This window comes from Papaver somniferum, chromosome 2 (assembly GCF_003573695.1).
Source record: "Papaver somniferum cultivar HN1 chromosome 2, ASM357369v1, whole genome shotgun sequence".
In the NCBI taxonomy this organism is placed as follows: Eukaryota; Viridiplantae; Streptophyta; class Magnoliopsida; order Ranunculales; family Papaveraceae; genus Papaver; species Papaver somniferum.
In genome coordinates this window covers 117,827,414-117,899,502 of record NC_039359.1, presented here as the reverse complement: position 1 = coordinate 117,899,502, position 72,089 = coordinate 117,827,414, and the positions used below count along the sequence as shown (strand labels likewise).

The 72,089-nt window shown below is 39.5% G+C and overlaps 3 protein-coding genes and 1 long non-coding RNA gene across 4 annotated transcripts; 2 read left to right on the top strand and 2 right to left on the bottom strand.

Moving 5' to 3' along the window:
• Window positions 1-17,775: 17,775 nt before the first annotated feature.
• Window positions 17,776-18,730, bottom strand: LOC113353846. The gene is made up of 3 exons (XM_026597323.1): window positions 18,639-18,730; window positions 18,467-18,562; window positions 17,776-18,396 (listed from the first exon to the last, which is right to left on the bottom strand). The coding sequence occupies exons 1-3, from the start codon at window positions 18,705-18,707 to the stop codon at window positions 18,205-18,207; spliced, it is 357 nt and encodes a 118-aa protein (XP_026453108.1). The 5' UTR covers window positions 18,708-18,730; the 3' UTR covers window positions 17,776-18,204.
• A 17,785-nt stretch (window positions 18,731-36,515) lies between these two features.
• LOC113353845 lies at window positions 36,516-38,675 on the bottom strand. Its single transcript, XM_026597322.1, has 3 exons — window positions 38,161-38,675; window positions 37,656-37,810; window positions 36,516-36,767 (listed from the first exon to the last, which is right to left on the bottom strand). The coding sequence occupies exons 1-3, from the start codon at window positions 38,248-38,250 to the stop codon at window positions 36,704-36,706; spliced, it is 309 nt and encodes a 102-aa protein (XP_026453107.1). The 5' UTR covers window positions 38,251-38,675; the 3' UTR covers window positions 36,516-36,703.
• Window positions 38,676-39,161: 486 nt separating this feature from the next.
• Window positions 39,162-40,181, top strand: LOC113351827 (cytosolic sulfotransferase 6-like). Its single transcript, XM_026595753.1, has one exon. It carries the CDS (start codon window positions 39,162-39,164, stop codon window positions 40,179-40,181), a length of 1,020 nt encoding a protein of 339 aa, XP_026451538.1.
• A 22,045-nt stretch (window positions 40,182-62,226) lies between these two features.
• Window positions 62,227-64,633, top strand: LOC113348931. Its single transcript, XR_003359825.1, has 6 exons — window positions 62,227-62,544; window positions 62,726-62,829; window positions 63,369-63,555; window positions 63,676-63,773; window positions 64,030-64,097; window positions 64,356-64,633. It is a non-coding gene; the product is annotated as an uncharacterized LOC113348931 (long non-coding RNA).
• The last annotated feature ends 7,456 nt before the right edge of the window (window positions 64,634-72,089 follow it).

Here is a 72,089-nt window from a genome sequence, read left to right as displayed (position 1 = left end):
AAATGGAAGCAATTTTTGGTTTTAAAGAGGGAGAAAACTTGGTTTTTTTTAAAATATTGGGAGAAAAACTTTGGTTTTAAAATTAGGAGCAAGCCCACATTGGTGGGACAAAGCTTTGGTTTTGAATTAGGAGCAAAATTTTGGTTTGAATATGGGAGAAATTTTTGGTTTTGTTGGGTTTTGAAACTTTTGGTTTCAAAATGGGAGAAATTTGAGCAAGGCTCACTTTTGGTTTTGAAAAGAAGCCCAAAAGCTTTTTTGAAAACTTTGAACTATTGGGTCTTTAAAAGTTTGTACTTTGAAGCCCACTGTTGGGAGTTGGAAGGAAGCCCTGGTTTTGAAGCCCATTGTTGGGTTTTGAGAAGTGGGTTTTAAAAATTTTGTGAAGTGAAGCCCATTTGGGGCTTTAAAAACTATTCAAGTTTTGAAACAAAAGTTTTTATAAGCCCACAAATAATCAAAGTTGTAAGCCCAAAGAAAATACAAGCCCAACTGTTGGGTTTAATATTACAAGCCCAGAATTCAAAATATAAACCCAACAGACAATTGGGCTTTCCTACTGGGTTTAGGCTTACCTGATTTTTGGATTGAATCCCAGTTGGGATTTTTAACCCTTTTTTGTTGCACAAGCCCAGTTGGGCTTTGATCTTAATCTTTACAGCATAGCCCAACAACAGAACTAGCTAGCCCACTTCTTCTTAGCTCTTCAAACAGCAGCCCAGCAACAGCTTGTAACACCAAACCCAATAAACTGGGTTGTATGCTTTGGTTGCTGTAGCAGCAACTCACAGTTCACAAGCTCCTGCTCCTTTCCCTTTTCTCCCAGCCTTGGCAGCAGCAATGTTGCAGGCCTGTTCAGCAGCAACTCAACAACAGCAAGAGCCACAGCAGCACCAGCAGCAGCCGGGCTACACAACACTCAGCAGCAGTAGCTGGCAGCAGTAACAGGCAGCAGCACAACAACACAAGCTTCTTCCTCAGCAGCACCACGGGTACCTAGTGGCTCAAAGAAGCTTGTCAAAACCTTCACATAGGGAAGTTCAGTTCTGTGTAGGAAAAAGAAACAAGCAAAATTACACTAAGATGCTTACAAAGCTACAAAAAACTACTACACTAAGATGCTTATCAGAAAAGTTACAGCTACTACGTGGGTTTAAGATACATATGCTATGCAAGATATGCAAGTTACACTAAGATGCAGTTACACAACAAGAACTAGCTAAGAATTAGCTCAGAAAAGCAATGAAGATGAACAAGCTAAGATGAACATGTTAATGCAAAACAATATGCAGACAAGTTAGTATGCAGAACAACAAAGATGATGCAAGTAAGATGAATATGCAAGAATCAGGAACAACACTTAGTTAAAAGATGCAAGAATAACACTAAGCTAAAAGATGCAAAGAACAAGACAACAAGTGAGCTTACACTAAATGCACAACAAGTGAGCTTACACTAAATGCACAACAAGTAAGAAGAACAACAAGTATGCTTACACTAAATGCACAACAAGTGGGCTAAATGCTAACAGAACTAAGTTATGCCAAGTGAGACTAAGATGCACAACAAGATGCAGGAACTAAGTGATGAGTGCCAAATATTGTATATATTTATCCCTTTTTGTTGGCATTTTAACTCATCTTTTATGCATTAATTCTACATTTTATCCCACATTCTGTATTTTCATTGTTTTCAAGAATAAATATTTTTATTAATTAATTTTGCATTTTTAGGTAATAAATAAAGTTCGGATGAGTCGCGGAGCGAAAAGAGCAGAAAAGTAGTGAAAAGCCGGGAGGGGAGAAATTAACGCAAGGAAGCCGCGAAGAATGGTGCGCACAACCTCATTTTCTACACAAAGCGCCTCCGTTCTCAGCCATCAGATCATTTCTCAAGAAGCATCCGACGGTCGCTCCTTCATAGAGCATCAAAATCTGAAGTCTCTGCCGAGCACCACAGCGCTGAAATTCCAAGCTTTCAGATTAGATGGTAGTTGAATCCAACGGTCGCTCCCTTGCTGTGCATCAAAGTTTGATATCTCCGCCTAACACTACAACACCTAACTCCATCTGGCATCGTTGAATTTGTTGTATCATATAATCTGACGGTCGCTACAAGCTTCACTCCGCATCACCGTCTGATTCACCTACCAGCTTCGCATCTCGCGGCCCATCTCACGAAACATCGAACTCAATGAACCTGCCTAACACCCTAGCGACCGAACCCATCCACCTAACCAAACACCCTTCTCTCCCAAACCATCGAACCATTTCTTCTCCACCAACCCCCTCTGCAGAGCCATCACCCTGCAACTGCCGCACCACACCATCATCACCACCAACTCCACTGCCACCACCACTCCTCCACCATCATCACCCATCACCCAAACAACCAATACCATCTACTCCCATCTCCCTAGTCCATCTAATTTCTCAATTTTTGCACGTTCTCTTTCAGAAACCCTAGGCGTGCAAAATTGGTAAATTAGGTCGAGCTAGAGTGAAATTGAAGGCATGGAGTGATACAGGAGAGTCAGAGAAAGGATGGGTCGACGTCAATTTGACGATTAGGTGAGCTAATTTCACTGTTGGAATTTGGGGATTTTTCTATAAACCCTAATTTTATAATTTTGAGAAATTTGGGTCTGTGACTATAAATAGCCTTATGTGTGTGTTGTAATAGTTATGTTTGGACTAGCCTACATCCAGGACTCTCATGTCCTGTTAAATTTCAATTTTCAGTTTCTTGCTCATGTTATTTGCTTCCTGTTATGCTTAGTTTCATGTCATGTTATGCTTGTTTCCTGTTAATGTGCAATGCTCTTGTTATGTTGGTTATGTTATGTTATTTCCTGTTGTGTTTTGTGTAATTGTATTATCCATGTTATGTTTGTCTTAACTAGTTTGTGTGATTGTTTCTACACATGAGCTTGTAAGTCCCCTGTTCATCTCACATGTTCTTATTCTGAGGTTTGATGCTTGACAACCATGAGGTCTCTTAACTGCAACATGTTCTAATTCCCCTCTAGGATGAGAAAAGAACTGAACCATGATGGTTAGCTATTAGGATGGTTTTTGCTGAGCTTAAAACAGTTTAGGCTAGTTGGATTCTTGAAAGATCACCTGATTTGTGATTAGTGGTGCTGTAAGAAGACCACTAATGCTAGGGGTCTGTGGTGGTTCTAAGGAATTCATTAGCTTCATTAGTTAGTGAGCCACTGCCTAGTTAGTCTGTGATTGGTTGTGCTTTAAACAGACAGCCAATACTAGGGGTTAGCTAAGGCTGTAAGGTTGGTTAACTAGATATTTGACAAGAACTTAACCTAGGTGAACTGGCTAGGTAAAGGAAACTCTCATTCATCCCCTGCACTTCCCCTCCACAATTTCTTTTCTATGTTTGCTTCATTTCAGTTTCTTTATCACTCCTGCCCTTGGCCTTAGGCCTTGGTTCATCTTGTGTTATTTTACTGTTGCTTTGTTCCTTGCCCTGTGCTGTTGTTGCTGCTGCATTTCTACTGCTGCACTGCCACATTGCTTCCCCTGCTGCAACTTTGCTGCTGCTGCTGCCACTTCCATTTCTCTGCTGCAGCTGCTGTTGCTTTGGCTCTGCAGTTGCTGTTGCTGTTGCCTTTGTCTAGCTGCTGTTGCTGTTTACCACTCTCTGTTGCAGCTCCACTCTGCCACCCTGCCACTTCTTCTCCTGCAGCTTCCCTTCTGTTGTGCAGTCCTGATTAGCTCCTGCTGCCTGCCAAAGCCAGCTGAGCCCAATCTGGTTCACTGTCAAGCCCAAAGCTCAACTCAAACTGAAGCCCTATTCAGCCAACCTGTGGGCTTAACCAAAGCCCATTTGTTTAAGACCAAAGCCCAAATTCATTAAGGCCCAATCCAATTCAGGCTTAATCAAAAGCCTAAGTTTAAGCCCAAAGCCCATTTGCACTTCAAAGATAACTGAGCCCAAGCTCAGTTCATTTTAACAAACCCATTAGTACTTTAAGCCCAACATTTCCAAAAGGCTTCTAAGCCCAAAGCAAATCTAGGAACCCAATTAGCTAAAACACTTCCGAAACACACCCGATCTCTGTGGATCGACCCGTACTTGCACGAACTACAACCGACGACCGTGCACTTGCGGTATTACTGTAGGCCCCCGTTTTATCACGCTTCATTTACACACCCTTTCAAGGCCTGCCACTAAGATGCACAGAAACTAAGATACAGGGACTAAGATGCAGGAATGAGGAAAAACAACAAACAATAAGTGATGCAAGATACATGAATGCACTATGCAAGAATGCTACGCTAGGCAGTAGCAGGAAAGCAATGCAGTATGCAATATGACAAATAATGAAGTTATGCTAAAATGCAAGAATGCAAAGAGAAAGAGTAAGATGAAACAACAAACTAGCAAAGATGACAGCAAACTAGCAAGATGCAGAAAATGAGAGAAACAACACAGCGCCGCTACCGAGTCCCCGGCAGCGGCGCCAAAAACTTGATAGCTAAGGAATTATACCTAAAACTATGTTCTAATTTTCCTGCAAGTATACATGGTTGTTATAGCTAGTAAATAAGCAGGGTAAGTCCTCAGGGACAAGGAGGGAACTGATGTTGTTTTTATAATATTTTCCTAACTAATTTCTAACCTACAGTGACAATGACTAAGGAATTTGGGATATGGGAGGGACTGCTAGGCTTTGAATCCACCTCTAGCTCTATACTAAGCATTCAACTGAGTATGATCCTCTTGTCCTTGTAACAGATAAGGAAGAAGTGTCAAGTACATCACTTACCTAAGGTGTTTCACCAATGGATAGTTTAATCGCAACTAAAGTATTAACCCAGAGCACTAATTGTCTAATCAAGCACAACTAGTCAAAGGATTAACAATAATCTATCAAACATGAGTTGCAGTTCAATCAACACAATGTTATCCTAACTACAATGAATGCTTGACATACATTATGAGAGCAGAGTATTGATGCACTGAGATTAAATCTATCATATAATTTTAAGCATTCAAGAATCACACAAACAACATAAATAACATAGTACAAATCTATGGTTTCATCTCAACCTTAACTTAGTGAACTAAAACATGACCAAATTATACTACTGGATGAAACAGATAAAATAGTAAAATTACAGATTACTAAGAGCTTGGTGCTCCGGCTAGCCCGGGCATACCCACACACACACAATACCATCTTCTATTTATAGTTTTACATGAAATCCCTAATTTCTAAACCCTAATTTTGAAAGAACCCGAATTTTGAAAATCGAGAATTCACTCACTGATTCTCTGAATTTGTCACCTCTGCTCTCTTGCTCGTCCTTCCTTTCCTCTTCTGCTACGAACCCATGCCTTCTTGGTCTTCTCTGCGCTCCTAGTTAACCCTACCTTCTCACTTCCTAATTCATAGCATCCAGGAATGATGCTAGGAATGAGAGAGATGGAAACTAGGGAGATGGGTTTTTGTCGGGTGGTTGTGGTGGTGGAACTCGAGGGATGGGAGATGGTGGAGCAGACGCTGGTGGTGTCGGGGAGAGGGATTTGCAGGCTCTGCAATTTTTGGGAAGAAAGGGAAGAAGAGCTCGAGAGAAGAATGGGTTAGGGGTTGTTTGTTTTGGGGTATAAGTATTCTAGGTTATGGTGTTGAGCGGGCTCATCAAATTTTGATGTCAGCGAAGGGAAGATGTTGGATGAAAATATGAGAGAATGATCCAACGGCGCGATGGAAGTGGATGCAGAGCGACCGTTGGATATGGAATACATCAAAACTGACGGTCCAAGATGGAGTTAGGTGCTATAGTGTTAGACAGGAACATCAAAGCTCGATGTACTCTGATGAAGCGACCGTTAGATGATGGAATGGATCCAATCTGACGGCTAAGGAGAGAAGCGGGTTTGGGTTTAGATTTTGGGTTTATGATATGGGTTTGGGTTTAGGAAATGGATTTGGGCTTAGGTAATCTTGAGCCCACTTCTTCTCTAGTAACAATTTCTTCCTTGTTAAGCCCATTTTCATCCTTGAGTCTTCCATACCGAATTCTTCACTTCTTTTCCGCTAGAGTTTCCTTCGGCTTTTTCCCGTGTCTTTGCTCTTTTCGCTCCGTGAGTTAACCAGGATTTATTTAGTACCTAAAAATGCAAAATTAATTGAGAAAAGTATTTATTCTTGAAAACAACGAAAACACATAATATGGGATAAAATGGAGCGTTAGTGCACAAATGATGAGTTAAATGCCAATAAAAAGGTGCAAATATATACAATATTTGGCACTCATCATCGGTCGAACTCGAAAGCGTTGCTATCTCAAGCTTGTTTGTCAAGTTTAATTGATCAAAACTATATACTTGATTTCTAGTATACTTATAGCTATGTCTCAGATTATGATAGAAGTGTGTAGTTGAGCATTAGACTTCACGACGTTCACCAATTGAAGAAGAAGATCTCAAGAGCTTGGATGAACTTCATCAACAAAAGGTATGTGGAGACTAAAACTTATCTATCACTCATAAGTCTATTTTATTCTATCTTCTAATGAGACTAAGTCGTATAACTATATATACTTTGCATTATACACATTTGAAATTTCGAGACGAGTTTATCTCGTTTATATATTTCTCAAAATACGTGTTGGAAGCTTTTTAGCTTTAGCTTAACTTCATCATCTACTTGACGAGTTTAGTCGCAGACAATTTATTTGTAGTAAACTAAATATTAAGTCAAAATGATCATGTGAAAATTACCTTCAATATCTTACATGATTTGTGTGAGACAATCATTTGATGTTAACTTGGGAAGTTTCGTATTGATCAATTAATCACTTGAAAATTACTTGAAGCTAGTGGTATGTGTAAGATTACCATTGTTTTTTTCTAAGGATGTTTCCATGATTGAATGAGAGTTTTAGAACTTCTACCAATGTATGGATATAAAACAGTATGCGTACCTTGTATGCGAACTGTGATGTACTAGTTTAGGTCCGGAACTCTTGTTTGCGAATGGGTTTAACTGTGAAAGATCCGGAACTGTGGTTTGCGAACAATGTTTGTGAACAACAAGACTAGGCTAAGTCTGGAACTGGGTTCGCGTATTCAGTTTGTTAACACAGTGGTTAGGTTCTAAAATCGGTAAGTATGACAGTTCATACTCATGAACTCAGGTTTTTTTGGAAACTAAAGTCCCTGGAACTTTAATGAATTAAGGTATGCGAACTTGTTTTGAAAACCGTGGCATTATGTTCATGAATTGGTTTTTGTTTAGTACTTTGTATAACTACAAACCAAACCGAACATGTTTCAAATTGTTCATAGATATTTCTATGAGATAGTGAACATTTGAAAAACTCTCTTAAAGCATATTTACATTCATTTGATTATCTATCATGATTGATTGATCATCATATTTGATCTAGAAGTGTTAGATGAATATGGCTAAACTAAAAGTGTTCATATGGCTAACTTCGGTTAACTGTTATTGAGCAAACTGGTTATACACGTTTAGGTACGGTTCATCCATATCTAAATATAGGTGTATTTAATTTGTGTGTATCAAGCTAATATCATCTAAAGGTGGAGATTAATTGCTTATTTCTAAGCAGACTATTATATGTTGTATGACAAGTTGTGTAGTGAAAAACTAAATATAATTTTATGTTGAAATAAAGATCAAAATAAATATAAGTTTTTCGGTTAATATGAATTCAAATCATTTTTGCTTGTAAATTATTTCAATATTACCTCTTAAACTTTCATACATAATACATAAAATTATAGTATGTCAATTTATTTATACGTGAAAGATCTAAAGTTGTTGGATTGATCTAAACATAGTTGTTGGATTATACCCGTTGGTGGATAAATTTTGACCGAGAGGTCAAGCTTAGGCCGCCGCCAACAAAGACTTAATCGCTCGACCAAGATTTGGCCGCCCGACGAGCGTTTAGCTCTTTTCCACAATAAAAAATTCATCAGCTTTAACGGTATTTTTGAGAATCATGGTTTATGTTAGAGCATTGCTCCGTCGAACTCACATGTGTTGCTATCACAAGCTTGTTGTCAAATTTAGTTGTCAAAACTATATCTTGATTTCTAGTCTATAATTAGTTATGTCTCGGACTAGGATATAAATGTAGTTGAGAAATAGTGGATCACGGCAGTCATCATTGCATTCTACCGTTTGATGGGGAAAATCAACCGAAGCTTTTGGAGAAATTCATCAACAAAAGGTAAGTGAAGACTGAACCACCTATATCTCAAGTTATATTCACTTTTCTATCATTTGAGAAGATGTCGCCTAACGAATTAGACTATTATGCACAAGCAATAATTTGGAGTTAAGTTTATCTTGATAATTAGTTTTTGAAATATAATTAATGACTAAACTCAATGAACATTTGTTCGTACTTGATGAATTTCGGTTAAGAACAATTCATTGTTCGGGTGTAAAATCATGATTCAAGTTTTATCGTTCCAAAATAGCATAGAACTGTGATATGCATCATTGATGTTATTCGGGAATGTTTCAAATCGATTTTGAGAGAAATATAAAACTACTATAGATTCTGATACAAGACAATGTCATCATTCTTCCAAACTGGGAAAACTGTTATAAGTCTGAACTCGTATTACATGTACTCGTACACATAGCGGAGTAGCTATATATCGACTTACAGATTTGTGGAAGCATATTCTTATGTATATCATATGATTATGTATATTATATGAAAAATATGTTTAACTCGTGAACCAGATCGGGATGCATACTCGTATACAAACTATTTTTGAATTGTAGTTAAGGAACCGGGATTAGTTTCCAAACCGGTACGCAAACTAAAACAATTCTGTGTTCCTGAACTCGGTTGTGTTTCCAAACGGGTACGCAAATCGATTCAGTTATGTGAACTCCAGAACCGGTGATGGTCTCAAGGTTTCCAAACCGGTACGCAAACTTAAAGAGTTCTGTTAAATCCGGAACTCAGTTTGGTTAAATGTATACAAACCGGTACACGTACTGTGACTTAACCGACACACGAACGACAACGGTATTGTTGATGGTGGATTTTCAAAAAAGGGAAAAATCGTAAAATCATGAGGCATGTTTTCGACACGGTTTTCAGACATGCAACGATTCATATTTTACGAATCCATGATGAGTATGTTTTCGAAAAGCCTCCACTAGCTGAGCGTTTCGATCCCTGGCATTTCGTCATGACCTATGTGCAGAATGACGTATTTGGGGGATTCTCTGTAGATTGAGAGCTTAACGCCTTCAGGATGTCGGTGACACTCACTGTTCCCTGACTGCAGGAGAGAGACCCACCTCCACATAGAAGAATAGTTGGGCGGCGGACGCCTTCAGGACATCGGTGACACTCACCGTTCCCTGATTATGTGGAGAGACTGTGTATAGATTCATGCGGTTCTCCATAGATTGAGAGAACTAACGCCTTCAGGTCATAAACAACATCGTGACTCCCTGACTATGCACCATTCAGAATAGATGTGACGCTTTAACTGGCTAACATCTTTTCTGCAATAGGTTAATTCTGCTGTGATATTCACTACTGAACTCCCAGAATAATCTATTATTGCTCCCATTCCATGGTCGAATCCACGGCCTGATCCCATGGAATGTCAATAACAATTGCTCCGATTCTATGATCGAATCCACGGCTTGATCTCATAGAATGGCAATAAAACAACGGTACTATCTCATTACTCTGATTTTATGATCGAATCCACAGCTGATCTCATGAAATGGTGATAGATAATTTTAGTTACTCCGATTCTATGGTCGAACCTACAATCCCATAGGGTGGTAATGCTTGTTTTATTATTCCGAATTCGTAGTCGAATCCACAGCTGATCCTATGAATTAATAATAAACAACTATTCATTTTTATTACTCAGTTTCATGAATTATTCTCCACTGAATTTCATAAATTAGTAATAAATACTCAACAACCGGGCATCTGGGCCATCACTGAGTAAGCCCCACAAAAATGGTGCGAGTGTACTCGACAATGATGCACGACTGAGCACCCGGATGCACGAACGAGCGTCCAAAAATATGAAATAATGAGGAATCTTTCGCAGAACAGGAGAAAATAATAAATAATAATAAAATAATAAGAGGCGCTCAGGGTGGGCCCACCAGCCGGCCGTGCCCTAGCCATGGTCGGTCCATGCCTCTCCCATTATTTTCTTTATTCTTTGTTATTTCATGATCTCATGGAAACTCTTTGGTTTTAGCAACTTTCCTTGTTTTTGCAAAACTCGTGAATTTTCCATAACTTTGTGGATTCACGAAAAATATTATAAAATAAGAAAAGGTATGCGGGACCGGGCAACCCAGCCGGTCGGCCATGCCCGAGACGTGGTCGGTCCCACACCTCACAATCCTTAGCTTTTTATAATTATTATTCCCTTATCTCATGAAACTCCTCTGTTTCAACAAAAACTCGTGGATTCTCCATAACTTCAAGGATTCATGAAAAATAATAAAATAGGGAAAGGTATGCGGGACCGACGACCTAGCCGGCCGGTCATGCCCTAGCCGTGGTCGGTCCCACACCTTGCAATCCCTAATCTTTCATAATTATTATTTTCCTCAATTCATGAAACTCCTGGGGTTTGAGCAAAATTCATGATTTCTTCATATTTTCTCAAATATTGCTAAAATCACGAAAAACCAAAAGCCAACATAGTCACACGACTAGATAGCCTTTCACGAAAATTCTAAATATTAAAAAATTTTATTTTCAAAATATTGATGAATTGAGCATACATGCTCATTCCAACAAAAAATCGAGAATTCTCAGTCAAGATGAAACTCTTCTGAAAATTCACGATGTTGCTCGACTGCGCATCAGAAAATACTGAAACTCTCAGTATGGAAACACGAACACCACGATAACACGTGCATGCCTTCATGACCGACCAGAGTCATTCCTGGGGCTTGCACAAAGCCGGCCCACATGTTTTCATAATTCTGACCTAATTTGCTCAATTGCTCATACTGGGCCCGAACTCTCTCCAACCAACTGGGGAATCCTTCAAATGACCAACAACAGGTCCCGTGATCACCAAGAACCGGTCCCATGCTCTCTTGGTCGGTCCCTATCTCTCATCTCTAGATTTTATCATATAATGCTGAATCCAGCAATATTTTAATAAATGATGAAACCGGCATTTAATCATCGTTCTTCCACCAACCCTCAAACTGACTGAGAACCCTGGTGCGTGCTTACTCGAGCACTGGGGACCACATGAACGCTCATCATCCCATGTGGTCGGTCCCTCTTCACTCATGACCAATTTTCAGCAATTCACCAATTGTTGAAGGATTGATCAAAAATTAGGGTTTCGAACAAACGCTCCAGGAATCACCATTCTGAGCAAGTTCAAACACAAAATTATGTTGATTCAGCAATCAACATCCAAATTAATAATATTTGGTAATTCACCAATATTTTTTATTAATATTTTATTGGGTCACGGCACCATTAAATAATTCATCGAATTGAGCAATACTTGCTCAGTTGCTCGAATATTGATCCAACCATCAATATTCAGTAATTCATTAGTAGTTTTTCGAATTGAGCAACACTTGCTCAATTGCACGTCAAATTACCAATATTCAGTATTTTGTTGAATTGAGCAATACTTGCTCAGTTGCTCATCAAACTCTTAATATTCAGCAATTCGTCGAGTTGAGCAATACTTGCTCAGTCGCTCTGGTCAGTAATTCATTGACATCTCAGAGAACTACATGTTCAATCCATGAATAGCTGAGCATTCACCACTTATGCTCGATTCAAAAAACCTAGACCCATTGTCTAATTAGTCAACAACTGACTAACTAATACACATCTACCGTGCAGACTCCACGATTCGTGAGAAATCAATCACGTCACAAATGGGGGATATCACTTAGGGTTTTGGTCTGGCGGTCTACGACACGTGGATTCATCCGCAACGAAAAATGTGCGTAAGTTGTGTAAATGGTTGAAGGAGTTAGCAAAGTAGTGGGTGAATGATCAGTCAAGTCTCCACACGACGTGGAACTGACTTGACCACGATCTCCCACTTTCCCACTCTTTCACTCAAGAAACCGTCACACTTACAAGGATCAGTGGAACATCATTCTTGCAATATAAATAAGTCTAAATCGAGGACATCAGGGGAGGATCAATTATTATCGTCATATGTCAACAACTCGATAAAACTTATTCACAGAACTCAACTTCAGCAGTTCACCAATATTGCAGAAACCTTCAACACACCCTCAATCCTCGATCATCATTGATCCACACAATTATCAGCTTTCCTCCTACAGATCAACCCATCTCCCTCTTTGCAACCGAATTGACTCTGGAACGGCCATTGTCTTGGTTTAGGCCGGAGTCTTACAAATTGATTTCCCGAATCTAAGCACCCCCTTTACAGCGGTGCATCTGTGTGAGGTTCAGCAGTTTGCTCGGTCGAGGAGTCTCGACAGCACGCTCGACTCTCCACTTTCGTAGAAAACCAGTAAACCGTTTTCCTCCATCCACAGATTAGCGACCACAGTGGGAGATTAATCTCTCGGTTGAAATCTCTCATTTTTCACAAAATGGTTGGTCTTAGGTCTACTTCTGAAACTCCAGATTCTCACCAGATTCTTTCAAATGGCGATATTCCTCATGCTCGTTTGAGCGACTATGGTAACGTTCGTCATCCTTACTTCACTACTCCTTTTCTCTCTATTGACGCATTCGATGGAGAAATCCCGTCATTGACGGAATTGGCACAAAGGAAAAGAGCTTTAGCCAGGAACGTCTATCGATTGAAAGAAGCTATCGATAGTCTGTTCGCCTACATGGTAGAATTGACAAGGCTCTTGGGAGCAGAAATGGTGGAACATCCAAACCCTACTCCATATGCTCCTCGGTTTCACAACATATGAAAAGCCGGTGGAACAAGAAGTCACACATTTGATCGAGAATCTATGTGAACTCCTGCATTTCTCCAGAGATCAGCGCACGGACACGTTTGTGGCACTCAACAAAATAACATCTGATGCCCGAATAGTTCCATCATCTCCAGTGGTTGAACAAGTGTCCATGGTATCTGAACTTTCAATCAACAACATCACCTTCACCGAGGAAGACAGAATGGCGGAGGAAGGACATAACCGAGCCCTGTTCGTAACTGCTTCCATTAAGAACTCCGAATCCAGGAGAGTTCTCATAGATACAGGTGCTTCCACAAATCTCGTCACCATGAAAATTCTCAAGGATGCCAAAGTTCCGCAAAACAAGATCGTTCATCATCCCATATTGATGACGGGTTTTGAAGGAAGACAGAGCCACACATACGGGTATGTCTATGTCGATCTGAAAGTAGGGCCAATTCAATCCACTGTCAAGTTTCATGTGATTGAGAAAGACCCTGATTATCACATGATACTCGGAAGACCATGGCTTCATGACAATAAAGTTGTTCCTTCGACGTACCATCAATGTATGAAAGCTTTGGTCAACAATAAAATTGTCCGCATCCCAGCCTCAGTGTCTCCTTACGCTCCGGTTTATGATGCTGAGTTCGTAGAATCTCCAAAAAGCATCCCCCAACCTCCGGGCAAGATCTGCAGTACTCCATTCCCAAATTGGAAATCTGTTGAGAAGGCTGACAAATCACCATCAACAGATGCTAAATCCTCCAAACCGTCTATTACACCACTCAAGCGGCGTCAGGGTCAAGGTACGAATCAGAAAAAGTCCAACTTTATTACTGATTATGATGCAGAGGGGAGAGTCATTTATCTCCGTCGTAAGGATTAACAATTAACAGGGGAGGTCGATGAAAAGTCTCCCCGCCCTGAAGAATCATGCCAGAGTGAGCAATCGCCCGATGAGGAAATTCAAGATGCACCGCGACAACTGCAAGATGGCACGGATTCCATAACCGACGACCTCGAGACTGTGAACATTGGAACGGATGAAAATCCAAGTCCAATTCTAATCAGTTCTGCTCTCTCACCTGAGGAACGAGAAGGATTGATAAGCCTGTTGAAAAAGTATCAAGATATTTTCGCCTGGGCGTACGAAGAGATGCCTGGCCTAGACGAAAAATTGGTTACTCATCATCTGCACATCACTCCCAGTTCCAAACCTGTCAAACATCCACACAAGCAGTTCAGATACGAAGTTGAGGAAAAAATCAAGGTGGAAATCCAGAAACTACTAACATCAGGATTCATCAAATCCATCCAACATCCAACGTGGTTGGAGAACATTGTCCCAGTCAAGAAGAAAAGTGGTCAAATCCGATGTTGTGTGGATTTCAGGAACTTGAACAAGTGCTGCCCGAAAGATGACTTTCCATTTCCAAACATTGATATGCTCGTCGATGCAACTAGAGGTCACGACATGTTTTCATTCATGGACGATTACAGCGGATACAACCAGATCAAAATGTATGAACATGACGCTAACAAGACTGCATTCCGAACTCCCATCGGAAACTTCCATTACACAGTAATGCCTTTCGGCCTGAAGAATGTAGGAGCCACTTATCAGCGATCCATGACTGCAATATTTCACGTCATGATGCACAAGCAAGTAGAAGACTACGTTGATGATGTAGTGGTGAAATCAAGGACTCGAGCATCTCTCCTGGACATTCTGAGACAAGTCTTCGAGAGGTGCAGGGAATACAAAATAAAGATGAATCCCCTGAAATGTGCTTTCGGCGTTTCTTCTGGAAAGTTTCTCGGATTCTTAGTCACTGCAGAAGGAATCAAGGTCGATCCAGACAACACAAAAACCATCACTACCATGCCTCCTCCACGAACTGTGAAGGAACTCCAGAGCTTTATGGGAAAGGTAAACTACATTCGGCATTTCATTCCCGGGCTGGCTCAACTCATTGCTTCATTCACTCCTCTGCTGAAGAAGGGAACAAGTTTTATGTGGACGACCGTTCAACAAGAGGCATTCCAGAAAATACAACAAATATTACTATCACCTGCTGTCATGAAATCTCCTATGCAAGGGTGACCATTAATACTTTACACAGCCTCCAGTGCTGTTGCTATTGGATCACTCCTCTCTCAAGAAGATAAAGAAGGCATCGAACGCCCGATCTACTACTTCAGTCGTACAATGAGGGATGCCCAACTCCGGTACCCAAAGACTGAGAGAGCATGTCTAGCGTCAGTCCATGCAACTCAGAGATTCATGCATTATCTTCTATCAAATAGGGTCGTGCTGATGGCCAAAGCTGATCCCATAAAGTTCTTACTATCGAAACCTGCTTTAATCGGGAGACCAGCAAAATGGCTGCTTCAAATGTCGGAATTCGACATAGCATGCGTCCCTCCGAAAGCTATTAAAGGACAAGTGGTTACAGACTTACTTGCTTCTTTCCCTGGAGAAGACATCACAATGTTGCATGAAGAAGTGCCCGGTGAGTTTCCAGAAATTTCAATTATTCAAGAAGAAACGTGGTTACTATATTTTGATGCCACTCCGAGCAATGATACCAGTGGAGCGGGCATTGTGCTAGTATATCCATCCGGTGAAGTCTTCTCACATTCCTTGAAGCTGGATTTTCACTGCACCAACAACTCAGCAGAATATGAAGCTTTTCTCCTGGGGTTATCTTTAGCAAAGAAGGCTGGAGCAAAGCACTTAGAAATCAGAGGAGACTCAAAGTTGTTGGTCAATCAGATGAATGGCGCATACTCTCTCAAGGAAATAACACTTTCTCCATTCAGGACCGAGGCACAACGACTACTAACTCATTTTTCTGATGCAATAATTGTCCATACCGGTCGTACCAAAAACAGACATGCTGATTGTCTAGCGACTCTAGCATCCAAACTACAATTTGAAGGGTCTGAGAAATCCATCACTGTACAAAGGCGCTCTGTATCATCTACTTGGCTGACTCAAGTCGAAGATGCTCAATCAAACGACTGGCGAGCTCCCATCATTCATGAATTGAGCAATTCTCTTACGGAGGGAAAAATCGACCTCAAGGAATTGAAAAACTTTTTCCTGCTGCATGGAGCATTATACTATCGCAATGATGGATCCCTGTCGCGATGCCTTGGAGATGAAGAAGCCAGTGAACAACTCAAGCACATACATGAGGAAGTATGTGGACAAACCCTGGTAATCACGCTTTACAGAAGACTTCAAAGACTCGGGTATTATTGGCCCTCCATGGAGACTCAGTCGAGAAAGTTTCAAGGGTCTTGTCTAAATTTTCAGACACCACCTCATCACTTGGAGGTTCTAACAATTCATCACACAGGGGACTGGAGAGAACCTTACGTAAAATATCTCCGTGACAACGATCTTCCATCAGAGAAGAAAGGTGCGATCAAACTCATTCAAAGAGCCAAACTTTTTGTCTACTTGGAAGGGATTTTGTATCGCAAAAGCTTCGGTGGGAATCTCCTGAGATGCTTGGCCGAGCATGAAATTCCCTTAGTCTTGAAAGAAATGCATGAAGGTGAATACCAAGGAAAGAAGAAATTATTTCTCCAAATTCATGAGAAATATTATTGGCCAACCATGGAAGTCGACGCAGCTGCCTACGTTCGAAGATGTCATCAATGCCAAGTTCATGGTAACCTCATACACACTCCTTGTCTTCCATTACATTTTGTGAGCAGTCCATGGCCTTCTACAACTGGGGACTGGATATCATAGGAAAGATCAATCCAGCATCTTCAACGCAGCATGAATACATCAACAGAGTATTTCACCAAATGGGTCGAAGCTATCCCTATTCGAAGCACCACTGGAGTCACGATCGCATCTTTCATCAAAGAGTTCATCATATGCATATTCGGCGTGCCTAAACATATCATCACGGATAATGGAACTCCTTTCGCCAACAAACATGTTGCAGAATTGCTCGAGGATTACGGAATCAAACAGATCTTCTCCACACCATATTATCCCCAAGGAAACGGGCAGGCGGAGAGTACCAACAAAACCTTGATCCGGATTCTCAGTCGAACAGTTCATGATAATCCACGAACGTGGCATGAGGAATTGCCCATGGCTTTGTGGGCCTACCGAACCGCACCAAGAAGCTCAATCGGTACCTCACCATACTCTCTCGTCTACGACGCTGATGCCATTCTCCCAGCCGAAATCAAGGTTCCCTCCGCAAGAATTGCAGCGGCCAGTGAGGTACAATGGGATGAAGCAGAAGTCTCAGATTCAAGAATTGCTGAATTGGACATGCTCGATTCAAGAAGAAATAAGGTGGAAAAATACGTACAAACCTACAAACAAAGGGTTTCCAAGGCCTACGACAAACTGGTAAGACCTCAAACATTTCAAGTAGGAGATTTGGTTCTGAAAACAGCAAAGCATATCCAGCAAGACATGTCCGCTCCCAAGTTCTCTCATAAATGGGAAGGGCCTTATGTAGTCATACAGGCGGTATCCAACGGATATTACAAAATCTTAGCTGTTGATGGAGGAATCGAAGGGAACATCATCAATGGCAAGTGGCTCAAAGCGTATTATGCTTTAGCGGTCATTAAAGTGCTAAATTTCTCAATGTAATTTTTATTTTCTCCAAAAGAGTATGCAATATGCTCATTCGTTCAAAAAAAAATAATCATGAATTCCACCAGAAAATTTCAATCATCTACTTTATTCAGAACAAAATCTCAAACCTACACAAAAAATCTTTCTCTCAAACGCTCATTCAGAGCAAACCATCCAACAATGAATAATCCTTACTAAAGGCTGTTTCAAGTATCTTTTGGAAGTTTTCATTCTTCAATCTCAAATCCTGGACGGCTTTCTCAACTCTTGCCGATTCCAGAGCAAGTGTCTTCTCCTCTTCTATGATGTCGTACCTAGTAGAGATCATATTTGCAACGGCAGTCGCCTTATCAACCTTAATGATTTCGAGTCGACGACGGAGCCAGCTTATGTTGAATCGCAAGACTTCACAATTCGAGATCATATCATCCCATCTGTGAAACTCTTCATTCTTGACATCTTGCAGCCTTATCTTGTCCATTTCATCAATAACGGGCAATAATCCAGCGATTGTGGTCAGTAAGGTCTGCGGAAAACCTCTCCACACTTCGGTAGTAGCAATATGTCCGTACCTTCTCCAGATTTTGGTGTAAAGAGATGCATAGCATTTGGGGACGATGAGACCACCAACCAGTTGATTTTATGGGCAAACAGTGATCATGGGGGTATCGAATGGGAGTCCAGTCGTTGGGTATTCACGAACAGAAACCCTGGGATCATCATTTACGGAGTTCTTCGAGTTCTCAGCATGAAGAACGCCATCACTGTTAGCTGCAGCCGCGGACTTTCCATTCTTCTTCTTCGTGGCTTCGAAAATAATGTGAACGTCAACCTGCAATGATGAAACATTCAGAAAACCTGGACAATGCTCGGTCAAGAGAGATTTTCAGTTGAAGACTTACAGACGTCCCAGTCACATCTTCACGAGCAGACTTATAACGCGCAGGAGCCCTGACAGTCCGCTTAGGTCTCAGACGGGATTCATTCCCCTGATTGCCCTACAATGGATCACTTTCTTTGATCGGGATTGATTTCTGATTACATGAAAAATAGTGGAAAACATGCTATACTTACCCGAATGGGCGTCCCAGGCTCATACTTTGTCGAAGATTCATTTCGAGAAGAAGCGCTACCACCAGGCATGTTGCTGGGAGGTATGATTATGATCAAAATTTCTTCTGATAGTGCACAGTAGAAGAAGATGTGTTGTATAAGTATCAAACCCTAAGTGTTGAAAGTCAAGATATAGATACTTATCCCATAACGGGAGATAAAGTCAGTTTCGGTTTCTACTGAAACCCTAAATCTCGAATCAGACACGCGGAGATATGAGAGAAGCATGACAATACCGGGGACTGAATATAGTCAACATTGCAGCTAGGGATTGATGACCTAGCAGGTCACGTGTCTCCCTAGCTAGCTCATATGATCATATTTTGTGGATCATCACTGCCTACATGGACCTTGGGTCATCTTTTTCAGCGTGAAGAAATTTGGCGTAAGGGATTATTGTTCAAAAAATGATCTCTAAAGAAACATCCTAACAAGCCAAGATTTCAAATAACTAGAAAGTATCTACTTCAACGGAAAAGAAATCATGCCAGAAAGATTCATGAGCAAGATCAGTCAGACTCGTCGGAGTCGTCAGATTTGTCAAAATTATCATATTCATCATTATCGTCTTTCGCGGAATCCTCTTCGAGTTCTTCATCAGAATCATTATCAGGGCTATTGATGAAGTCTGGATGAATATCGAGTTCATAATCATCCCAGTAATCTTCCTCCTCGCGCTCAGCCTCATGGTCGACTTGAACCAACTTCTCAATTTCTCTCGTACGTCGGTCTGATTTGATTTTGCGCTCTGATGGCACCCACACGGGTTCGTCCTCCTAAGCATCCGAGTCTGAAGCTGCACCCTCAACGCGGGATTGAAGCCTTTCCTCAGCTGCCAATATCCGACTCTGGATTCGATCTCTTCGTCGTTGACGATCAACTAACATGTCATTCTCAGCTTTCCTTTTCAAGAGTTCCTCTTGAGTTACTCTACGGTTGTTAGGAGGAATGTTGCATTTCATTTCTGCAGAATAGTCCCTCTTGGCGCAAAATTCTGCTGCAGGAATCTTCATCTCTGGAACCTTGGAATCCTCGTCTGAAAAGATGGAGGAATACTCATAATTAAAATCACTGTTGCTACTGGAAGTTACCATTGTCTGGAACCAGAAGCATGGGATTACAGATATGCTAATACTGGATTCATGGCAAAAATGGTAATCCTCAACTCTTACCTATTTACGATTTCACGAACTTAGTGATAACGACGTAAGACCCCAAAACTTGCTTGTTCTTTCAAACCTGCAAAGTCGAGCATAATACATATTATTCAAGAGTCAACACTGACTTTTCGAGAAACTATGAATGATTCACATAACTTTCCATGTGAACATTCGCTGATTTTTACGTGTACATACACTATAAAATCACTAACCTCATATATACACTATGAATTCATCAACTCATGAATTGTTTGCTTTCAACAATTTTCATAAATCAAAACTTAATAAAACGTGAATAATTCACGTGTCTTTTAATTTTTTTTTCGTGAGTTGATAACTCACGTAAATATAAAAAAAAAAACTTTTTTGCTCAATCAAGCATCCGCCTATGAAACAAGGGTTTTTTCTATTTTTGTAAAAGACTACATATTTCAAACAAAATGTCGAAAGTTCATAAACAAATTTCATCATGAACTCCAGGTCTTTTCAAAATTCCTTTAACCTTAAGGATTATTATTTATTACTTTTTACGAACAAACCTACGTTCCTAAAAGTATTTGCAAAGTTCATGCTTCCAAAAACAAACTTGGGTTTTCATGAAACCTAATAAACTAAACTTTTGCTATTGCAACTAGACCATGTCTATTCAAAATTTTATGTATCTCTTTCATATTAGGGATTTTTTGTTCGTTCCTTCAACTAACGAACAAACGGGCATATACATACGTTTTCTAAAAATCCTTCATAAATCCTACGCATGCATGAAACTAGGGGATTTCTCGTTTTGTGAACAACTCATGAATCATAAAACTAACAGCGAAAAAAAAAATCGCACAGACTTATATGCGGGCGCCCGCCGGAATTCTGCCGGATGGTCGGACGACGGTGCAGGAGCTGTCGTGAACTTTCCTCCTCCCTGATACTGCTACTCGCGTGAAGTTGGTGATGAAGCTTTGTCGACCAAAAATAAAATAAAATTTAGGGTTACTCCCTTTTATATTAAATTTATTACCAAAACCTAATAAATCATGGATTTCCTTTTATGGGCTCGAGCCCATGAATCCTAAACTGACCATAACTAGGCTTCTAAACACTCAAATCAGCAGTGCCTCATCTCTCCACGCTTACGATATGACACTCTATCTTGCTATCAGGGTCCTTATCTGTGCATTTGCTCGTACATGACACCATTGGAGCAAATCGAGGATTCTGAGGCACACCTTTGTAGATTGAGTTCAACCACCGATCTCATCGATTGAAAATCACCATTTAATGCATTACTGTGAAATATGAATGTTCCCCACTAAGCAGGGGACTTAATGTTGATGGTGGATTTTCAACAAAGGGCAAAACCGTAAAATCATGAGGCATGTTTTCGACACGGCTTTCATACATGCAACGATTCATATTTTACGAAGCCATTATGAGTATGTTTTCGAAAATCCTCCACTAGCTGAGCGTTTCGATCCCTAGCATTTTGTCATGACCTATGTGCAGAAAAAGGTATTTGGGCGGTTCTCTGTAGATTGAGAGCTTAACGCCTTCAGGACGTCGGTGACACTCACTGTTCCCTGACTGCGGGAGAGAGACCCACCTCCACATAGAAGAATAGTTGGGCAGCGTATGCCTTCAGGACGTCGGCGACACTCACCGTTCCCTGATTATGTGGAGAGACCGTGTATAGATTCAGGCGGTTCTCCATAGATTGAGAGCACTAATGCCTTCAGGTCGTAAACAACATAGTGACTCCCTGACTATGCACCATTCAGAATAGATGTGACGCTTTAACTGGCTAACATCTTTTCTGCAATAGGTTAATTCTGCTGTGACATTCACTACTGAACTCCCAGAATAATCTATTATTGCTCCCATTCCATGGTTGAATCCACGGCCTGATCCCATGGAATGGCAATAACAATTGCTCCGATTCTATGATCTAATCCAAGACTTGATCTCATAGAATGGCAATAAAACAACTGTACTATCTCGTTACTCCGATTTCATGATCGAATCCACAGTTGATCTCATGAAATGGTGATAGATAATTTTAATTACTCCGATTCTATGGTCGAATCTACAATCCCATAGGGTGGTAATGCATGTTTTATTATTCCAAATTCGTAGTCGAATCCACAACTGATCCTATGAATTAATAATAAACAACTATTCATTTTTATTACTCAGTTTCATGAATTATTCTCCACTGAATTTCATAAATTAGTAATAAATACTCAACAACCAGGCATCTGGACCATCACTGAGTAAGCCCCACAAAGATGGTGCGAGTGTAATCGACAATGATGCACGACTGAGCACCCGGATGCATGAACGAGCGTCCAAAAATATGAAATAATGAGGAATCCTTCGCAGAACAGGAGAAAACAATAAATAATAATAAAATAATAAGAGGCGCTCAGGGTGGGCCCACCATCCGGCCGGCCGGCCGTGCCCTAGCCTTGGTCGGTCCATGCCTCTCCCATTATTTTCTTTATTCTTTGTTATTTCATGAACTCATGGAAACTCCTTGGTTTTAGCAACTTTCCTTCTTTTTGCAAAACTCGTGAATTCTCCATAACTTCGTGGATTCACGAAAAATATTATAAAATAAGGAAAGGTGTGCGGAACCGGGCAACCCAGCCCGTCGGCCAGGCCCGAGCCGTGGTCGGTCCCACACCTCACAATCCTTAGCTTTTTATGATTATTATTCCCTTATCTCATGAAACTCATTCGTTTCAACAAAAACTCGTGGATTCTCCATAACTTCAAGGATTATCCATAACTTCAAGGATTCATGAAAAATAATAAAATAGAAAAAGGTATGCGGGACCGACGACCTAGCCGGCCGGCCATGCCCTAGTCGTGGTCGGCCCCACTCCTTGCAATCCCTAATCTTTCGTAATTATTATTTTCCTCAATTCATGAAACTCATGGGATTTGAGCAAAATTCATGATTTCTTCATATTTTCTCAAACATTACTCAAATCACGAAAAACCAAAAGCCAAGATAGTCACACGACTAGCTAGCCTCTCACGACAATTTTAAATATTAAAACACTTTATTTTGAAAATATTGATGAATTGATCATACATGCTCATTCCAACAAAAAATCGAGAATTCTCAGTCAAGATGAAACTCTTCTGAAAATTCACGATGTTGCTCGAACGCGCATCAGAAAATACTGAAACTCTCAGTATGGAAACATGGACACCACCGCAACACGTGTATGCCTTCATGACCGACCAAAGTCATTCCTAGGGCTTGCACAAAGCCGGTCCCACATGTTTTCATAATTATGACCTAATTTTCTCAATTGCTCATACAGGCCCAAACTCTCTCCAACCAAATGGGGAATCCTTCAAATGGCCAACAACTGGTCCCGTGATCACCAAGAATTGGTCCCATGCTCTCTTGGTCGGTTCTTATCTCTCATCTCTAGCTTTTATCATCTAATGATAAATCCAACAATATTTCAATAAATGATGAAACCGACATTTAATCATCGTTCTTCCACCAACCCTCAAACTGATTGAGAACCCTGGTGCGTGCTCACTCGAGAACTGGGAACCACATGGACGCTAATCATTCCATGATGTCGGTCCCTCTTCACTCATAACCAATTTTCAGCAATTCACCAATTGTTGAAGGATTGGTCAAAAATTAGGGTTTCGAACAAACGCTCCACGAATCACCATTCTGAGCAAGTTCAAACACAAAATTATGTTGATTCAGCAATCAACATCCAAATTAATAATATTCGTTAATTCACCAATATTTTTGATTAGTATTTTATTGGGTCGCGACACCATTAAATAATTCATCGAATTGAGCAATACTTGCTCAGTTGCTCGAATATTGATCCAACCATCAATATTCTGTAACTCGTCAGTAGTTTGTCGAATTGAGAAACACTTGCTCAATTGCACGTCAAATTACCAATATTCAGTATTTTGTTGAATTGAGCAATACTTGCTCAGTTGCTCATCAAACTCTTAATATTCAGCAATTCGTCGAGTTGAACAATACTTTCTCAGTCGCTCTGGTCAGTAATTCATTGAAATCTCAGAGAACTACACGTTCAATCCATGAATCGCTGAGCATTCACCACTTATGCTCGATTCAAAAAACCTAGACCCATTGTCTAATTAGTCAACAACTGACTAAATAATACACATCTGCCTTGCAGACTCCATGATTCGTGAGAAATCAACCACGTCACAAATTGGGGATATCACTTAGGATTTTGGTCTGGCGGTCTGCGGCACATGGATTCATCCACAACGAGAAATGTGCGTAAGTCGTGTAAACGGTTGAAGGAGTTAGCAAAGTAGTGGGTGCACGATCAGTCAAGTCTCCACACGACGTGGAACTGACTTTACCACGATCTCCCACTTTCCCACGATCTCACTCAAGAAACCGTCACACTTACAGGGATCAGTGGTACATCATTCTTGCAATATAAATAAGTCTAAATCGAGGACATCGGGGGAGGATCGATTATCATCGTCATCTGTCAACAACTCGATAAAACTTATTCACAAAACTCAACTTCATCAGTTCATTAATATTGCAGAAACCTTCAATACACCCACAATCCTCGATCATCATTGATCCCACACAATTCTCAGCTTCCCTCCTACAGATCAACCCATCTCCCTCTTTGCGACCGAATTTACTCTGGAACGGCCATTGTCTTGGTTTAGGCCGGAGTCCTACAGATTGATTTCCCGAATCTAAGCACCCCTTTTACAGCGGTGCATCTGTGTGAGGTTCAGCAGTTTGCTCGGTCGAGGAGTCTCGACAGCACGCTCGACTCTCCACTTTCCTAGAAAACCAACAAACCGTTTTTCCCCATCCACAGGTATTTGTACCTTTTACACCTACTAACCATGTGAATTATATTTTCAGGTGTGTTTAAATTATTTCTACGAGATAATTAACATTTGATTAATTCTCTAAAAACACTAGACTTATTTGATCACATGTTTGTGACTCAGGATTAATGTCTTACGTGTTCATGAAAATGGAGATTAAGGTTTTAAGTTCAACCTGGGTATTTTCGGCTAACCATGTTGAACATAGTCTTTGTACACGGTTCGGTTACGGTTTTACCTAACCAGAGTGTATATCTTGTTTATGTAAATCATATTCAAAGATTCATCTAACAGTGGATATTTTTTGCTTGGTTCTAAAGCTATCTTATCTTAAACCTAAAGCAACCTATGCTTTGAATTTCCATAAAAGGGGAACTTCGATCAACTTGGATCTTTGAATCCCAACACTACCTTTTGGTGTGTCCTAGTTGTATCTAGATTTGTCCTCTTCCTAACTCTTTTAGGGTTTAGCGACTACAAGGTCTTCATAGGGATTCGTGAAGCCAGGTCCAGTTATTTTTCCTTGATAACTCGTGTATCCTGATCTTGATTGATTATTAAGATACTCACTCGATCAAGATTGATATAAATCATCAAAGTTCTCTTCGTCTCAAATTTTGTTGATTCCACAGGTTTTATACATGTGAGGTGAATAATAATCTAAGGTGCACTTCGGGTTGCATAAGTCAAGATTTTTAGGTTATCTAGACTTTGTCTATTGATGTCGGTTTCCACACCTTTGATCAAAATATTTGATTGTAAAAGGAAATCATATATATACTTAATCTGTGGGAGGAAGATTTGGTTTAAAATCTTCAATTGAGTTGAAAAAACTCTTAGTTGGTGTGGCGTCAGCTAAGGCAATCAATTGCGCGGAGTCCTGCTGGGATTCAAGAGGCATAAGGAGTGCGACTGTACCTTAATTGGTGGGATATTTTTTAGGGCTCAACTACATTCCAGTCCGAAGTTAATTGGTAGTAGGCTAGTGTCTATAGCGGCTTAATACAGTTTGGTATTCAATCTGGACTAGGTCCCGGTTTTTTTTTACATTTGCGGTTTCCTCGTTGACAAAACTTCTGGTGTTTGTGTTATTTCTTTTTCTGCATTATATTGTTTATCTTTATAATCGAAATATCACAGGTTGTGTGTTGATCAATCATAGTAGATATCCGACCTAGTTTGTTGGATACGTGACCGGTTGTCAAGCCGTCAAAAATAATTCACTTCCTTACTCAACTACAATAATGTAGAAAGTGGTAGGAAAGAGTTCGTATCCACAGAGAGGCAATTGTTGTTATGCAAATTTCAGTTTCTTAGGTAACCAAGGGGGGATTTTGTTTAAACAAATAAAATAAAATAGAATAAAGCAAAGTAAATAAGTGGAAATATCAATAAGGAGAGGATATTGGTCATGGGATAGTATCATTCACAAGCATGCATTTTTCATCATTGAATAGAATTGATAATTTAATCTCTTATTTTATTAAAAGTCCTAGAATACTTTGATCGCAAGAATATCCCGCTAATTCCCTAATTTCATCACAACCACATTAAAAAGACGCTTATGTAAATTCTTTTCAAAAAGCAACCCAAAGTGTAAAAGCACAATTGAATTTAACTCCCTAAAAGCTTTAAGATTTGTGGAATAAGACTCATCAAGGCAAAAAAACGTGTAAAAGCACTAATTCGTTTTAACCAAGGTTATGATTCATATGTGGGTAGTAGGATGTATCACTACAAGCACCACTCACAATTATGCTACCAAAAATCAGGGACAAACAACTTTTTCGTATTGAAAACCCTAATATAGCTATAGAGTTGAAAGAAAATCGGATTGATTCCGGACTCAACCAATAAAACAGTCAAATCATATATAATTATAAACCACGAATCAAAAACAATAAAATCGAGACAAAACTAATTCATTGAATCAAATCACATGCATTGAGAAATCAACTTTTATCCCATAACCAATTGTGTATTTAGTTACTCATAATAGAGGAGTTCATAATCAATAAAATAATTAAGAAGAAGAAAATAAAGCAAACCCTAGAAGTAGTTCTCTCCAAAGCTCCAAGAAGAATAATAATAAACATGATCATCCAAATAGTTGTAGGAGTCTTCTTTTATATCCCTTTGCCTTCCAAAATTAGGCCCAATCTTCAAAGTCCGTTAGATGAAAATCCGCGTGGTCCAAAAGTTATAAAAACTCGTGTAGAAACTTTGTCAATTCGGGCCCGGAAAAGTAGCCGAAATTTGCCGGAAAAGTCCTCAGTGACCGGCAAAGTCCGCCCAGTCACCGGTTAAACGGGTCAACTCGGTCAGTCAACTGAGTCAACTCGGCCAGTCAACTCAGTCAAGGTCAGAATCAAACCGGGTCAGGGGAGTCAGCTCGTCTAGTCAGCTTCTTACTGTCAGGCCAGAACTGTCATGCCTGAGCTGTCAGAACTGATGTACAACCATGATGGCAGGCTATCTTGTCAGGCCATCTGTGCTGTCAAACCATCTGTGTTGCACAATCATTGTGCTTCTGTTCCAGCCATGATGGTTGTGCTTTCCTGCACATACAATTCTCACTTAATCACCAGCTTCCAGTTCATATTTCCTAGCTGCAGTTTCATAACCATCTCCATATCTTCATTGCAACATCAATTACAATTGAAATAACCCATTTACAGATTCATAGCACTCACCACAACTCAGTCTTGCCTCAGCTTCAGTTGCAACATCACTGTAACCCTATTTCAGCTCTAGCCTCATTGAAGCATCAACACAAAACTGCACCTGCAACTGCACACTCATTCCACCATTCACAATGCAACTCAATTCTTCCCCAGATTCATCTCAAGTTCCAGTTCAGGCTCTTCATCTGTAGTAACAACATCTCAGCCTTGCAATCTTCCATTCTAGCCATATTTGCCAACTGACCAACACCTGCAATGAGTAGCAGCATCAACATCTCACCTACACTTTGTTCAGCACTAACCAGCTCAGGACATAACTCAAAGTCACTGCACCATGACCATTGCATTCTCTATAGCTCATTGCCTCCATAACCAAACACAGTTGCAACTTCAGTAACTCAACACCTTAGCAGAAACACCAACAGAAACTCACCCTGTAACAGCAACAGCATCAGCAGCATCTGCATTTGCAACCATTGCAGCAACACTAGTTCACCATTAGTTGCAGCTCAACTTAAATCCAATTCATCTACTACACCACCATCTGTAGTAGCTCATATTGATGGTACCTGCAATACCAAGTTCAGCTCCAGAAACTTGAGCCATCCCAGCACATACCAACTGCAGCCTAAAATTCTCCATTTGCTCCTTCTCAGCTGCTGAGCACTAACCACCAATTCAAGCCTTCTCACTCTGCTCTTGGACAACAGCACCACCACCTGCAGTTCAAACCCAGTAGCTGCACCACTTCAACCTTAGCAACCCTAATCAACACCTCCTGAACCATTTCCTCCACCAACAACAGTTCTAAATCGATCTGAAATTTCGTTCTTCTCTGCTACAACATACCCCATGTCTTCTCAATCTGAACCACTTTCCATTCTTCAAACACCACAGAACCCTAACTCACCTTCTCAATCAAAACCAATTCATACCCAAAGTCGACCACCATCTTCACTGTCAATCACCACCAGGAGAACCCTAACCTGTCATACATCTAAGTATGTAATCAACAACAACTTCAATTCATCTGCTGTTGTTGAATCTTCAGAATGAGAAAAACCCATCTGCAATTTATCTTCTCATTTGAACTCAGAGAGCAACAACAAAACCCTAAGTTTCTTCAACTCGATTTCTTCCCGATTCACCAACATCTCATCAATATTATTCTGCAATTCGATTACACCTTTCTTCTTGCTGATTCAACACGACAGCATCACCAATTTCTTCTCAATCTCACTGAGTTTATCTGATTTTCCCTAATGGAGATGCTTTCTCTCGGGTTCATACAGGGAGGAGGAGAAATAAATGATGAGAAATGATTTTCTCTAACTTCTAGGGCTGTGTAAGAAATGTTGTGGATATAGCCACCCCAGCACCTGAGATAAGGGTTACCCATATGGCTACCCTATATATCCACCCATGTAACATAGATAAGGGGTACAACCTCAAATAGTTTGGCCTGTCAGTTATGGGAAACTGACAGTCCATTCTTCCCCTTCTTCGCCGCATAACCTTGGCTAGCTCCAGCCACCACTCGCCTGTGAATTGACGATTCTGCCCTTATGCTCCAAAAGAGTGCTTTATTCCTTCTTTTGCTCCGAATGACTCCCAAGTACCTAAATACTCAAAAGCAAACATAAGATACATAATTTACAAGAAAAATAGGAAAGAAAGCATAAATACTAGATATAAAATTAGGTGTTTTAGATACCTATCAATACGCTTGATTGATTCATGGATATTGGTATTTGGTACCGTCCAAGTCATCTCTTTGTGATTAGGTTCACAGATTTGTTTCTGTAAATGTTCTAATTGCAAGAGAAGGAGAGAGAGATAACTCTATATATTATTCCTTGATTGAGTTTAACTCTCGGAGTTGTATTGAGTTTGTCCATACATATTGCCTAAGAAAAAAGTAGTGATGTATTTTAGTTATTATATTGTGGAGCAATAATAGCCAAATTTGACAGTTTGATTATGCCATTAGAGCTGCTCTTAAAATTATGTTGTGTTAATGTTTCTTAAGTTGGTTCGTATAATTATGAAAACAAGTTGAAGACCATTCGAAGAGGGATAACTTGAAATTGTTCCTTTTAATGTATCCTCTGCCACCACACTGTCCAGTGCCAATGACAATGAAACTACATCGGATAATCTTTAATTATATACATTATCCATGTCTAGCATCATAAATCCAATAGTACCAGCACTGCCAGTGATGGATAATAATATCTCAAAGGAGATTGATTTTTTAGTCAGGATCTTCGTGTATAAGTTTCATCTCATCCTCAATAAATTTTAATGACCAAATCCTCCACCAATACTGTCACCACTTAGCCACTGCGGTTATCCGGCAGTATGGGATTTTCATTTTTTCAATTTTCATTCAAACCTTTTTCATTTTTTTCCCCACCAATAATATGTTTGTAACTTAGTAATGCTATTACAAATCTTAACTGGAATCTTAAAGCAGTTCATTTGATAAGCATATCAGGAAGTTGAGACATTTTTAATCATGATGGTTTTCCCGGCTGTATTTAGGTTTGTTTCTTTCCAGTTGAGCAATTTATTCTTCATTTTTTGAACCAAAGGCTCAAAAATTCAAATTTTGATATATTGGTGAATATGGGTGACCCTAAATACTTATCATTTAAGGGGATGAAATTAATACCTATAATTTGTTTTACTCTCTGTAGTATGTTTCAGTTTTGGGATGAAAAAAACACCTGATGTGTTCAAATTGATTGATTGCCCCGAAGACACTCCAAAAGTCGGTAAAAGGTTTAGCAAGATTGTGACAAGTTTTGTCATTTACCTTGCAGAACAACAAACAGTCATATGCGAAGAGTAAAGGGCTAATGGCAGGATCCTAGTGAACTATTTTTATTTCTTTTATTAAGGTAGAATATTTCAGCATCTGTTATTTTTCGATATAATTCCTTCATACAAAACAGAAACAAGTACGAGGAGATTATATTTTCTTGACACAAACCTCTCAAAGGTTTAAAGAATTCAATTGGAGATCCATAAAAAAGATCGAAAACATAGTTTTATATATACACTGATGAACTAGGTTACGCCATTTATTGTTAGAGCCCATTTGTTCGTAGTATGCATTATAAAATTCCATTTGACACGGTCAAATGCTGTGGAATGTAAATTTTGATTCTCATAAACCCCTTTTTAGATTCTGAATTTTTAATTTTATGTACCAGTTTTTCCTATGGTAATGTTTTCATATGTATGCCTTCCCGGAATGAAAGCAGTATCGGAAATTATCTTTCCTAGTAAGCCTTTCATCCTACTTGCCATTATTTTATATGTTGTGTTTGCATTGGATACCGTTTTGAATTCTAATGGTACATTAGGGTTAAAGGTCTTAGGAATTTAGGTGATGAAAGAGGCATTCATATTTCTGTTTCAAAGAGAGTTTGGACCATTTTAACTATGCTAAGCATGTACAATTTATCTCCCTATTTTGCTGGAAAAAATTGGGTGGAAATTCCTGGGCTTTTGTCAGATTCCATAAAGAAGATTACTTTTTTTATCTCATTTTCTATATGGATACTACAAAAAACATCATTATCCATTTGAGTTATATAATTAGGAATGTGGGATCCCATCAATTACATCTTGTTCGATTTCCAGATTGGATCATATCAATCACATCTTTGTCGATTTCCATGGTTAACCGAAGTAGCCATCTTAGTAAATCATTGTTTTCATCTCTTAAATTTTCTACTCTGGTTCTTTGATATCTTTATTTAGATTTGTTGTGATTTTTTATTTTGTATTTCTTTAGTCTTTGATATGGTCTTTCCAAAATCTCTCCTTACTTAGGCCAAGCACTATGGTGCCCTTTATTCCTTCTCTATTCCTCATATGTAGGTAAAAACTCAAAAACCATATCCTATGGTCTCATGTATCCCTACATAAGTAAGGACATCCCTTCCCTACTACTCAAACTGGATCACATCTGATCCAGGTGGTAGGGAAGAGAAATAACACGGAAACTCAGTTTCCGTGTAAAATTGTGCTTTATGAAAACTCAGTTTTCACGGTTTTACACTAACACTTCTCTTTTTTACTTTTTTTTTTTTTACTAAAACTCTCTTTTTTTTACCTTTTTATCTCCTTATTTTTTCTATTAATTATCTTTTAACCTATACAATTTACCTAACGTGAAAAAACTTGAGTAAAAAAAAGCAACGGGAACTGAGTTTCTATTTTGCACTATTCATAAGGAAACTCAATTTCCGTGTCATGTAGGGAAGGGATAAAAGCAGACCATAGTGAGGTTTCCTTGTGACCCATATCTTTTCCTTACATTCAAGGGGATAGGGAAGGGATAACCCCTCCTATAGTGCTTGGCCTTACAACTTATAAATTCTTTTCTTAATTTGGAAGAAAGTAGCTTTATCTTGGTAATTGTCTTTTGCTTATCTTTTCAAGGGTTTTTTTTTTTTTTTTTTTTTATCTTTGATAGTTTCAATATTTGTTTTTATATTTCTTTCTTATTGGTAACCACTTGTTAACTTAATATATTTAAAACTTAAAGAATCTGGATCAATAACTTTTGACACATTGTTGTACATTTATCTTTTTCAAGCAGCAGACTTATTTAATCATGCATGGCTGCTAATTTGGTACTCCCTATTAGCAATGTTGCAATAAAAGCAACAAAGGCAAAGCCCTTAGATCAGTTCCTATGGGATGAACAAACATGGAAAATGGATGTTCAAACCAACTAATCGGTTGGTTTGAACATCGAGTTGAAGGAACAACCGCATGTCTTAGTGCATGACGGGCGTCATCGTCACTGACGCTGGCGCTCAAATAAAAAACGCCAGCGACCGAACCCCGGACGCGCGGTATTTTCTATGTCGCCCGCGTCATTCATGACGACGCCAACGTCTAACCTAATGTTCCCAACGGCTGCATCTGAACGGCTGGGAAATCTTGTGATCCAACAACTACATTTTCTAAAATCTATAAATACAACTCATTTCAACTCCAAATTCACACATTCTACACATTCTTCATTCTCAAAGCAACTACAAAAATGCCTCCCAGAATTTGAGTTAGAGCTGTTAGATTCACTCAACAAAAGGATTTAGCTATTTGTAGAGCCTTTGTTTTTCACAAACAAGATGCTGTCATGCGTAATGTAGTTGAACCGACGATTACTTTCTGGGAGAAATTTTACCGAACATTCACTGCTGAACCGGGGAATATCTATGGGCGTGATTCTAACGTATTGCATCATCGTTTTAGTTAGTATGAATGTATTGGACTTCATGGTTTTACTGTTTGAGAATCACAATAATAGGCGCAACGGTGAAGCCGAACATGAATTGGAACCCAGAACTCTAGCGATGTGGCCAGTAACTCACGGGGGTCGTACTTTCGACTTCCATGCTTGTTCCAACATTCTTAGGGTGCTCAACAGATACAATCCCCTACTGTTTCAGAATTAGGATGCCTATGTAGTACTTGTTTTAATCTAATGTATTTCTTTTGTTTTCATGTATGATGTTGTTGTTCAATGCAGTACGTTTTTATTTATGATATTAATATTGATGGTGCAATTTTTAATCCAGGAAAAATTTAAATTACTGACGTACAAATGTGAAGATAATCGTAATAACATAATACCATAGTGAATCGATTTGTCCCACAACTTCAATCAGCCCACTCCACCAAACAACACCTGGGACATTCCCAGAAATGCTTTCCACATGTGTCTTCTTCAGAAGAAGTCCGCAAATGCGTAAAAGTCCTGCAACCGGGCTTTGAGCATGAACTGATTCTCCGTGGACAGTGTTTGTATTCGTGATTTCCATATCCACAATGCTTGCAGTGTAATAACTCCTTCTTCATTTTGGCCTTAAGTTTGAAGTTTTTGCAGAGTGTTGCAATCCTTTCTTCTTGTTATTTTTTAATCTTCATAACATCATCTAGCATATGTGGTTCCTCTGGACAATTGGCATCTTGACATTGCAAATACCTGAGCTTTTTCGGTTGTGATTCAATCACCATTCTGATGCGTGAACAACCTTCCCGCGGACACTTTGATACATCCAAGGACATTGCATAAGACTGTGGTTATCCATGAAACATAATGGACAAACCTCTTTTGCTTTGATGCATAATATTTGCTTTGCTTTGCCTTTAGAAAACATGGTGGATGATGGGAAAGAAATCGGTTGGTAGTGGCGTATTTATAATAAAAGTGGTCGGGTAATTCAAACGGGCGCTCAAAGGAAACTCGCGGGCGCTCAAAGGAAAGTCGCGGGCGATTTTCCTACAAACGCCAGCGACTAAATTTCCAACTTTCTCTCTCAACCTATAAATTCCCTTGCGCTCCCATCTCCAAAATCACATTTTCTTCTCCTTCTTCTTTTTTCCTAAATCTCTCCACCTTTACAGAAATGTCTGTTAGAAATCGTGGTCCCAAGTTTACTGAGGAAGAGGATCTAACTATATGCAAAGCATATTTCTTTCATAGGTTAATCACTGGTGTCCTTTATGAACACAATAGTATACGTAATTTTTGGGATAACGTTTTCTCAATGTTTGTCTCACTGATGGGAAACCCAGGTAACCGAGATGCTCGTTTTCAATCTATTAGTAATGTACTACAGCCATTTTTTGCTCTTGCAATGGAAATTGACCGAGAAAAGTTCGCCGGTGTAACTGAAGATGAAGTGATCCATACAACTATTAAAAATTGGGAGGATGCTCACGATGAACCTTTTCCTTACGAAGGGTGTTTTAGAATTCTAAAAGATGGTCCATCTCAAGCACATCGTTACTGCACTCGAATGCCGCTCCCAGTCTTTACAATGGAAGAAGATATTACTCTTGTTAGATGTTGGTTACATCGTATGATGAGACCAATGAACCATGACCATTTTTGGGAAAGATTTTTGGGACATTTTGTAGCATCGCGGAACGAAACCATAAGAAACAGTAAAAGCCTAGAACTAAGAATTGCTTTCATCACTAAGGAAGTCAAATATTATACATAAGTTTTATGGATGGTTCACCGCAGCAATTCTGAACTTTCCGACGAAGAACTGGTGAGTATCTTATTCCTTTGTCATTTGTCCTCATGTACTCAACTGCATCATAAATATCTGAACTTGTTGTTTGTTTCACAGAAAACCATCGCTCAGACCAAGTTTACTGAAGAAAGCGGAAGATAGTTTAAGCATTTTGAATGTTACGAACTCTACAAAGAGAATGTTGTTGGATTTAATGTAGTTTGATTTTTTTTTTTAATTAAAATGTAGTTTGATGTTATTATTGTGGTTTATTAAAATATAATTTGATGTTATTTGAAAGTTTGAATTATAATAAATTTTGCTTAATCTTAAGTGGAAATCTATTTTCATTCATTGATGCTAATTCTTTTACGAGATATAAACGTAAGCAATAATAAAACGTACTAAAAACTACTTCAATAAAAATAGAGTACAAGTTTTGGCCTCCTGTTTATCTTCATTTGACGTATCTTCCATTAAACGCGCTCTTTCACAGTTTCGCCTTTGTTTTTGAATTTTTTGTTGTTAACTTTCAAAACTGGAACTCTTCCTTGCCTTTTAGTGGAACATTTTCTAGGAGCAACTTCTAAAACTTGCACTTCCCTCTTACAATTTTCAATCTTCTTAAAATTCTTACATATCTTAGAAACAACGGCTTCCAATTTTGCATCGCAAAAAAGTGTGATCGCTTTTTCAGCCATTTTAGAAGAGAAAATTCAAGAGAAGTGAATTTGGTGTGAGTGAATTGTCTGAAAATGGTGGTAATTTAAAGAAGTAAAAAGTGAATTCCGAAATTTTAAAAACTACCCGTTGGCGTTCACCTACAAAACGCCAGCGATATTCTTGGTGACGCCGCGCTCGTCATTTCAGCGCCAGCGTTCAACTTTCGGACCCTGCGCTTGGCCTACTGATGACAGCATTTTTCTCCGTGTCGCGCGCTTATTTTTCTGACGCCCACTACTTTTCCATAGTGAAAAACTTAGTTTGACCATCCACCTGGCTGAACAAAGTATTGGATTCGTTCATTCCCATAGGAAATGCTCTTAAACTCAATAATTACTTCCTAGCTGAATATCTAATTGATACCTATGGGGAATGTGGTGCTTGATCTATGGATCCAAAAGATAGTTTAATTGAACAAGTTGTTAGATTTATCGATCTTGCTAACTTGACTCTTAGTTCAAGTGGCTTCTTACCTGTTTGTTAATATGGGATATAGAGCTTCACCTTAATTACTAGGCTCATTTGTGCGGGTGTTCTTTTTTCACAAAATTGGTCAAAAAGACCAAAACATAAATTTCCTAGGTGAAATAGATTCTTAGCTTTAGATACTGTTTATATAGCCAAAAAACAGAAAAATACTGTTCATTTTGCCAAAATGGATATTTCACCCAGAATCTTTTTTATTTATTAACCTGAAGAGACAAATATGTCCCTATCTTCTACAAATATTTACTAGGTTGGGTTAGTAAAGGTTGGAATAAAAAACAGAGTACTCTGCAATCTCAGAAGAAAAAACAGAGTACTCTGTTTCATGAGTTAGAGAAAAAAAACACCAACTTCTACTTGAACTCGATCTCTGCAAAAAAGAAAATATGAAGTAACATAAAACAGAGTTCCAACTTCTTCTGCTTCTTCTACTCCTTCCTCTGGAAGAGCAAAAATTGAAAAAAAAAAACAGAGCAAAAACAGAGTAAAAACAGAGCGAAAAACAGAGCAAAAAAACAGAGCAAATTCAACCATTTGCAAAATGTCTAACAATTCTTTTATGGACGTTAGCATAAACACAAACACTAGACTTATGACAACAGATATTCTGACCAGACACCAAGCTAATATTGCTAAATGGATTTCACCCGCACACCACCTTATATCCCTTCTGAAACAGACATAATATTTTTGAATGAATTCTCTTATTCACTTTAAAGTACACGGTTTGCAAACAGAAATTATATTAAACTTAACGAAGCCACAACCAAACTGGCCAACAAAAGGGATTGCATGGTTGTTGCAACAGAAGGGATTCCAACAGGTATAGTTTCACAACGTACAGTAGGATTTATTTTTGCGAGTATCAAATCATTATAGTGGCAGAAAAACAAGAAAGACAAAACTAACCTTCTTGAAAATTTGAACTTTTCCGAGGTCGGCTATCTTAGCTTCTGCTGTAGCTACTCCTAGTAGAGAATAGAGATAAAATACAACTTCAGCTTTGTTTGCTTCCTTAAAACGAATCTCCAAGCCATGTTCATAAGTTAAGATTATGGACTTTGAACTCCAGACCATGCCTGCTGGTATTCTAAATCTCTAGCGTCAATGGCATCCCTGCATAACCAGAAAATATCACGCTCAAACAAACATATCACACTTCTGAAACCCATATTTGCACTTGACCAATCACTAACAAAGAAACTGCAACAGGGTTAAGGCATCAATCAACCTTAATGTATGAATTATGAAGATCATCACAAAAGATATTCACCAAGTACATGCTCTTTTCTATAAGACATAAACAACATAAATACTAAAAAAGTCAAATGAAAGAAAAAATATTCCACCAAGACTTTGTAATGTGAAAACAACGGTTTGTTATACAACTTATACCGAGAATTAAGGAAGATAAGAGTATAGAAAGTCAGTCAATAAAACATGATGAAATTGGTTTCATCCCAGCCTAAATATCGATGAAACCAAATTTAAAACAGGATGTAACTGGTTTCATCCAAGTTTAAACATGGGTGAAAACAAATTCAAAAAATTTTAAAACATGATGAAACTGGTTTCATCCCAGCCTAAATATCGACGAAACCAAATTCAACCAAATTTAAAACATGATGTAACTAGTTTCATCCTAGTTTAAAATGGGTGAAATCAAATTCGACCCAATTTAGTATATGATGAAACAGTGAGTGATACCTAGTTCAAAAATCATAGTTTCATCCTACCTATAGATGAAACCGGTTTCATCCTAGTTTAAAATGGGTGAAAGCAAATTCGACCCAATCCAGTTTCATCCTTGTTTAAAGTGAGTGCTACCTAGTTCAAAATTCATAGTTTCATCCTACCTATAGATGGAACCGGTTTCATCCTAGTTTAAAATGGGTGAAAGCAAATTCAACCCAATTTAGTATAGTATGAAACCAGTTGCATCCTAGTTTAAACTGGGTTTCATCCTTGTTTAAAGTGAGTGAAAACAGAGCAAAAATATCATACCCAAGAGATGTTGATAGTAGAGTCAACATTTTTTCCATGCATTCCATCCTTTGGTTCTTTACATCTATCTCTGTGGTTAGTCTATACACAAGATTCTGCAGTCTCTTTACCTCTTCATGTAAACAGGTTGCCATCAAACTCGAATCAGCGACAATCTATACGACAAACAAGAACAATGAGACGAAAATTAAGTTACCCATCAAATGAAACTAACAAATAAGAAAAATCACAAGTAATGAGATTTCAATGTTGGTATTGCCAATTCAAATTTTAAATTGGATTAAAACAACCAATAAAGTTCTGATTCTAGTTTTTAATTGGATTCAATATGAAACAATCAATACAGTCCCATTCCAATTTTTATATTTGATTCACATATAACAATAAAATGGATCGATCTAGCAATCCAGACTGATTGGGATTGAAAACAATACAAAAATATCTGTGAGTTTCAAATTAAGAGATGAAAAGTGTTCTAGACTATGAATCCAATCAAAGTTTATACCTTTTTGAGCAATTGGTGAAGAAATCTAAAGGAGTCGCCTTTTGGAATGTTTTGAGAGATGTAGAGAAGGCTGCAAATCCAAATTGACATTCAGAAAACCAGTGATATAGATCGGAGAAGATGAATTTCGATCAAAGGAGGAACCTTTATGAGGAAGGTGGTGGTGTTGGCTGTAGTTTCTGTAGATGCTGATGGCGGTGGTAGTAGTATTTTCGATGGGTGCGGTGGTGGAGGAAGGTGGTGATGTTGTTTGTAGTTTGTCGTAGATGCTGATGGTGGTGGTTGTAGTATTGTCGATGGTGGTGGTGGAAGATGCGGTTATAGTTGATGATGGTGGTGGTGGAGAAAGGGAAGATCGACAGCAACAGAAGAAAGCAATGGAAACTGGTGAAGAAATCAGATCTGGTTTCTCGAGAGCTCGTATCTATGAAGAAGACGAGGAGAAACGAGGGCAGTAACGTCTTTCCTCATTAAAAGATTCTTTTTGGTCATTTGACCCAGACTGAAATCTTACCCGTCCATTTGACCCAGAAAACACTCAATTTTAACTATATAGCCCATTTTCTGTTCTTTTTTTTTCCTTTCAAATTTTCTGAAGCAATTATGAATTATGCGTGGCTTTAAGTGCATTTGAATCCTATCCAATTTTATGCACATACTTGTCTTATATTCTGACTTTGATTCTTCGCTGACTTTCTAAGCAAATGTCGGTTGTCTTTTTTTTATATAAAACAAGAGTTCCGGCAGCGCTCAATATGATCATTTTGGGTGATATGTCAGTGTGATACAAGTGCCAAGCTTTTGGAAAGAAGCATATCACGACACTCTTAATACTCTGGCACGACATGACGCGTCTGTGACGCTCCGATTTGAGGCGCGTGCTGTGTCGGCCCACTTTACTTCATATGCCGGTAGGTAGGCGTAGGACTCTTCTTTTTATAAAAAGAGAAGGGAAATTAGAAGAAAAAAAGTGGAAGCAATCTATTACTGACCATATTCATATGGCTTCAACGCAGTGGAGAGACTCAAAACTTCATGGTTGTGAAGAAGCTGATAGAAAATCTACCCAAAAGACCAGCAGAGATTTGCTATCATCCATACCAAAACAAAAGGCATGGATGCGTTCAGATCATATCTATCAATACCAGAACTTCTGGTACGGTGCTGCAGAGCTACAAGGTGTCATAAGTATGCAAAGAAACTTCAAAGCTCTCGATACGGATCTCATCGTTGCGACGTATCCTAAATGTGGCACAACTTGGTTGAAAGCCCTGTCTTTCGCGATCATTAACAGGTATCATTTCAATACGGCAACCTCGAAACAACACCACCCTCTTCTCACAAACAATCCACATTTACTTCTTCCTTTTCTGGATCATGTTTACTCAGCTGACCGGAACCCGGATTTAACGTGTTTCTCTGTTAACAACCGGCTTTTGGCAACTCATTTTCCTCTTGCACCTTTGCTTGAGTCCATCAAGGACTCGAACTGTAAGTTAATTTACATATGTAGAGATCCAAAGGATACTTTTGTTTCGTTCTGGCATTTCATCGCCAAGATTAGAACCAAGAATCTGGAAAATATTTCACTAGAAGAATTTTGCAAGCAGTTTTGTGATGGTGTTGTTGAATACGGATCCTTTTGGGATCATGCTGTAGGGTATTGGAAAATGAGCTTGCAGTTTCCTGAAAGAGTTTTGTTCTTAAAATATGAGGAATTGAAGAAGGAACCTAACCTTCATGTGATCAAGTTAGCTGAGTTCTTGGGTTACCCGTTTTCGGCCGAGGAAGAAAGTGGGGGAGTAGTTGAGGAATTATTGGAGCTGTGTAGTTTCGATCATTTGAGCAATTTAGAAGTGAATAAGAATGGGAAATTGCCATCGCTAGAGATTGGATGTAATACATTTTTCCGGCGAGGAGAAGTCGGAGACCATGTCAATTACTTGACACCGGCAATGATAGAGCGATTAGATAAGATCACTGAAGAGAAGTTTCTTGGTTATGGTCTGAAGCTCGGATAATGCTTGTGTTAGTGTGTGGATGTGTTCTCTTACTGTTTGTTAGGGTCATATTTTCATGTATGGCAACTAGTGCCGGTACTTGTTGTAAAAGTATCCGAAAGGACAATGGAGATTCTTTATTGACAATCCATCTTTGTACTCGAAATATTTTCCGAAACGTTGTTCAAAAGCCACTTTATCTAGCTAGGTAAATTCTTGTGCGACATTTTTACCAATTGTAGAATCATTACTGTTTTTCTCTCAGTCCTTGGCTAGTAGCCTAGGACATCAATCCTGCTACGTGAACAGCCGCCCCATAGCTGAATGACAGCGATGATGATATGGCACATATATGTAGGAAAGAGACAACTTTGTATCTCCGCCACGTCACATAACTTAAATAGAAAATAAATTAGAGACTTCTTAATTTTATATAGATTTTTGAGACAAACTTTCAGAATTTCATAATTTGAAAACAAAATTATGATGTTTCCCTTCTTCTGTTTTTTTGAGCGAAAGTAGCAAGCAAGTGTCAGTGAAAAGACTAATTTTTTAAGATGTTAATTTAACACAAAATCAAAACACCCATCAAGTAAGAACCATGAATCAGGTACAAAAGCTGAAACAAAAAGTATTCAATTCATCAAATTGGTTAAATATGTTAATCGATCATGTTCATAAGCAAGTTAATCGTTCTGAATGGGTTTTTTGTTTTAAATAAAAGCTTAATTAAAGTAGTTTTGTCTTATTGTAGGTACACATTTCGTCTTTCGCCACGTGTCCATAAAGACACACGTGGAGGACATGCGGCTGAGAACATCAAGATATGATATCACACGTGGACAGCCAAGAGACGCGTCTTATCAAGATAGCGACGCCACCCACCAGATTCAACGGTAGGGGATCGAGGAAGACGGAAACACTAGAGCACTGCGAAGCACTGAAGGATAACCCGGGATTCACTTTATCCTATCCCCATAAAGATCTAAGATTTACGGCTGGGGATAGTCAGACTGACGCAGACAAGACAGGGGCAGAGGACAGCTTTCTACCGCGGACAAACATCTCAACTACCCGCATTAAATACCCTCAAACAGCATACGTGTCAGTCAGCCTGTGGAGGAAGCGCAGATAGCGCTAAATATTCAAACGGAACACGCAGAGAGAATCAAGAACATGTAGACCTCTGCGTAAGCGGCACAAGACACAAGAGGATAAGGTTACAACGGGCTTCAGAAGTGGACCCCACGTAACCACCCTATAAATACCCCTCTCTCCCAAGTGAGAAGGGGGGGGGGGGGAACATTGAGAAGAGAAGAGGACAGAGACAGAAATAGAGAGTGTAAGTGAGGTTCCTCCTGCTACGCAGGCTTATATTAGTCTCAAAGTCATTCGACTATTTCGGTAATCCCCACCATATAATAAAAAACCCAATCTCGGATACAGGGATCTGAGTGAGAATCATATAAGTTAATCGTTTCGTTTATGTTCATACATCCATACTTTATATATTCAATTCGTTACTTATAGCATATCATGTTCGTACATTTTATACTTCGTCCATTATTTATCTTATTGTATGAGCTAAGGACAATGATTGTAATTGATGAGACGAGGAAGAGTATTAGAACTCTGAGTCAAGGATTCGACATAACCAATCCGTTCCCTTCAGGCGCAACCTATTTATTGTATTGCCATGAGTATGCACGCATTGTTTGTGAATACTCAGATGACTTTGATCTGCGTGTTCACAATCTGGCGCTGGAAACAGGGACTTTCATCCCGGTAAAAGATTTATCTTCTCCTGTGACTTGTTTCAGACTTCGTTTTTTGAAAATAACGATGTATGGAACACTACGGTTTTTTCCGTTCATGATTTCAAAAACCAAAATTATGAGCAGATCCGCGTTCATCTATATAGATCTGTTTTTTCATGCATTTTCTAAGTTTTCACGACCTTGAAAATCAAAACTTCGAACGGATCTGCAGTCGTCTACATAGATGGATGCCTTTCGTATCTTCAAGATATTACACCTTTGAGAACTCAAAACGCTAATAGATATCACGTGGGACCCATTGTCTTCGTGATTTTTCTCTCTTTTTCAGGGAAATATTAAAAGATGAAGAAAAGAAAAGATATCGGGAAGGCAAAAGCTTCGTCAAAAGAGATGCCAAGGACGACCCCAGTGGTAACTAGGAGTAAGCAGAGAGGTGAAAAGTTGAAGGCAGCAGATAGGGCGCAGGATAAGGCGGAAAGCACGGCCCCCATCAATGCCAACATCATCGCAGCAAACGCAGTAAATTCCGCGGCAGCCAAAGCAGGAGCTTCAAGAGCTGGCGGATCCAAGGTTGGAGCTCCCAGAATAACCAACGCTCAACTACAGGAACATCAGGAAGTCGTAGCAGAGTCAGGAATACAACAACCCCTCTATGGGATGCCCTTAACCAACGAACAGAACATACCTTTCCCGACCAAGGAACCGCTTCTAATAGCAGGTCAACCCTCACAACAACCGTCGGGGTCCCGGGGTGCACGGTTAGATCCACCAGAGCCAATAATACAGATCGTGGATGAGGAACAAACCATAGCCGTCGATGAGCGATTGCGGGCAGGAACACCAAATCAAGGGTCAAATCATTCCGCTCAGATGATGGCCGAGCTAGCAGAATTAAGGAAGAAACAGAAGGCATACGCAGATGATGTGGCGATATTTGCACAAGAGAACCAAACACTCAAGGAAAAAATCATTTACAACGCAGAGGTAGAAAACCAACGCGACGAAGCTAACTCCAAGGATGTAGCACCCAATCAAGATAGAAGAATGGTGATCGCAAACAACCCGATTCCATTGAACCGAAGAGGAGCAAGGAGCGGCCAAAGATCAGACCCTGAGTACAATCCCGAGACTCGGAATACTACGACGGTACCACCCTCCTAAGAGCGAAATCTACCATTCGTGAAGAGCACCAGATCGCAATGGAAAATCTGCGTGCTGAAATGCTGGCAGAAATCAAGGAGCTAAAAACTAGGCAGGGAGGCGTAAGACTAGAGCAAGTGATGAAGGAAGCAAACACTACCCCGCTGACGCCACACTTGGCCAGGGCTTCCATACCGCAGAAATGTTCGGTTCCTGCTTTTGATTGCTATGACGGGTCAGCTGATCCTGAGGCAGATACTTCCCATCAAGTCTAAAAGGGTCCGCGTTATCATGGTTCGATAACCTGCCGTCAAACTCAATCGATTCCTACGACCAACTCACAGAAAAATTTCTAGCAACATACATGTACAACAAGGTTGTCAATACCGGCATGGACAAGCTATTCTCACTGGAGATGAATTACAAAGAGACCATCAGAAAATATACTGATAGATGGCACAAGATTTTCCAAGCTATTGGCAACGTAGATCCTGTGGTTAGTATCAACTGCTACAAATGGGGGATGGGCAGGATGAGTCCTTTGTTTGTGGATATCCACGGGACCATCCCTACCACCGAAGGAGATCTCCGGATAATCATAGAAAAGCATGCAAGGTTAGAAGAAATTCAGCGTGAAAATCCCAGAGCTCATACTCAACGTCCCACACGCACAAATTCCATGGATCAAGCCAGCGGGTCCAAAAGAGGAATCACAGAAGAGCATCCCAACGCAGAAAGGAAAGAACGAAGGGATGATAGACGAAGAGATGATCGAAAATTTGAAGATCAAGTCTATACCAAGATGAATATCAGTTATTCGCGCATCCTGAGAGAGATCAAAGGGAGGGAGAACTTCGATTGGCCATGGTCCAAGGGAAAGCAGCCTCCTAGATCAGAAAAATCCAAGGAATACTGTGAATACCACTGTTTCAACGGTCATCAAACAGAAAAGTGCAAAAATCTCAAGATAATGATTCAAAAAGTAATCGACGCAGGAGACCTAAAGCAATATATACGGAAGATTGATAACGAAGATAGAACCAAGAGAGGCAAGCAGGTTCAATTATCAGAAGGCAACCACACCCTCAACATAATTTCATGTTCAGAGATTCAAGGACCATCCCTAACCGCCCAGATTGGGAAGATATTAAGAAAACAATTCAAAGATTATTGTGAGCTTTATAAGATCGATGGGAAAGAGGTAAACGAGCACGGACAATGGATGGATGCGCCCATGACCTTCGACGCAGACGATGTGGAAGAAGACATGGAAGACCATAATGATCCTATAGTCCTCACACTCCCAATAGCAGGGTGCAATGTCAAGAAAATTCTCATCGATGGAGGAAGCTCAGTCAACGTCCTGTTCTATGACACGTTCAAACGTATGGAACTCAACGACGAGCAACTGTTGTCATCTTACTACACCATCTACGGATTCAACGGCGCAGCTACAAAGCCCCTAGGGGACATTGTCTTACAAGTAGACGCATGGCCCATGAAAGTGGACACTCGATTCAATGTCGTAGATGCACCTTCACCTTACAACGCCATCATCGGAAGAAGATGGGTTCACAAGCTCAAAGGAGTAGCGGCAACTTACCATCAATATCTCAGATTCCCAACACCCCGGGGAGTCATGAAAATTAAAGGAGACCAAGTAACTGCGTGGGAATGTCAGACCTCACAGAATCAGATCAATAACGAGCGGGAAGAAAACCACCAGTCCCGAAGAGCCAAAAATAAGGAATAACCATAGATACATATCTGGAAGAAATCTCCGGAAAAAGCCTTCTGAACGTAAGCACCACTGGCAGCGCAGAAGCAGCACCTCCGCGACAAAAGAAACGGAGAGCCACCAAATAGCAATCAAAGAATGTTCCTCTCTTGGGGGAACCAAAACCCACGTTTACCCTGTCGAAGCAGCTAAAGAAGTCAACATAGGTACTGAGGGAAACCCGAAGATTATCAGAATAGGCACCTTGATGGATGAAGAAAGAGAAGCCGCGCTAATCAAACTTCTAAAGGAATACGCGGACATCTTTGCTTGGAAATTGGGGGACATGCCGGGAATTGACCCAAAGTTAGTTCATCACGAACTTCGAATAAAACCAGGTACCCCCCCTTTTAGGCAGAAGGTGCGCAAAGTAGCTCCAGAATACCATCGAGCAGTTGAAGTGGAACTCCGCAAACTACTGGACGCAGGATTCATCAAAGAAGTTAAGTACCCAACATGGATCTCTAACATGGTCATCGTACCGAAGAAAAATGGCGGAGTAAGGATATGCATCGACTTCACCAACCTCAATAAGGCTTGCCCTAAAGATAGCTATCCACTGCCAAGCATTGACCAACTTGTGAGGCAGTTGAAGGATACGAAGAAATGTCATTCATGGATGGATACTCTGGATACAATCAATTATTCCTAGCAGAAGAAGATCAACAACATACAACATTCTATACACCACACGCCTCTATTGCTACGTAAGAATGCCCTTTGGATTGCGAAACGCAGGGGAAACCTACCAAAGAATGGTGGATGCAATTTTCAAACCATGGATTGGAAGTACGCTGGAAGTATATGTGGATGATATGCTCGTTAAAAGCAAGCTGCGCAAAGATCATCACCAAGACCTAAAAGATATTTTCCAAGCAATGAGAGTGCACAACATGAAGGTAAACCCAGAGAAGTGCACTTTTGGTGTCACTTCCGGAAAGTTCCTCGGATATTTGGTGACGAAGAGGGGCATTGAAGTCGATCCCGCTAAAATTGAAGCCATCGTAAGAATGCCATCCCCAAAGTTTAAAAGAGGTTCAGAAACTCAATGGTTCGCTGGCTGCGCTGGGGAGGTTCATATCCAGGTCCTCGGATAGATGTAAGCACTTTTTTAACATTCTCAAAAAAGGAAGCAAATTCGAATGGACGGCAGAGTGCGAGGAAGCTTTTCGAAATATCAAAGAATACCTGGCTGAGATCCCTATATTACAAAAACCAGACCCTGATGAAGTGTTGGCACTATACATAGCAGCAACAGAAGATGCAGTCAGCGCAGTATTGGTTAAAACCAACACGAAGATAGAGCAGCCCATCTATTACATCAGCAAGACTCTGAACGCAGCAGAAAGAAACTACACGAAGATCGAGCAGCTCATCTTGGTTAGTATGGGCAACCCTGAAACTCAGAACTTACTTTTTGACTCACTACGTCCGCGTCCCATGCAAAGCTCCGCTAGAAGCAGTCCTTAAAAACGCAGGAAAAGTAGGCAGAATTGCAAAATGGAATACTCACCTAGATCAATTCAATATCATCCATGACTACAACACTCTCAGAAGTCACAAGTATTAGCAGATTTCCTAGCAGACTTACCATTGGATAACTGCGAAGAAGTCATCATCGAAGGACGAAAGGCAGCAGGACTACCAGATGGACGAAGGTAAAGACCCTATAGACATCTTGGAACCAAAAAATCCTAGGCAATGGGAAGTCTTCGTAGATGGGTCGAAAAATAAAGAAGGGGCGGGGATAGGCATCGTAATCACCACCCCAACAGGAGACAGGATCATACATGCTTTCAGGTTAGAATTCAAGGGGCATACCAACAACATAGTTGAATATGAAGCAGTGGTGCATGCCCTTCAGTTGATAATAGAAATGGGCATAACTGACGTGCGTCTGACAAGCGATTCACAGCTGGTCATCCGACAAATAGGGTTGCAATATAATGTTTATGACAGAACATTGTCAGCATACATGGAATTGGTGCAAACACTGGCATCACAAATCCCAAACATCAAATTCCGACACCTGGCAAGGAAGGAACTCAGGCACGCGGATGCCCTGGCCTACATATCATCGATGCTCAGAAACGAGGACGTCAAAGCAATCAAAGTAACCAGGATTTACGAGCCTTCAATTGATATTCAAGAACTCTGCGCTGCACAGCAGAGGAACCACGCAGAAGAAGATATGCAGATGATGACGTGGGAGAATTCATCGCGGATGATTTCCAAGAAGACGACATCATGGCTAAGGCAGATCAAGATGAAGACTTCAGCAAAGGAGAAGATTGGAGATCTGAGATTCATCTTTTCCTAAAAGAAAGAATACCCTCGGATCTAAAGCAAGCCAGAAAAATACAGTCAAAGGCAGGAAGATATGATCTGAGAAAAGAAATTTTGTACAAAAAATCTTTTCTCGGACCATTATTACGTTGCCTATCCAGATCCGAAGGACATTTGATTTTGAAAGACATACACCGCGGCGACGCAGGCAATCACAGCGGAATGAGATCCCTAGCAGATAAGGCGAAAACTCAAGGATATTACTGGCCAACAATGATACGAGACGCTGCAAGAATGTCACGAAGATGCGAAGAATGCCAGCGTTTCGCCAAAAAAATCCACGCACCCGCAACAATGTTGAACCCAGTAGACAGCCCTTGGCCATTCTCAAAATGGGGCATAGACATCGTGGGTCCCCTAATCGAAGGATCAGGGAAGAGAAGATTTTGATAGTGGCCACGGACTATTTCAGCAAATGGGTAGAGGCTAAAGCCCTGGCAAGGATCGAGACGCAGATGTCTTCACATTCATTTTCAAAACATCATTTGCAGGTTTGGCATACCAGCTGAGATTGTATCTGACAATGGCAAGCAATTCCAGGGAAAAAATCGACTTACTCTTCGATACTTTCAAAATTCGAAAGAACAAGTCAACACCAATTTACCCTCAAAGCAATGGTCAGGCAGAAGCCACAAACAAAACCCTCGCACTCATCCTCAAAAAGCAGTTGGACGAATACAAGAAGCGTTGGTGTGAGCAACTACACAACGTTTTGTGGGCTTATAGGACAACTCGAAGATCAGCCACGGGAGAATCCCCATTCTTACTCACCTATGGAGCCGAAGCTATTATCCCAACAGAAATAATCATGCCAACTACGAAGACTGAAGCATGGGAAAGAACCTCACAGCGGACATGATGTTGGAAAGGTTGGATGATCTAGAAGAGAGGAGGGAGGCAGCACTACAAAAAATGGAAAACTATCAAAGGAAACTAGCAAGGGAGTATAATAAGAGGGTTAAGCTTAGAAATTTCGTAGAAGGGCAGTATGTGCTGAGGACCATTCCCCAATACCAACGAGAAAAGAAGTGGGGAAAATTAGCACCAACATGGGGGGGACCCTTCGTCATACATGATGTTGCAGGAAATGGGTCTTATTATCTGCGCAACCTAAAAGGGGAGATCCTCAAACACCCATGGAATGCAAAATATCTCAAGCCATACTACCCGTAGAGGGAACGCAGACCTGCATCTGCGTGAAGAGCGCCAGAAGAAGAAAACGACGCTTGCGATCGACATGTTTCTATCTCTGAGAGAGGAATAGCAAACCTCAACCTATCAATCAAGCAAACTTTTGGCAAAAAATAGTCAATACATGGAGCAACATAGTAACAAGACGACTGCGTGTAAATATAACACCTCACGAGAACCCTACACCTGTAAATACAGCCTCCGCGTCAATACTTCATCCTCCTGTTTTTTACTATTTACTACCTCAGAGGTTCCATCAATGGAATTCTTCTAAATGTAACTCAACAAACTGAATAGACACTTTAACCCCCTCTTTCACCCGTGGACGTAGACACTCTGCTGTCGAACCACGTAAACACTGGTGTTAATTGTTGTTCTATTTTACTTGGGGAAAGTAGTCACCTACAATCTCTCGGGACTCCCCTATCAGCGTCTATAAGTGTAGGACCATGGGGAAGGCATCCAGCAGAAAGAGATACCCAACCAATCTTATGGCAGCGGGTTGACGGAATGAACGTACATTCCAAACAACTCATATCCTAGAACGCTGCCCCGACCCCCACCGTCTGGGAATCCTCTGGCCCAGGATTAGCCAGCGGGGTGACAGGTCTCAAGACGTTCACGAAGATACACATATCTTCGGGTTCGCACTCAAACACTTCACTTACACTTATGGCAGCGGGTCGACGGAATGAACGTACATTCCAAACAACTCATATCCTAGAACGCTGCCCCGACCCCCACCGTCTGGGAATCCTCTGCCCAGGATTAGCCAGCGGGGGACAGGTCTCAAGACGTTCACGAAGAGACACACATCTTCGGGTTCGCACCCAAACACTTCACTATCCCTGGTTACAGTCGTTATATTCCAAATTAACCATAACAATTATCAATTCATTAAAAGTTGATTACAGGCTTGGCAATGGTACGCGGAAACAAGAAAATACAAAAGGAATCTCACGAAGCCTCATAATCAACAAAGATCAACTCTCTACAAAAATCTACTCGGATGATTCAACCCCACCAGCAGGTTTAGCAATCTTCCCCTTCTGCGTTGAAGGTACGCTCCCACCCGAGGAAGGGCCTGAAGAACCAGATGTAGGGGAGGGGGTTTCTCACGGCGCGGATAGCTCCTGATAAGGCCATGCTCGGTCTTCAGATCATACTCAATGCTATCCAGAATTTTGTTGGTCTCTTCCACTAGTTGACACCGAGCCTTGTACGCAATAACAGTATTCATCATCTCAGCCTTTGACAACAACGAGGAAAGGCGACTCACTTCCTTCGAAGCGGCTTGGGCAGCCTCGTCCCTTGCTGTAGCTAAACCTTTATGATAATTAATCTGACTTTCCTGATGCACTAATTGAGATTGAGCCTCCGCAAGCTCTTCATTTGCAGTACGAAGCTGTCCCTGGAGCTCTGCAAGGAAAAAAAACGCAGATGGTTAGGTCCAGGAAATTGCAGAATCACACTCGATATATAAGCATATACCTTCGACTCTCGCCGAAGCTATTTCATATTCGTTAAACAGCAGCATCACGGGCTTCACCAAGAAAATCATACTCATCTGACAACTTCTTATAATCCGCTTGAAGGGTTGAAAGGGCGTACTGACTCGCATCTAATTCTACCTGTTTCATTGAATCCAAGTGACGAAGATGATTGACCTCATTGTTTAAACCCTCCAGACCCTTGTTGAGCGGTACATATTTACTTCAAGATTCCTCTCAGCCTCAGCTTGGCGTACCACATCAGCCCTAGACGCAGCTAAAGCTTTGCTGAGAGCACCAGCCTCAGCCCTAGCGTCATCTCTCTCCCTAGCAAGACGCTGAAGGTAATCTTTAACATCAGAGGTCTGAGAAGAACGAGCTTGACGCAATTCTTCTTCCAAGAGATTGATTTTAGCTTCCAATGATGAGACCTGTTCTCGGGATTCACGAAGATTATCACGCGTCCACAACAACGTTCCATCAAACAAACGACGATCATTGTTATATTGGTTCTGCAAATCAATCATTTGACTGACTCGCCGCCACCCCCTTCTCTGCCAGAGCATTATGTTCATCGGCACGAGCATTCCACTTATCAGCCTCGCTCTTTATCTTCTCTACCAACTCTGCGATGCGAGATTTCTGACGCTGCCGCTCTTTCCGAAGCCATACTAACTCAGGAACTCCACCCACTGAAGATAGGGTGGGGGAGGGAGACTCAGACAGAACACTAATTACGGTAAAGGACAACAGCAAGGAAGAGAACATATAATCAAACCTGTAACAGCCGAAGAATTCTTCTTGGCCTCCTCCAATCACTACGAACCATAGCAAGATCCATACGAAGCTTCTCCTCCTCCTTGCCTATTTGCTCCTTAGCCTTGAGGAGACTCTTCAACTCACATATCTCCCTATCCCTATCAGCGATGACAGTCTCAGCCGCAGTAAGCTCCTCTTCCCGAAGACGAAGCTTAGCCTCCAACTTAAGGGATTTGGCCTTAAAAAACTGGTACAACATGTGATTGCAATGCTCACTCCTCATCATCTGCGAATCAGAAGATTAGAACACCCTGACTCTAAAAATTGCTAAAAACTGATACCAGGCAAAATGATAAGAGAACTCACCTCTAACATCCGCTGTTGGGGAAATCCATACTGATACCCATCAGCCAACGCCATCATATCAGCAACAGTCGAGGGAGCATCGACTACTAGAGCAGCCTCCGAGGCCCGAAGATTCTTATCCCACGCTACTGCAACCTGGTCCTCGGGAGACAATTGCATCATCTTACGGGTATAGGCATCAGAGTTTTCTCACCCACCACAGGGTGGATTGGGTACGAACATCAAGTTCTTCTTCTTAAACCAAGCTAAGATGGCATCATCACCCTCCAGGATCAGTGACTGAGGAAAATCATCTCCAGAGACCCAACCGAGGCCTTACCCATGTCCGTGAATTTAGCACCCGAAGAGTTCGAGGCTACTCTTGCGTCCAAATCTGGAAGGTCTCTAGCACCGCTCCCCTCTGGAACATCACTAGCATCCACGACTCCCTTACCCTTCCCGTCCACCTTGTTAGAATTACCAAGCACATCCCAATCATCGTTGGGGGAAAGCAGGTTGAACTCAGAAGCCAGGCCCAGGGCAGCGTTTATGTCAAAACCATCCTCCGCAGAATAAATCCGACCAAAGGAAAACTCCTGAGACATAGCAGGAATTTCACCACCAGCACCCTCATCACCAAGGCCAGTGCTATCATCACCAGCATCACTGCAACCCGCAGGATTAGCTTCGGCACCAGCATCATAACACACCTGCGGGATTAATCTCACCACCAATACCGCTGCCACCGCGGTAGTATTCCCTTCAACAAATTCATCAACATCATGACCGGGAGGGGATGTATCAGTACGCTCTTCTATGTCAGACACATCTTCATCCTCGCCAAGCTCAGTCACAGGACTGTTAACTTCTTCATAAACCTCCGCCTCCTCGATTGTTGCGGTGGTGGACTGCTTGGGATTTATCCTCCTCTTCTTCGTCGCCTAAAAAGACAAGGCACAAGAATAAAAATCCCTACTTTGAAAAGAATTAAAACTGCCTCAACTAAAGGACAAGGCATATAAAATCTTACCTTGACAACCGCAGCATTCTTCGCCTGAAGATCAGCATCGGAACTCTCTTCGTCATCTCCATCAACAACATCGAGGGCATATTGGAAATTCATGCCCTCAAAATTCAAATGCCAAGGACGGAAATTCCCATAACGAGCAGGAGGAGCCGTACGTATCTGGCTATCTGCGGTAGGACGCCATCCTTGCGGACCTGGAACCCACCCCCAAGCCCAGGGACCAACAACCTCAATAACAGTTGCGTGCCATTCATAGTCATGATCACGCTTGATCCGCTCACGAGTAGGAAACACCAGTTTGTTAGTAGAATTCTCTGTACCCGGGACGTACTTCACCTTAGCACCACTTACTTCACTCAGAAGGCGTATCTCACCACGAGGAGCGGCAATATTCCGAAGACTCACACTCCACGGTTTACGATTCCTACTGTTAACATAGTCACCGAAAGACTTGTTAAAATTCTCAGGCGTATACCACTCCCTTTCCTCAGGGTTGGGAACATAAAGAGTCATCATTGTCTCTCCTTTGCTCCGAAGATAACACTCCCTCAGTGCACGAAGATAATTCCCATGAAGTTGGGAAATAGAGCGACAGTGTGTGTTCTTCGAAGAACCCTCTCGACCAGCCAACATCATAATAAAAAGAATCCCCAGACTTGTACAAAGGCAACATAAGACCCGCTTCAAAGGCCCCCACGTGGTCAGCAGATGAAATTCATCAAACTTATACGTCGATATCATCTCATAAGTAATATCATCAGCAGCGTGAAAACGAACATCGAATAGTTGAAGACCATGTTTTTCCTTGAAAACCTCCAGATCAATATGTTTGAAGGTCACTTTCTTCTCCCCAACAGCGACGCTGCGTATCTCCTGAGAAATATCCTCCTCCTCCACGGGATCAGGCGCAGAATCCTTCGAAGGGTTTCTATCGGAAGCTTTTCTCTTAGGCTGAACCTTAGATGCATCAGTCTTCGAAATCACTTCTTTCGAAGACCTCCCCTTGGGTTGAGACACTGGAGGGGGAGGTAGAGGATGTTGAGACGCGGAAGGAGGCGCCACTGACCGAAGAGGTAGGACATCCCGCGTTCTCTTAGGATCATCACGCGGATTAGCTGAGGGACGAGAAACACATACCGGGAGCCAGGAGTCTCTTTTGGCCGGTCCCCTTCTGCGTATTCCCTCTATGCGACTCACTCCTCTTAGAAGTTAAGCGCCTCTGACCAGAAGAAGACGAAACCCTATGAACGCGGGCATCACCTTGGGAAGATTTAGACGAACCTCCACCAGGCGGAGAAACATCAGGATCCCTACGCGGAGGAGATCTACGCGGACTAGGCGGTGGAGTTTGATAAGAAACCCACGGATGATCAGCCATGTCTGCGTAGTACACAAACAAGTTTCAGATTTCCGCGGATACAAAACGAAAATCAAAAAACCCAATTTCACCCAGTTCTTCATAATCATGAACCAGATGGAAAATAAGAACAAAACCTAAATAAAAAGAGGAAATAACAAATAGGGGCAACCATCCACGAAGGACGATATCATTACTGTTTATAATGACGAACAGGGGCAATCATACACACATCTATATATATATATATGTTCTTCATCACAAACACATATAGCAGCAACATAAAACGAATATATTTTTCAAAAGATAATCATACACAGTAGAACCACTTACCTATAAAGGAAAAATCAGGGTCGTAAAGAAAGCTTCGAGGAACAACAACAACAACAGAAGAGCTCCGAGGAACGACAACAGCAACAGCAACAAAGACAAAAACAACAACAGCAGCAACAACAATTAATAACAAGGAAACAAAAGCAGAAAACAAAAGTTCTCAGGAAAGAGAAGGAATGAAATTTAGGTTTAGAGAATTTTCATATTCGTTCTCATATATATATACAAAGAGAAATAAAATCGCCCCACTACCCAAGAAAAAGTTATTGCAAATAGTGGGGAACGTGCCCTAAAATCTAGGAAAATAATAAAGAGAAGATGAAGAGAGTAACACGTTTTTTCTTCCCACTTCGACTAACCTCCCAGTAGGATGAAAAGGGGCAAATTGTAGGTACACATTTCATCTTCCGCCACGTGTCCACAAAGACACACGTGGAGGACATGCGGCTGAGAACATCAAGATATGATATCACACGTGGACAACCAAGAGACGCGCCTTATCAAGATAGCGACGCCACCCACCAGATCCAACGGTAGGGGATCGAGGAAGACGGAAACACTAGAACACTGCGAAGCACTGAAGGATAACCCGAGATTCACTTTATCCTATCCCCAGAAAGATCTAAGATCTACGGCTAGGGATAGTCAGACTGACGCAAACAAGACAGGGGCAGAGGACAGCTGTCTACCGCGGACAGACATCTCAACTACCCAATCTCGGAGACAGGGATCTGAGTGAGAATCATATAAGTTAATCGTTTCGTCTATGTTCATACATCCATACTTTATATATTCAATTCGTTACTTATAGCATATCATGTTCGTACATTTTATACTTTGTCCATTATTTATCTTATTGTATGAGCTAAGGACAATGATTGTAATTGATGAGACGAGGAAGAGTATTAGAACTCTGAGTCAAGGATTCGACATAACCAATATGTTCCCTTCAGGCGCAGCCTATTTATTGTATTGCCATGAGTCTGCGCGCATTGTTTGTGAATACTCAGATGACTTTGATCTGCGTGTTCACACTTATTGTTTTTTTTTTTTTTTTTTTTTTTTTTTTTGCAGAAAATGCTATCTTAATGAAGAACAGTAAGTTACTGTGTGTTGCCATTAATGGCGGAAAAAATAGAAGATTCTGACAGTAGAAGAGAAAGAAATCAGAAAGAACAAATACTTGCTTATTCATGATGTTAAACTTGATTCATCTCCCGTTAATAACCTTGGTTATCATCTAATCAAGATCTGTTCGAATAAAAACCAACGACTACAGGGGAAAGAGAAACTAAAGTTTTAATATCTGTTTTTCATTTTTTTAAATGAGGTGGCAAAATTAGAAGCAATCATCTTTCCGCCACATAAGGAGCCACGTCGGAGAACGCTATTACTCGGCTGTTATTTAGCTGGCTATATAGCAATTTCGTCTAGGACATACCCCACAACTTTAAAATCTGAATCTGAACCTGAACCTGAACCTGAACCATATAAGGTTCACCATGCATATGAATCCGTGATGATAATATGTAGGCGCTCGTCTATTCCCAACTTTGTGTTGGAATATGTGCACCAACACTTTTATATCGAAGCTGTTACGTACCCCACACTTTTCCCCCAATATGTGGCACAATCTCTCGCCATTGAATTCATTCTTGATGGGCCGCTGGAGCTAGCAGGGGGCCTTTTGAATTGTGATGCGAGTGTGGGGAGGGCGGGGAGGGCCTGCGGGGATGTAAAGCATTTTCGCTTTTATATACAGGCTATAGGAAACAACTCATTTGGGGAAAAAGAGAGAGTGAAAAACTAGATTTGCTGTCGTGTTTCCATTCTTGCATCTCGGAATTAAAATTTTACTTTTACAATTATTACAGTACTGTATGATTATGACATAGGGGTAGTTAAAGTAGGTCACAATTGCTAAAGGCGGTACCAGCATTAGCGGGGCTGGTACCATTTCAGTGATCCGACGGTCAGGATCGCTTATAAGACTTTTGTCTTATATGAAATGGTACCAGCCCCGCTAATGCTGGTACCCGCCTTTAGCAATCCTGAAAGTAGGTCCCACACAGATGAACACGTTTTCGGTTTTTACATCACAAATGAATAAGTTTTAGAAAAATTATCGTATGCTAATTTATTGCGTATATAATTTACCTATAAAATCATTTAGCTGTTGAAAAAGGGTATACCATGTTCTTTTTGGCTCTCTATGAACGTCTCCAACGCTCAACGTATCATTTGGCTTCCATGAAAAAGTAGTAGAATCATGAACGTTTTAAATTACGGAGTTATCACCGCAGCCAGGCAAGGCTGTTAATGGGGGTGCCAATTTATTCGGGGGTGTACCAATTTACATATATGACAAAAAAGTAATTGCCTTTGGGTTGATACACCCTCAAGCAAAATGGTACCCCTCATTAGCAACCTTTACACACGTTCAACGGTTACAACGGGATTGAGATCGATTATTTTGATAGTTAATGACTTGATTTAATTTTTGACCAGAAGAGTTTATATTATTTAAATGGAAGATCCTTTACTATATTTTCTTTCGGGTCCAAGAATCAATTTGGAAGATTGATAAGTGAGTTAGTTGCTGAAATAAATTTAGTTCTTTGTTGTTACGAGTTACGATTCAGAGGAGCTGCGATAAGAAATCTTCACAATGTTAGCGCATTGTTCGGTCGAACTCACAAGTGTTGCTATCTCAAGCTTGTTGTCAAATTTGATTGTCAAAATTATATCTTGATTTCTAGTCTAAAATTAATTAAGTCTCGGACTAGGATAGATATGTAGTTGAGAAACAATGGATCACAACAGTCATCATTGCGTTGTACCGTTTGAAGGAGAAGATCAACCGAAGCTTATGGAGAACTTCATCAACAAAAAGTGAGTGAAGACTGAACCACCTATATCTCAAGTTATATTCACTTTCTATCATTTGAGACGATGTCGCATAACTAATTATACTAGTATGGATAGACAAGAATTTTGAGTCGAGAACTATTTATCAAGTATTGTTCATGCTTGATGAATTTCGGTTAAGAACAATTTATTGTTCGGAAAACAGTGATATGTGTTTTGAATCGATTTAGAGAGAAGTATAGAACTACTATAGATTCGGATACAAGACAATGGTACCAATCTTACAAACTGGAAAAACTGTTATATGTCTAAACCCGTATTACATGTACTCGTACACGTAGCGGAGTAGTTATACATATCGACCTACAGATATGTGATACGCATATTCTTATGCATATCATATGTGAATCTGTTTAACTCGTGAACCAGATCGGTAGGCATACTCGTATGCAACCCATTCTTGAACCGTGGTTATGGAACCAGGGTGTAGCCAAACCGGTACGCAAACTAAAACAGTGTGTTCCTGAACTCGGTAGCGTTTCCAAACCGGTAGGAAAACTGGTTTAGTCATGTGAACTCCAGAACCGGTTACAGTTTTAAAGTTTCCAAACCGGTACGTAAACCTAAAAAGTTCTGTGAACTCCAGAACTTTGGTTTGGTGGAAAATTTGCAAACCGGTACGCAAACCTAAAAATTTCCGTGAACTCCGGAACTTTGGTTTGGTGGAAAGTTTACAAACTGGCATGCGTACCTTGACTGAACCGACTCACGAACGACAATAGTATTTGTACCTTGTACGCCTATTAACCATGTCGATTATATTTTCAAGTGTGTTTAAATTATTTCTACGAGATAATTAATATTTGATTAAATCTCTAAACACTAGATGTAATTGATCACATGTTTGTGACTCAGAGTTAATGTCTTATGTGTTCATAAAAATGAAGATTAAGCTTTTAAGTTCAAACCGGCTAGTTTCGGCTAACCATGTTGAACATAGTATTTGTACACGTTTTAGTTATGGTTTCACCTAACCAGAGTTTTGCTTATGTAAATCAGATTCAAAGATTCATCTAACGGTGGATATTGTTTGCTTGGTTCCAAAGCTATCTTAGCTTAAACTTAAAGCAACCTATGCTTTGAATGTCTATGAAAAGCATCTGGGATCTTTGAATCCCGACACTACTTTTTGGTGTGTCCTAGTAGTATATAGAGTCGTCCTCTTCCTAACCCTTTTAGGGTTTAGCGACTACAAAGACTTCACAGGGATTCGTGAAGCCAGGTCAGTTATCTTTCCTTGATAACTTGAGTATTCTGATCTTGATTGTTTGTAGAGCTTGGTCCACCGATCAAGATAGATAGAAATCATCAAAGTTCTCTTCGTCTCAAACTTTGTTGATTCCACAAGTTTTATACTTGTGAGGTGAATAATAATCTAGGCTGCACTTCGGGTTGCATAAGTCCGGATTTTGAGGATAGCTAGATTTTTGTCAAATTACTATCGATTTCCATCACCTTAATCATATGTTTCGACCGTAATCAGGAAATCAATTATATAGTCTTAATCTTTGGGAGGAAAATTTGGTTTAAAGTCTTCAATTGAGTTGAAGCAACTCTTAGTTGGTGTGACGTCATCTAAGGGAATGAATTGCGCGGAGTCTTGCTGGGATTCAAAAGACGTAAGGAGCGTGACTGTACCTTAATCGGTGTGATACCTTTTAGGGCTCAACTACATTCCAGTCTGAAGTTAAATGGTAGTAGGCTAGTGTTTGTAGCGGCTTAATACAATTTGGTGTTCAATCTGGACTAGGTCGCGGGGTTTTTCTACATTTGCGGTTTCCTCGTTAACAAAACTTATGGTGTATGTGTTATTTATTTTTCCGCATTATATTGTTCATATTTATAATTGAACTATCAGAGGTTGTACGTTAAGTTGTTTGACCATCTTTTAAGAAGAAAAAGGCCAACATCTTGTCTGATTCCGTTTTTTGACTCCTCTTTGTCAAGAAAATAAGAAATTGAGAAAGATCTTTAAAGGTTATGATTGTGATTATCACCTACAATCCCTTCTGAAAGATCGCGAAGAAGAAATACGTTCAAAGAACTCTGAATGTGAAAGACTTCATAAAAATCTCATAATGTTGGAAGAAAAATTCGCAATAAAAGTTGCAATGTTTAATTCTCAACAAATTAATTTTGAAGACAGAGACAGTGTTTTTCTCACTCGAGAAAAACAGCTTGAGGCTGGTTTAACTGCTGCTAATCATAATATCAAGTTATTGGAAGAAAACTTGAAAAGTTAAATGCTAGTTCAAACAATTTATCCATTTTGCTAGGAGCAAGTAAAAATCATCGTTACACACGGGGATTAAAGAGATAAAATTTGTCAAAACTAGTGCGTCCTTTCAACCGAACGTTTCCACTAAATGTGAAATACCTAAGTCAACAGTTGATGTATGAAATAACAAATATCAACCTCCAAGAACAACACACGAGGATCCAGATAATAACACTTTTCATAAATGCTATTATTGCGGTAAAAACGGTCACCCGTTAAAGGAATGTCGTTTTCGTATAAGGGATGAAAAACTTCATGATGTACTTATTTGGGCATCTCAAGAAGTGATCAAACCTAAACCATATGTTAAGACTAATACTCTTGACACTATGGGTTGTCAATTTTCAACCTTTAGGCAAAGGAATCAGTGTTGTGATAAACCGAATTCTGCCTATAAATGTTCTACAAAGCCTTTTCACAATTGTAATAGTTTTCAAAAGGTTAACCTTGTGGAGACAAAGACAAGATCGGATGTTCCCAGTTGGATAAAGTCTATCTTGAGTTGTCATCCAGATACTTCTCTTAGAATTATTGAAAAAGTTAACGGGAAGAAAAGGACATTGAACGAACCTGTCTCAGAAACTCATAACCATACTGTTTTGAACCTTCGCACTAAAGTTGAACATACAATTTCTGATATCAGAGAACAAATTAACAAACTCAAGAACTTCAGAAAGGCAGGGAGAAGGCCGAATACATGTAAGAATTTTACATCCTCTTCCCTTAAAGATGAAAACCGTTTATTTACTAGAACAAGTACAAATCATGGAAGTTTACCAGAGAATCTTGTTGTTCATGATGGGCATTTTGACGGATGCCCACCATAACATAATTTGATTATGGTATATCGTTCCTCCTCCCGGATCATGAAAAGAAGGAAGCACAATATGTTCAAGAATGATGTTTTTCTTGACACATGATGGTTTAGTATTTTGTACCGTATATTCTGTTTTGAATTCACTAGTAGTATTTCATCTTTGATTATGATATCGCAACTATCTCTTGTGATCTAGATTTTTATCTATTAAGCTAAGAACAAGGTTGATTATCATTGTTTATTTAAATGAGTCAGGACACAACTCTTGTGTTCCTCAACCCATATGCGTCAAGTTCCGAAATCGGATCGAACGTTGAGTCAAAAACATCTTCAGAAGATTCTAGAAAGAATCCCTCTTCCCTCAGGTTTCTTAACCTAGAAACTGTGATATATATATAGGGATCGCTCATCTTGTATTATATGCAAAAGTGCTAGAGTAACTCACGAACCACGGATGCTTCTAAGTTTTCAAACAACATACAGGAAGATAACAATAAGAAGGAGGATGATAGTTCCATGGGTATTGTTGAATTCTACGATAATCCTTTCTCCATATCATGTTACTTTGCTCAAGAACACACAAGGTCAAGACCTGTTTAGATGTCGCGAGATTTGGCTGGAAACGTTACGAGTGACATCCAAGTTGTGTTCTAACAATTGTCTGCTGCCAAAAGGGATCTCAAATTTCTCAACTCGGAACTGGAAAAGCATCTAATGAGCTCGGCTCCCTTAAAACGCAAGTCGCTGACTACATATGATTTTTTTATCTAGGAAACTTCTTGTAAGAATTTATTCTTATTTTTTGAAGGATAACTAGGGTTTGGTATAGAAAAAATTGTGATTACACAAACCTATTTCCAACATTTTTCATCTTACATGTTTTTAGATTTATTTATTTAAATTATAGAGTTGTTGGAAGATAAACTTGTAGTATGTAATCATTATCGGTTTAATTATTACAAAAGTCTTATGAAATATTTGTGCCTTAGCGTTTTCGTGAATCAGCTAATATTTCATATATGCTCAGAAGTTAAATCAATTATGTTTTTTTTTATAAACGGGAATAAAACAAACTCTTTGGGAATTTTGTCGCAGTATTGATCTACTCGTGATCACACTTTTGTGTTTTTACTGCTTGACACACTCCGTAAGATTTTCTTACGTTGAGTCACATCGATCAAAAATTATCTTTTTGTCCGTAACTGGCTAGAGAATATTTTATTTCGATTTTCGGATACAAATCCATGTGATTTGTTAATGTCAAACAAATTCTTTCTTTCTATAAAGCAAGGTCACTTATGTTATTCTCTTGGGAACGACATCGAATGAGGGAGAGTTCTTAAATGAACTTGTGTTTAATTGCTATATCTTTGTGGGGAGTGTGGTTGTGGAATTTGAGAGGGGATGCTTGTATCTTTTTAATCTCCTAGATGAGCGCTAAGTATTTATTACTATGTGATATCATCAAAAAACGTTGATATGAGGAATTGCATTTTAATTATGTTATAATGTGGAATCTCAAAACTTCCTTAAGACTTGACATATTTTTTGATTGCATTCATTACGATCCCGCGATTTTCGTACCTTTTGAAAAAGCGGGGGTCTAACAACCACACCCAATATTTCGCTTAGCAATCTGTATGGACTAAATCCAATATACTTTCAAGAGAATCAACTAGACAGTCAGGCTCAATCTTAAGAAAAGTATATCAAAGAGTTATATCTGTATTTCTCATTTCAATCCGCAATCAAACAAATAGGAATTTGCGAGCCCGGTTGAATATAAGAAATAACTTGGACGGTATCAAAAACCAATATCTAAGTGTCAATCAACTTAATCAACAACCAAAGGTTGGATTCACAATTGATTGATCTTACGCATAACCTGTGATATTTCAATTATATAAACAAATATAATGCGGAAAAGAAATAACACAGACACCAGAAGTTTTGTTGACGAGGAAACCGCAAATGCAGAAAAACCCCAAGACCTAGTCCAGATTTGAACACCACACTGTATTAAGCCGCTACAGACACTAGCCTACTCCAAGTTAACTTCGGACTGGAATGTAGTTGAGCCCTAACCAATTTCACACTGATCAAGGTACAGTCGCGTTCCTTACGCCTCTAAAATCACGTCGGATTTTGCGCACTTGATTCCCTTAGCTGATCTCACCCACAACCACTACAAAAATGTTGACTTTTAGCCACAGACATCTTGCCACGGATTCATAAAGTCGTGGCTATTAATGGCATGTTGCCACGGCTTAGCATAGGGCGTGGCAGTAGGGCAGTCATTTGCCGCGGCCTGTAGAGTATTTGCTTCGGGATGTCAGTAAACCAATATTTGTCCGCTATGATAATATCATAACACTTTAGTCACACGTAGTGGTTCGTGGGAACAGGTGGGCGTCATTCGCGGTTATATTATCCATTACTCATTAAGAAGGAATTGCCGAAATTTGGTCCACGTTCTAAGAATAAAACCCGCCCACTTTCTCCTCCTCCTTTTATTCTACTCGCACTACCATTTACCTGAGAGGCTCAAACCACCATAAAAAAACCTAAAATGGTTTCTTTCCATTTCCCTGGAAGAGACGGCCTCAAACCTAGACTTCAATAAATTAAATCATCTTCTACTCGATTTTTCAAACCGCGCAAGAATTTCATTCCCACTTTGCTATCAATTGTTCACTTTTAAACCCTAAATCGTGTTACCCCTAGATATCCATTAAAATCAAATCAAAACTTAACCATATGTCTGGAATTTCCTCAATCTTGACAATGAAAAGATCATTTTATAAACACTCCCATACAGGTAAAGGATCTCCACTTCTGTTTCATTCTCTCGAAAAATCTGGATGGTTCTATTTTTATGTCTTAAAATTTAATTGCTTGTTTATTACAATTTTAGAGTTGATTTTTAAAATCTGACCGGAATTAATTCATCTTTCTGATCCACGTATATGGAATTTCGATATTGATTGAGTCGATTTTAGAGGGCAGAAGAAGAAAAGGAGAATAAGAGAAAGTGTCGGCGGCAGGGGTTCTTCTCATCAGAGGAAGATGAACTTCTGGGACGAGTTTTCAAGAAGGATTACTGGTATGGGTTTTTGTGTTTATGTTACTGTATGTATTCATGGGTTGCTGTATTATTAATGCAATTTGAATGAGTTATTGTCTGTGGTGTAATTTTATTTTGGATCTGTATAGGTAGAATAGCAGTTGTATATGTTAGGATTTGTGGCTTAATCTGACAGTACTGGATAACTACATTAAAATCGATTTAAGCAGATTTTTTGATATAAGGAATCGAGTACTTTCCCAAACTGGTAAGAATTTTGTTTACTTGTTTGTTGGATGTCCTGGTAAGTCGTACATTTAGAATTTCTTCAAACCCAAAATTTTAAATTTGGTGATGTTGCTTTGATATATTCAATTGTAGTGGTGATGCCCATCTCTTCCTTTGTCTCTAGAGTTGTTTTGAGTAGTTTTCCTTTGTTCTTCATTTGGGATCTTCCTGGTGAGGTGATAACCCACAAATCATCATATATTAACTGAAATCCCCATATTCATTTTCAAGTCATGAAGGTCTTATATTTAGAATTTAGTTATTGAAATCTTTGTTGGTGTATTTGTTAGGCTAGGCAAAGTTGATAAAGACAAAGCGGTACCTTAATAGCTTATGAAGCAGAAAGTACTATCCAAACAGGTCTGAAGAAAGTCTCCAACAGGTCTGGCAACAGACAGGGCGAAAAGCTTTGGGCACCAGAAAACAATGTGAAAAGTTACCATAGAGATTTCTGGTTCAAATACATCTTCCTTATTGGTAAGTAGAAATTTTTTGCATTCTGCAAAGGTAGAGCTCTAAATAAGGGTGGGGAAAGTAACTTGTTCATGCATAATAATCGTCTTTATTGAAACTTCTGTACCGTTTTTTCTCTGACAGCTTTAAGGTACCATTATCTGCATGGGTTTGCTTTTCTATGCTGATGATTTTCCCACACACAACTTCATTGTCAATCAAACTATTTTGTAGCTCATGAGGTTCGATTTATGTTTTTTTTTCCCTGTCACCATTTAAATTCCTATTATCTATGATGTGTTTTTGACCCTCCATTCGTCTTACTTGAATTTTTGTTTAGTAGTTCCATACTCTTCTTGTGGTTTTGTCATGGTTAGTTCTGTCATTTTTTTTTTCAAAGTTTTGAAGTAACAACTATTCTTAGTTTATCTATGATATGTTCCATATTTTGTTTTATATCCTTCTACAATTATTGATTTTTTCTTCTTGTTATGTCAGACTCAGAAAACACCAAATCAAGTCAAGTGATGCTAAAAGGGAACTAGCTCGTTAGTAAAAAGATCAAGGTTTGCTTGTCTAATTATAAAGCGTAAGAATAAATTATGGTTCTGAGATTGTGCAACATGTAATAGTTATATATTCATGATGATTCTCGAGTGCAGACGTCTGTAATGCATTTTTTTTTTTTTTTAGTTTTGTTCACAATATTTACTAGGTAAGATAGTGTATGAACTTCTTACCCATTGCCACTAGCACTGAACTATGTAGGATTATCTGCTGTCTTTTTAGGTTGTCTGATTTCTTGCTGATATTTATCTTCGCAGGTAAATGCTAATGAAGTTGTCATCCACTTTTCACGCATATACTACATGAAGATTTTGGGATACCTGATTCAATCCTCCATTAAAGTTTAAAGCCAAATGCGAAGATGTCTTATCAGAATCTGTTAGAGTTCCAGAGAAACCAGTTCATGTCAGTCATGTTTTATTTTGTTTCAATATCGCGAACTTACTATTATATTATCTGATTCAGAAGCTTAATTGTGTTGGAATCATCTTGATGTATTTAGCTTTCTTTAATGAATGAATGAAAGCTTTTCATATTTTTTCTTGCCTGTATTTTTGGTGAATGATTTCAGTATGAAATGTTGATACTCAGCTAAAATCGAGCCATGAAAACTACAACGAACTGAGCATATATATCAAAGAAAAAGAGTTGACAAGTGATCTTTTGCCACGGCCATAAGATGTGGCAAGAACTGTAAATCATGGCACACATGTGTGCTAAATAGTGACGGCTAAGAGCCGTAGCAAATGATTATGTGGAATTTGCCACGTGGCTAGTGTCGTGGCAAATAGTATTAACCACTGGACTATTTGTTACGGGGAGTTAGCCGTGGCAAGTTATCTTTTGCCACGGATCCTTGATCAATTGCCAAGACTCTTCGGTGTGGCTAAAACTCAGTATTTTTGTAGTGAACTAAGAGTTGCTACGACCCAAAGTCGAAGACTTGATAAACCAATTTGTCTCACACAAAAAAGTCTATTGAATAGATAAATCTGTCTCCCATAGATAAACCTATGAGTTGTGTTCCGTCTTTTGATAAATCAAGGTGAACATAAACCAATTGATATATCAGACTTATATTCTCGAACAACAGCCTAGAAATACCAATCACCTCACAACAATCTTCATCGTATGGTAGCGAAACAAGATATTGTGGAATCACAAACGATGAGACGAAGATGTTTGTGACTACTTTTTATCTTGCCTATCGGAGATTAAATCTCGATCAAATCTTAGAGAAGATAGTACTCAATCACGATAGAAAACAACAAGATCAGAACACGCAACTACATATAAAATAGTTGGGCTGGCATCACAATCCCAATGAAGTCTTCAAGTCGTTAACCTACAGAGTTTCGTGAAAAACCTAAGGTTAAAGGAGAATCGACTCTAGTCGTAACTAGTATCACACAGGAGGTGTGGGGATTGGGTTTCCCAGTTGCTAGAGTTCTCCCTTTATATAGTCTTCAAATCAGGGTTTGCAATCAATGCTACCTTGGTAACAAAGTATTTAATATTCACCATTAGATGAAAACATGATTAGACTCAAGCTAATATCTTTCAACCGTTAGATCGAACTTAGCTTGTTACACATAAATGAAAAGTGACTTCATTTAGATATGAGTAACCATACCTAAATGTGTGCACCTTTGTTCTCTCAACAATAGTTAACCGAAGTTAGCCATATGAACACTTTCGTATCAACCATATTCATCTTAACCATAACTAGTTCAATGACTCAAATGAAACTAGTTCCAGAGTTGTTCAATTGTTTATATTCTCATAGAAGTATACAAGACACAATTGAAGAAAAATCGATTTTGGTTCACTCGAATCAAGTCATGAACATTATATCCACGGTTTGCAAAAGATTGAATTCCTTATTATATAAATGTATTAGTTCATGAACAAACCGATTTTTGAACATAACCTACTCAAGTATGCAAACGGGTACGCATACCTAAGTAGCCGGACTTAGTTTGGGTCCGCCAGTATGCGAACGGGTACGCATACCTTCCAAACTCAGCAGAAATTCCCGGACCTGAACCGCATGCCATTACGTGTACCGGTATGCTTACAAGGTTCCCGAACTTTCACTAAACCAACCAGTACGCCTACGGGTATGCATACTATGTTCCCGGACATGGATTACATATATGAAATTACGCATACTATGCTTTATCCAATCATGGTTAAGTGTTCAAAACTCCATTTCAATCATTGAAACATTCTCGAAAGACGACATTAGCTGTCTCACACAAACTACTAGCTTCAAAGAAATTTTCAAGTGATCGAATGATCAATACGAAACATTCAGAGTCTACATCAAATGACTGTCTCACACAAATCATGTAAGATGTTACAAGGCGATTTTCACATGATCGTCTTTTGACTTTCGTCAAGAATATAAGATGAACTTGGTTAAAGCGAAAGTTTACCAACACATATTTCGAGAAATATGTAAGCGAGTTAAACTCAGCGCCAAATATCAAATGTGCATAATTGAAGTCTATATAGATATACGACTTTTGTCTCAAATAGGAGATAGAGTAGATAGACTTTTGAGTGATAAAGTGGTTCAAGTCTCCACATAGCTTTTGTTGATGAAGTTCCATAAGCTCCGTTTAGTAGTTCTTCGTCTTCAATACATGATCGTCTTCCACAAATTGCTGCTCTTAAGTATAAATACACTATCCCTCTTCCAGGGAAAATAAATCAAATTGGTAAATTATAATAGCAACGCTAGTGGTGGTCTTTTACTGAAAATTTTGTTTCTGTTTTGTAGGTTGCAAGGGAAAACGCATTGGCATCTTTTACAAAAGTTTCAGGTGGTATTCTTGATGTTATAACGATATATCTCATTGTATGTTGACCTAATTACTTTGTTGTTTCTGTTATAAGAGAAGGGACTGAATAAAGAGTACCAAACAATGATGAATGTAACTGAAAAGATGGATAGCTAGAAGTTCCAAAATGCATCTCCAGAAGAGATTGCTCCGAAAGTGCACATAGATATTAGCGGATTCCAGAAGGATGAGGATTGGGAAGAAGCTGTACAGTTTGTGGTAAAATCTTGTGATCCGAAGGCTGAAGAGATGGCACTCACTGATTGGCATCGCTTAAGATGTAGCCTTGAGATTACCAGGGTTAGTTCCATTATTCTTGTGCTAGAGTTCTGAATTTATATTTTCTAAATATGTAATGCTCTGAATCAGTCAATATAATTTGTTGATAAAAGAACTGGTGTATATTGTAGATGATCTTGTGGTGTGAATAAAACATTTCAGCACTTTATGTCAGTTGGTTGCAATTTGATATTATTTGGCATTTCTCATTCCTGGTGTTTGCTATTTCAGGAAGTTCCAGTCCGGTCACAGGATTCACTCCAGATGAGGATGAGTGGGTTAATGTTAGGAAGGATGTAAGATAAATATATCCCTTGTTTAGCAGCAGCATGTGGTGCAATACTTCTTGGAGACCTGGTACGTTGTTTTCAGGTATGGTTCTGTCTGTAGGAATCTAGTAACTTGTGAACTTCTAATTTTCTGAGTATTTTCACTTTCTGAAAATTTTCAGGAAAGGCAAGGACAGGGTCTTTTCTGAGTATATTCACTCTGAGCTAATGGGGCGGTGTCCACAGTGACAATTCAGCAGCCTGCAACTTCTGGAGTCTCCTTCACATATGAGGTTCGTCTTTAACAGAACCAAAGTTTGTCTGCTTTTAACTGAAGATTCCAATATTTGCAATAGTTGGTTCTTGTTTGCTTTTGAAGGTCTGATCTTTTTCTTTTTTGGTTTCTCTATTTTGCTTTCTTGTTTGTATGTCTTCTCATTGAAGATATTTTGAGTATAAGGAGGGGTTTGGCTATGAGTTGAGAAAAGGGTTAGCTTCAACTTTTTGATTTTTCACAGCTTCCAACTTCCATGTTTGTTCTTTTAGTTTCTTTTTCACAGCTGTTAAAGTATGCAGAATAAACATGTGTCCGTATCTAGGTATATGCTTAATAATTTCCCAAATTTAGAAGCACTCTCTTTTCAAACTGCTTCTCACACTTGTATTGCACTTATTTCAAAGGGTTGGCTCTTAGTAGCCAGGAACGTCAAAGGCTATCCGGTATCTCCATGAGATCCACGGTTCTGAGTTCCCAAGTGATAAACGTGTTAGGAGCGCGTTCCTAGCATGCAAAAAACGCGTTCCCAACATTAAGAACCGTGTGATTTCCTAGCATGAATGAAGAGAACTGTTGGTATTTGATTTAGGGTTTGCTTTCTTTACACAGCAGCGGAGGCGCAGTTTGGTTTCATTCTTAAAGGAGAAATATACACTATTTATAAGGATACGTCCATTGAGATTAGGGTTTAACTTGTTACCCTTGATTATCCAATCTAACGGCTGTTGCGTGTCCATTAACTGCCCGTAGTTTTTCACCAACTTGTCTGTTATTGTTACACGTGAAATATTTCCCTTCCAAAACCATACGGGATCTTTAATTGCATTAGTTAAGTGTCCTTAAACGTTGTTCTCCGTAGATGATTGATCCAACATAAAAAAAACTATCCTCCGAAGTGGATTACTTTACAACACAAACACCTGATGTTATCCCTCCATCCTCCCCTCCACCTCCACCCCCGCCTCCGCCTCCAAGTTCACAAGAACAGGAAACACTAGCACAAATTTGAGTTCAGAGTGCTCGTAACAAACACAAGAAGCAAAAGAGGTTAATGAATGAGATATATTCCTGCACTTAAGTCACATTTGCTAAATATTTATGTACTTGTATTATTTCTTGATTACAATATTGGAAAATTGGTAATATAACTAATATTTCTGGAAAAATGTAATTCACGCTCCCAACTCGCTTCCGGTATCTCATTTTTTGAAAATTTTACGATCCCCGGTTTCGTCCTTGCTCCCGCTCCCGATATCGTTCCCGTTCCTGGCTACTAAGGTTGGGCTAACTGAGAAACTGTACAGTTGGAATCTCTGGTTAGTGAGAAACTGTACAAGAAGGTATGCGATGTCTCCCCTTTTGTGAACTTCTTAGTAATTGGACTCTCATTCATAACATAAACTACAGTCGCAAGGTTTGATATGTTAACTCTTTCTCATCTTTTTTATCTAATCTCAAAAGTATTCATGTAGCTCACGCGGGTTCGATATCCATTTCAAGCCAGGACTGGAGATTATGTTGTACTTGGCTACATAATTCATTCCGCCATTATAGTGCTTAAAAGGTTTGTTCTTTATATGAATTATTTGCGTAGTAAAAGAAATTATTGAGAACGATGTGGTATACGTGCTTAAGTTGTTTTCCTTTTTGAATCACGTAACTGAAAACTTGAGAAATTATTGCATCAACATGCAGGACTTGTACCTGAGCAGATTAGAACCACTTCCTCCAAGTGATGCTACTTGCATGGTGTACTCAAATCTAAAGGTTCGTGTCTCTCGTGTCGTTATTAGTTTCTAGATGCAAAAATGAAATTAGTTTTTCTGCTCTTAGATTAAATTGTTATCTCTTAATACAACGTGCGGTCTTGAACTTCAGTTACTGAATTCTTTATGATCTAATTTTAATAGGAACTCTATACACACATCAATCTTACAAAGTTAGTGATTCTTTTCCCTTCAAGTGGATAGACAAGAAATGGAGAGAAGGATTCCATGTTGTAACGTTAGTGGCAACTGCTGGAAGCCGATGGGGTGAAGTCATGTCTTGCAATGCGGGCTTCTGTGACCAAGTAGAATTTAAACAGTATGGGCAGGTACTTCAGCTATTTGTATTTCATTTTTATTTATTTTTTTTTCCTTAGAGACACATCCAACAATGTAGAGTTCATTATCCTTTAAAATATTTTGTAAGAGTCCTTTGATGTAATGTTAAGTTAATAAATATGTCCAAATGACAATTCTTGTTGTGTCATGACTTTTATGTTGTGTTTCATTGTTCAATTATGATTTCATGTTGAATGTGAGGGTTATTTCATTTAGTTACAAGAATAGGAAGAATCAGGGTAATTGCAGGGAATATGTATTTCAGGACTTTGACTAGGTCAACGAAGACCTGACCTTTTTTTTCTTGTTGCAAATATTTAGCAATGGCATGTTTATGTTGCTAAGTCAGAACCAGAACAACTATATCATGCTCTAAAAAAATATCCCGGAATAACTTTAAAATTAGCAACAAAGCAGCAACAACAGATTCCTGTTGCTACACTTTTGCTTTTGCAACAGCTAATTTCTGTTGCGACTGCCGTTGATGACCTAAATCTGCGACAGGGTGTTTAGCAACGGCAGAAATCTGTTGCATGCCCAGTCAGCAACAGTTTAACATTAAATTTGGTGTAGTGTTCAATAAAATGAGTTACAGACTGTATTAGTGTTTATACATTACACTACTAACCATCATTAATAAAAAAAATCAAAGAAGTGTGTGAAACACACGAATGCTACTTAATTATACAGATAGAGAAGTGCGTGAAACAAATTAGTGCAATAAAGCTATAACAAAAACAAAAAAAACGGTTATCCTACACTGCAGTATTGACTTAACCTACACCACTACATAATGATGTTTGTCAGTCTGTGTCACTATCCCCCTCAAACACAAGGTAGTTTAAACCACTTTGAGCTTGGATCTGAGCATGAAAACATTGGACCATGTAAATTTGGTGAAGATATCATATACCAGATCCAATTTAGAAACATAAAACACATCAAGTGCTTTAGAGTGTACAAACTCTCTTATGAAATGAAAATCAATATGAACATGCTTCATTCTAGAGTGTTGAACTAGATTTGATGCTGGGAGATAGAACTAATGTTGTCACATCCAAATCAAGGAATATCAAGAAGAGAGAAATGTATATGATTCGGCAAGTAACAAATCCACACAACTTCAGAAGCACTATGAGAAAGAGTCCTATACTCAGCTTTTAGAACTTCTAGCAACTGTAGATTACTTCTTGGAAGACCAATAGACTGGATTAGCACCAAAAAAATGTAGTATCCTCTAGTAGATCTCCTGTCATCAATATTTTCATCCCAATATGCATTTGAAAATCCAAGAAGGAAAGAAGAGCCTTTATTACCATGGCTGAGAGTACCTTTAATATACCTTAAAATCATTTTTGCAGTTGCAAGATGGGATGAAGTTGGATGCTGCATGTCCTGACAAACAAGATTCACTGAAAATGAGATCTTAGGCATAGTCCATGTAAGATAATGCAATGCACCCACAATAGATTTGTATTTTGTATGATTTTCAAGTAAATCACCTTTTACTTAGAAAGTTTAAAATTAGCTGCAATTGGTATCTGACAAGCCTTTGCACCCTCGATGTTTGTGTTTTTTAGTAGCTTAAGTGCATATTTAGTCTTACTAAGAAAGAGTGTTGAAGTTGTTCTTGTAACTTTCAAGACCTAGAAAATAGTGAACATCTCCTAAATCCTTAATAGGAAACTGTTTTTGCAAGTCAGAAATGGTAGTTTGTAGAAAACTTGAATTGGACCAATTAGGAGAATAGCATCAACATAAACCAGTGCAACTGTAATTTGATCATCCAAAGAAGTATCTGCTGAGGAGGAAATAAAATTCAAATCAGTGAGAGCAATTTTCAACTTCTCATACCAGGCTCTTAAAGCCTGTTTTAACCTGTAGATTGACTTATGAAGTAAACATACATGATTTGGTTGTATGCATCTACATATCCCGATGGTTGAGTCACAAACACCTTCTCCTTGATATCACCATGCTGGAATACATTACTAACATCAAGTTAGTGAATTTTTCAGTCATATTGAACTGCCATAGAAAGAAAAATCCTAATTGTTGTTGGTTTAGCTACTGGACTGAATGTCTCAGCAAAATTAATTCCTTCTTGATGATGAAAGCCTTTTGCAACAATTCTATATTTATATTTTTAAATAATACCATCATGATTTTGCTTTATTCTGAATACCGACTTACATCCAACTACATTCTGATCTGG

Bases quoted from the DNA above. Each gene is read 5' to 3' on its own strand.
- LOC113351827 (XM_026595753.1), top strand. From the start codon at position 39,162: ATGGCTTCAACGCAGTGGAGAGACTCAAAACTTCATGGTTGTGAAGAA.
- LOC113353846 (XM_026597323.1), bottom strand. From the start codon at position 18,707: ATGCCTGGTGGTAGCGCTTCTTCTCGAAATGAATCTTCGACAAAGTAT. The intron at 18,563-18,638 runs GTAAGTATAGCA...GATCCATTGTAG, and splicing joins AGCCTGGGACGCCCATTCGG to GGCAATCAGGGGAATGAATC. The intron at 18,397-18,466 runs GTAAGTCTTCAA...TCATCATTGCAG, and splicing joins AAGATGTGACTGGGACGTCT to GTTGACGTTCACATTATTTT.
- LOC113353845 (XM_026597322.1), bottom strand. From the start codon at position 38,250: ATGTCAATTTGGATTTGCAGCCTTCTCTACATCTCTCAAAACATTCCA. The intron at 37,811-38,160 runs GTATAAACTTTG...TTTGTCGTATAG, and splicing joins TTCACCAATTGCTCAAAAAG to ATTGTCGCTGATTCGAGTTT. The intron at 36,768-37,655 runs GTATGATATTTT...CTGGTTATGCAG, and splicing joins CTACTATCAACATCTCTTGG to GGATGCCATTGACGCTAGAG.